Source organism: Callospermophilus lateralis, unplaced genomic scaffold (assembly GCF_048772815.1).
Source record: "Callospermophilus lateralis isolate mCalLat2 unplaced genomic scaffold, mCalLat2.hap1 Scaffold_79, whole genome shotgun sequence".
In the NCBI taxonomy this organism is placed as follows: Eukaryota; Metazoa; Chordata; class Mammalia; order Rodentia; family Sciuridae; genus Callospermophilus; species Callospermophilus lateralis.
Genome location: NW_027515935.1, coordinates 7,367,306 through 7,439,394, shown reverse-complemented (window position 1 = coordinate 7,439,394; position 72,089 = coordinate 7,367,306).

Sequence of the window (72,089 nt, the reverse complement as noted above, 5' to 3'; positions counted from 1 at the left end):
ACCTTGGCCCCCTCCATGGTAAATTCCTCGGCCTCCATCACAAACAGGTTGTAGTGGGGTCGCAGACCTGGATCAACAGATAATGTTGTCATTGATATTCAATCCTGAATCACCATGGAAGGATAAAAACTATAAAGTCAACTTAGACAAATGAGAATTTAGTGTGCAATAATGTTTTGATAAATTTGTAATGAAACAATATGTACTGAAAAAAATTATGTCCTGATGTAATATGAAAAGTGTTATTAAGTTAATGCATGTAAAACAGTTTTTCATAAAGAAATTGGGTTGATATTAATGACAATAGCTCATTTTTCTTAAAAGTCCTTTGCTTACAAGTCATTTAAAAATACTAATGAAATATCATTATTTAAAAATAAGATGAGAATATGTTTGTGACAACTGTACTTTTTTTTCAAATTATAGGAATATTAATTGGTGTGTTCAGGGAGAAAGAGATACTTTTCTTTTCTGTTATAATACAACAGCTATGAGGAGAGAGATGACTTTTGCTTACTACATATTCTCCCAATCAGACAGAGTAAGGAATATCATAAAGAGACACTCATTAATATTTCATTGAATAAATGGATAAGAATTGACTACAGATATGACTAGAAAGAAAAAAAAAGAAGTTTGGATCATTAATTATTTTAGGTTGATAAAACATATACATTTTTATATATGTGTGCATTGCATATAGAACATTGATACATATTTAATTATACATATCACATTTAAATTTCCTTACATAAAAATACCTTTTCATGATTTTCAAATGTGTATTAATAATGTTTTTGTAAGTAAATATTTTTAACAGTAATTGGTAATATTATAATCTATGTATATTTCTTGTGAAAGTAGATTTTACTTGAAATATTTACTTGTAAACTCAAACCCAAATGTATTAGTTTTGTAGCAAAGATTTGGTAATATTTTCTACTACAGACAATGAAAAATGCTAAATTGTTAATTTGCCTTCCTTTTTGATTCCCTCTTTTGAAAGCTACTTTTTATAGAACATTAATGAATTGTCAAGATGCTAAATATTAAGATTATTCTCTGAATGAGAAAATGCTTCAGAAATTAAGAGCTTGATTAGAGCATGTCTCAATTTTTAATGTTTTTGTTTCTTCCTCTGTCTCCAAATCTGTTCCAATTTTTATTTGACTGGCTCTGTACAAATTAATGAAGATTAATACATTTGTTTTAGTTTTGATATTAAAATTTAGGCTTACCTTTAGTAATCTCATTTTGTGTATTACTGATAATTGTACTTTGTTCCAATTGTCTGTCCTTTTGAACAGGATCTCTGTTGCTCAAGTTTCAACAGACAAAGTGATATTTTCTTAAAACAGTTGTCATACATGGTATATCAGTGGATGTTCTTATAGGTAAATATTTTGACTTCATATTTTGAAATAATTAGAAAAGAAACCACCAAAGAACTTATTAATTTAAGAATGGAATCTATTCACTGTGTCAAAAAAAATAATCTATTGCATTTACCATGACCAGAATTTTATGAGGAAATTCATAGCAATACATTTTGACAGTAGAGTTTTTGCAAATAGATCAATATATGTCAGGTTCACTATCATATCATCATAATACAGTACTGTTCTTTAACCAGAGTTGATCCTCTATAAAGACTTGATAATTTCATGACATTAATTATTTTCCCATCAGCTAATCATTTGTTAAAGCCCTTCAGGGCACTGTCACAGTCACACAGAGAGATGAGGAGGAGAGGATATGACTCGGGAAAAGAAGCCAAACCCAAAAATCTAGTAAAGTAAGATAATTCTGGGAACTACAAACCTATAGGGTAAAAATAAAAACATTCCAGACCCTCAGAGCTGGGATGAAAGACACACAAGCATCATGAAAAGACAAGGAAAGAAAGTTCCCCAAACAAATCAAGACACCACATCATTAGAATCAAGACACCACATTATTAGAATCATTCACAGCCACAGAAGAAGAAATGACAGAGAAGAAGTTCAGGATGTACATGGGTAAAATGTTCTGTGAACTCAAGGAAGATACAAGAGAGTAAATACAAGCAGTGAAAGATCACTTTGACAATGAGCTACATTAAGAAATACAGGAAGCAAAAGATCACCTCAACAGGGAGATTGAGGTTCTTAAAACAAAATAAAACAAAACAAAAAAGAAATTCTTGAAATGAAAAAAAATAAGCTAAGCTAAAAGCTCAAATAAAAACATGACCAAAAGAGTAGATCACTTGGAAGATAGGACATCAGAAAATGAAGATAAAATATTTAATCTTCAAAAGAATATAGACAACACAGTGATAAATGTAAAAAAACCATAAGAAGAATACTCAAAATATATGGAATAGCATAAAAATACCAAATTTAAGAGTTATTGGGATAGAGGAAGTCATGGAGGTCCAAACTAATGGAATTAAAAATTCATCAATGAAATAATATCAGAGAACTTTCTAAACATAAAGAATGAATTGAAGAACCAAATTCAAGAGGCCTACAGGACACCAAATATACAAAATCACAATAGATTCACACCAAGACATATTATAATTAAAATGCTAAACATACAAAATAAGGAGAGAATTTTAAAACCACAAGAGAAAGGAATCAAATTACATACAGGGGAAAACCGATCAGCATAATGGCAAACTTTTCAACACAGACCCTGAAAGCTAGAAGAATCTGGATATATTAAGCTCTGAAAGAATATGGGTGCCAACCAATAGATTTGTACTCAGCAAAATTAAACTTTAGAATTGAAGATGAAATAAAAATCTTTCATGATAAACAAAAGTTAAAAGAATTTATAGCTGGAAAACTCGCACTACTAAATATCTTTGAAAAATTGCTCCATGTAGAGAAAAGAAAAAACAGCAATGAATATCAGCAGAGGGGGGTGGTACCCTAAAGAAGAAAAACAAAGAAGAAAATCAAGTCAAATTAAATAACCTAAATAAACAATTATGGCTGGGAATACAAACCATGTATTGATAATAACCCTCAATGTTAATGGCTTTAAATCACCAATCAAAAAACATAGGCTAGCATTTGGATTAATAATAATAATAATAATAATAATAATAATAATAATAATGATGATGATGATGATAATCTTCCTCCAGGAGACTCATCTGATAGGAAAAGACATACACAGAATGAAGGTGAAAGTTTGGGAAAAATTATACCACTCGCATGGACTACAGAGCAAGCAGGGGTTTCCAATCTCATATCAAATAACGTTTACTCCAAGCCAAAGTTAATCAAAAGGGATAAAGATAAAAATTACATACTACTCAACCTATCATACACCAACAGGACATAACAATCATAAATATATATGCCCCAAACAATGGTGCAGCTATATTCATTGAACATATTCTTCTCAAGTTCAAGAATCAAATTGACCACAATACAATAATCTTGGGTGACTTTTACACACCTCTCTCAACACAGGATAGATCTTCCAAACAAAAGTTGAATAAAGAAACTATAGAACTCAACAATATAATCATTAAGTTAGAATTAACTGACATATGTAGAATATTTCAACCTGTATCAAACAAATACATTTCTTCTCAGCAGCACATGGATACTTCTATAAAATAGATTACATAATATGCCACAAAGAAACTCCTAGCAAATACAAAAAAGTAGAGGTACTACCATTCATTTTATCAGATACTAATGGAATGAAATTGGAAATCAATGACAAAATAAAAAATAAAAATTGCTTCAACACCTGGAGATTAAACAATATGCTACTGAATGAAAAATAGGTTGCAGAAGATATCAAGGAGGATTTTAAAAAATTCTTACAGGTAAATGAGAACATAGACACAACATAATGAAATCTCTGGGACACTATGAAAGCATTTCTAAGAGGAAAGTTTATTGTATGGAGTTCATTCCTTAAAAGAAGACAAAGTCAACAAATAAATGACCTCACATTACATATCAAACCCCTAGAAAAAGAAGAACAAATGAACAAAAAATGCAGTAGAAGGCAAGAAATAATTAAAATTTACAGCTGAAATCAATGAAATTGAAACAAAATAGACAACTGAAATCTTGACAACACAAAAAGTTGGTTCTTTGAAAAAAATAAATAAAATTGACAGACCCTTACCTAAGTTTATGAAGAAAAGGAGAAAGAAAATTAAAATTATCAATATACATGATGAAAAAGGTAATATCACAACAGACAATGCAGAAATACAGAGGATAATTAGAAATTATTTTGAAAACTTATACTCCAATAAAATAAAAGGTATTGAAGTCATTGGTAAATTTCTTAAGTCATACAATTTACCCAGATTGAATCAGGAAGATATACACAATTTAAACAGACCAATATCAAGTGATGAAAAAGAAGATGCTATCAGAAGCCTACCAACCAAAAAAAGCACAGGAATGGCTGGATATACAACCAAGTTCTATAAGACCTTTAAAGAAGAACTAATACCAGTACTCTTCAATTTATTTCAGGAAATAGAAAAAGAGGCAGCACTTCCAGACTCATTCTATGAGGTCAATATCACCCAGATTCCAAAACCAGGCAAAGACACATCAAAGAAAAAAACTTTAGACCAATATCTCTAATGAACATAGGGGCAAAAATTCTCAATAAAATTCTGGTATATTGAATAAAAAAAACATCAAAAAGACTATGCACACTGATCAAGTGGGATTCATCCCAGGGATGCAAGGTTGGTTCAACATAAGAAAATCAATAAATGTAATTAATCACATCAATAGACTCAAAGATAAGAATCATATGATCATCTCAATAGATGCAGAATAAACATTGGACAAAATACATCACCCCTTCATGTTTAAAACACTAGCAAAACTAGGGATAACAGAAACATATTTCAATATCATAAAGGCTATCTACGCTAAGTCCCAGGCCAACATCATTCAAAATGGAGAAAAATTGAAGACATTCCCTCTAGAAACTGGATCAAGACAGAGATGCCCCCTTTCATCACATCTATTTAATATGGTTCTTGAAACACTGGCCAGAGCAATTAGATGAAAGAAATGAAAGAGATATGTATAAGAAAAATAGAACTTATATTAGCACTATTTGCTGATGATATGATTCTATACCAAGAAGAACCAAAAAGCTCCACCAGAAAACTTCTAGAACTAATAAATGAATTCAGCAAAGTAGCAGGATATAAAAACAACACCCATAAATTAAAGGCATTTCTGTATATCAGTGTAAAATCCTCAGAAAGGGAAACGAGGTAAACTACCTAAACTATAATAGCCTCAAAAAAATAAAATACTTGGGAATCAACACAACAGAAGAGGTGAAAGATCTATACAATAAAAACTGAAGAACACTAAAGAAAGAAATTAAAGAAGACTTAGAAGATGGAAAGATCTACCTTGCTCTTCTATAGGCAGAATTCATATTATCAAAATGACCATACTACCAAAAGCACTATACAGCTTTAATGCAATTTTGATCCAAATCCCAATGGCATTTTTCATAGAAAAAGAAAAAGCAATCATGAAACGTATCTGGAAAAAAAAAAGATCTAGAATAGCTAAAGCAATCCTTAGCAGGAAGAGTGAAGCAGGTGGCATCACTATACGAGACATTAAACGATATTACATCGCAAAAGTAAAAAAAAAGTCATGGTATTGGCACCAAAACAAACTGCTATCAGTTTGCTACCAATGGTACAGAATAGAGAACATACAGACTAACCCACAAAATTACAATTATCTTATATTAGACAAAGGCACCGAAAACATGCATTGGAGAATAGATACCTTCTTCATCAAATGGTGCTTGGAAAACTGTAAATCCATATGCAAAAAAAAATGAAATTAAATACCTATCTCTCACCATGCACAAAACTCACCTCAAAATGGACCAAGAACCTAGGAATTAAACCAGAGACTCTGTGTCTAATAGAAGAAAAAGTAGGCACTGTCTTAATCATGTTGGATTAGGCCCTAACTTTCTTACTAAGACTCCTATAGCACAAGAATTAAAACCAAGAATCAATAAATGGGATGGCCTCAAACTAAAAAGTTTCTTCTCAGCAAAAGAAACAATGTGTGAGGTGAATAGAGAGCCTACATCTTGGGAGCATATTTTTACTCCTCAAACATCAATTAGAGCAATATAAAGAACTCAAAAAGCTAAGCACCAAAAAAAAAAAAATCAATAAATGGGCCTAGGACATGACAGACAGTTCTCAGATGAGGATACAAAATCAATTAACAAATAAATGAAAAAATGTTCTTCATCTCTTGTAATTAGAGAAATGCAAATCAAAACTAATCTAAGATATCATCTCATTTCAGTCAGAATGGCAGCTATTATGGAGACAAACAACTATAAGTGTTGGCAAGAATATGGGGAAAATGTCACACTCATTCATTGTTGGTGGGACTGAAAATTGGTGCAACCAATATAGAAAGTAGTACAAAGATTCCTTGGAAAACTGGGAATGGAACCACCATTTGACCCAGCTATCCCACTTCTTGGTCTATATCCAAGGGACTTAAAAACAACATAATACAGGGACTCATCCACATCAATGTTTATAGCAGCACAATTCACAATAACTAAACTGTGGAACCAAACTAGATGCCCCTCAGTAGATGAATCTATTAAACAATGAGGCATCTATACACAATGAAATAAAACTCAGAAATAAAAGAGAATAAAATCATAGTATTTGCTGGTAAATGGATGGCGTTGGAGTGAATAATACTAAGTGAAGTCAGTCAATCCCAGAAAAACAAAAGCCGAATGTTTTCTTTAATATAAGGTGACTGACTTGGGCTGGGGATGTGGCTCAAGCAGTAGCATGCTTGCCTTGCATGCATGCAGCCCAGGTTTGATCCTCAGCACCACATACAAACAAAGATGTTGTGTCCACTGAAAACTAAAAAATAAATATTAAAATTCTCTCTCTCTCTCTTTTTTTAAAAAATAAGATGACTGACTCATAATGGGTTAGTGAGGGGGAGCATGGGAAGAATAGATGAACTCTAGATAGGGTAGAGGGGTGGGAAGGGAAGGGAGGGGGCAGGGGGTTAGTCTGGTGCAATGTGATAGACATCATTATCCAAAGTACATGTATGAAGACATTAGTTGGTGTAAACATACTTTATATACAAACAGAGATATGAAAAATTGTGTTCTATATGTGAAATAAGAAGTGTAATTCATTCCACTGTCAAGTATTTTAAAAATAAAATCAATTAAAATATTTTTAAAAAGATAGTTCTGTGAGATTCAACTAGTGGAAATCTATATCTATATCTATATCTATCTATCTATATAATTATATATATAATTGTAAGGAACAAAATATGTATAAAATTATTAAGTATGAAATTTTGATGTAGACAAGCAAAAATTCAGTCTAGGAAATTTTTTAGGGAAGTATCAGTGGCTACCAATCTACCAAACTTCTTCTGTTTCAGTCTATATGTAGATAAAAACACTAAAATAAACACTGATAGGATTTAGGCAAGGGGAAATTATTCTTCAAAAAAAGAAGGTAATTTTAATAAATCATTAGCTAAATTACACATTTATAATTGTCAAATTGTACATTTGATCCCAACTTTGAGTGAAAATATTAATATAAATTACTATTTATACCAAAGTCATTTCAGTTACACAGTCCACCTAGTCATTATTCAATACACTGATATTTTTTGTATGTGAATTTTAAATGGGTCCACATAAAAAGAATAGTAAAGCCTATAGTTACAATATCATTAAATATTTCCAAAATTCTCCTAATAGAAATTGATCTTTTAGAGATTTTTCTGTATTGATGCAGAGTAATGACATAAAAATTAAATGCACCTCCGTAAAGGCATTTCCATTAGGCATTAAAAAAAAAGCAACTCATGTTAGTAGACTTCTATGGCAGTCTTAATTCTTAATTTTATGATATATTAATTTATTAAAAAGGAGAAAAACATGGTAAACATTATAAATATATTATATATATAAATATATTATATATACTTTGCTGTATATATATATATTTATATATATACTATACTGTATATATAAATATATATATATACAGCATAGTATATATTATATATATATATATATATACACTATATATATACACACACACACACACTATAAAGTATATATAATATATTTATATATATATAGTATAGTATATATAATATATTTATATATATATATATATATATATATATATATATATATATACACACACACACACACTATAAATTCCTTTATATGTATATAAGTTTATGAGGTTCAAAGTATCTTTTGATATTATGTATGTCTGATATATATGTGAATTTCAAGGAATTGACTATCAGACAATGGATGAAGTTATGTCTGAGAGAACAGATGAAGTGAGCCTTACATCTTTCCCAATGTACTGCCCATTGTATACTGTCACACCACACAGCTGGTTGAGAAATGCATTTTTAGTTTGACAGATTCCCTAAGTGAAATTCTGCAGGTAGCCTAGTGTTCAAGGAGCAAGCGCATTTAGGTCTTCAAGTCAGAGAACAAGAGAAGAGACATACACAAAGAGAAATTTAGAGATCTATAGAGAAAATCTCAAGTTTTTAGCAATGTGCACATTAATGTAGTCATGTGAGAAAATTATCCTGGTCTGTGCAAAGAATCATCCATATGGGTTAGAAGACAGAGAACAACTGATGATTCCTGGCCATTAGTAAAGTACTCAGAAGATCCTGCCTCAGTGGAGGTGAATATTTTGCTCTAAACTGCAGTCTCTTCTGCAGAAAAACCCTCAAAAGCAACTCTCAAAAGAATCAACTTTCAAAATACTTAACTATATTATGTAACACAATTCAATTCTACTTACAGGAATACAAAAATATCCTGTACCAATAATGTAATTTTCTAATAAAATATTCCCAGGCATGCAAAGGAAATTATCTCATATGAGACTGAAGCAAAAATGTGAGACATACTCAAGCTGAAAAGTTTTAATCTTTTAAAGTTAAAAAAAAATCTTATTATTTGGGAGAGGGGTTGTGGCTCAAAGGTAAAGTGCTTGCCTAGCACGTGCTGAGGTTCTGGGTTCGATGCTCAGCACCACGTTAAAATAAAGGTACTGTGTCCAACTACAACTAAAAAACAAATGTTAAAAAATAATATCTTATTAGATACATTTTAAAGCTGGATGAAAGACTGAATATATCCATAGAGATATGAAAGAAATACAAAACATCAAACTAAAAAAGATGATATTTGAGATAAAAAATATACTAGTTGAGATAATGGGTTAGACACAGTAGAAGAAAACATGGATTATCACAAATATGTAATAAAAGAAACAAATTCAAAATCAGTGATGGAAGAAAGGAAAATAATAGGAACACAATCCATGAAGAGAATTTAAGGCAATGCATAATATGAACAACACAAAAATCAAATAATGAAGCTAAAAATGAAACTAAAATTATATATAGTTTCCTGATTATAATACTATGATAACTCATTCCAAAAATATCATAAAGAGTAACAACAATAGAGAAGAAGTGAGCAGGGGCATATTGACAGATGGCATCACATATATGCGTAATTGGAATCTCATAGGGAAAAAGTGAAAGGGTAGATATAAGAGAAAAATCAGTCTGTAAACAACCAACCTCTGGATGCTGTTCACATACAATTTTTATTAACAAAGCCTATTAGGTCTTAATAATCACCTTATTCTATTAACAACATTGTATAGACATCATATAGTAAATCAATTTGAAAAGTTGGCACAGAAGATGATTTTGATTCATTGAGCTGATCCTATGATAATTATTCTCAGAGCCATTTTTTCAAAAGTAAGTTATAAATGTGATCACTTTTAAATCACTTTTGAGTGTAAAAATATGGAAAAGAAATTTGAATGGAAATACAAAAATGAAATCATTTAGTATTTGATTGTTTATAAAAAAAACTTGATTTTCCATATAAATATTTCTTTTTGTCAATACTGATAGTAATTTTCGTTAGTGTTTCGTTAGTGTAACATGCGCACACACACACACACATATGTATATATACTGTGTATATATATATGCATATATATTTGTATACATACACATGTATGATACTTATGTAATATATACAAATGTATTATATATAATAATAATATATAACATATATGTATATAATTATATATATATATATTTAAAATATATATATAGGCTTGGTTTACTGTATTTGTTCAACTCTCCTAATCCTCATTTGTCCCACCACACAGAAGTTACTCTGGGAAAGAGCTGATAGTTCGGGAGATTCTCATTTTTATCTGAATGCTCTGTAGCTCTGTTGGATTTTCTTCTCTTTTCCCTTTGCTTTTTGCAGCCTCCTCAATATTTGGATATTTAGAAGACTCACTTCTGGCTTTCCTGCTTTGCTGCAGTTTAATTTTGTTGTTGTTATTCTATGATTTAAAATATTCAACAGCAAAGTGGTAATAATTTGTATTTAGTTATCCATCTGTGACTTGGACATATATATGTATTTTTCCAGTTTCTTAATTTTATCCAGATATCTTTATTCACAATAGATGATATATTTTCTGGAATTTAGAGAACTAAAAATATTAATATACTTTCTAATGAAATGTGATTGCAGTATGGACACATTTTTGCACAATTGATGACAATAAAATCAACAGATAGTCATATTTCAACCTCATTTATTCCAAAGTCTGTTACTTTAAAATTTATGTTTGTGTATATTAAAAAAATGATGCCAGTAAAGTAGTATGACTATATATAATTTTTTTTTTTATTTTGTGTTTGGTACTATGTTATCTTTTGTTTCACTTCTTAAAAATAGTACAACATAGTAATGATTTTTATTTTTTAATGTTATATTTTAAATATTTTCTACACATATTTATATTCAAAGCTATCTTTTAGAACTACTTGTGATTTTCTTTTTCCTAGAGGCCCAAATATAAGACATTTTTATCTTTAGTAGCAAATAGATCTGACAACATGTTTAGCTAGAAAGTCAAGAAGATTAATAATATCTGTTAAAGGAAAATTAAAAACATTCTTTTCCATCTAAGAAGAAAAAACTAAATTACAGCAACAAATGCACTAATGCAGTTAATCCATTACATTTATAGATTCCATTATGTAAATTCATAGATTTTTATCCAAAATTGTTTGTTCAAAATAATACAATCTTAAAAGGCATAAATCGAAGCTTGCTAATGGACTCAGATACATTTATAATTTTTAAGCACTAAGGAGTAGAAATGCAAATACAATTGGGCCACAAGTGACTCAAGTCATTCATCCATGAATGAAGAAAAAATTAAACAAAGCAATGAAACAACCATAAATTGTAAATAAGTATCATTACTTTTCCCCTCGACAAGAGCCTGGCTGTCTAGTAGAATCTAGACATAATGCTAATGAGTAAGATGTTCAGTAATTGTTTTCAGTCAAATAAATTCCTAGCTTTGTTAGAATAGTTCTCAGGTGCTTTCCTACATTTTTTGTTAGTTTTTGTTTTGTTTTTGTATTTGTTTTGTTTTCCAAGTTTAATGCTTAAAATAATTACAAAGTTGCAAATGCGATTAAACATTAGATATGAAAGAAACAGCCAGTACCCCAGCAACCTAGAAATCTGAGGAAGGGTATCATGAGAGCCCAGGAGTTAGTGGCCACCCTTGGCAATATAGCTAGAAAATCTAACAAAGATAAAAGAAAGAATGAAGCTATCATTTGCTTCAATCAAACCTCACAGCTCAATAGCCACTGTTGACTTTTAAAGTTGAAACAATCTTCACCTATTTAAACAGTTAAGATGGTCTCTAGATCATGAAGTCCTTAATCTGGGAACCATTTTATCAATATCAAGCCAAATAGTGTTGATTTTAAAAATCAATAAGATTGGATTGGGGATATAGCTCAGATAGTAGATGCTTGCATTGCATGCATAAGGCCCTGAGTTATCCCCAGCACCACACACACACATACACAAAATTGCTTAATGCTCAGAATAACAGACAATATTAATAAATGGAAATTCTATGTTTATTTTCAATGAGCATATATAGACTAGTATTTTTCAAGTTGTTTAGGGAAATACTAGTCAATAGGAGTATCTCAAACAGGACTTTCTATTATATGATATTAATATTACTAATTTTCTGTAAGGCATTCATGACATACATGATTATACTTGACTTAAAGAATACTTTATGTGCACATATATGAGAGTTCTTGAATCAATTACATTACTATAGTTTTTATGGCATTGTAAATATGCTTTAGTAAGCATGAACTCATAATAAAAGTTGCAGATTTCATTTGAATTTCGTCATCTTAAATAAAGAAAGCATATTTATATTGCAATCATGTATAAATTTTCAGTATGCATTGAGTAAGAACTCAAATGAGTTCATTTTCCTTGTAATTAGTGACAAAAAATAAAACAGAACACATGTTATTATTTCATTTATAAAGAAAATCCGTCAATGGCAGTTAGAAGTTTCAAATATCATGTAAATGATTGGCAGGCTACAAGCCAAATACATTTAAAAGCTTCGGTATTCTCATTTATTAAAAACATGAAGTAACTAAATGATTAGTGGTAGAAATACAATTATTTTAAATGAATAAATATGTAAACATACATCTATTTAAATAAAAATAAATGAATATCCATTACTAAATTCAATACAATACAAGTACAGACCCACCTTTGCAAAGATAGTGCTTTCCTGATGACATATGGTCACTACATGAATTTATGCCATTGAAGAGACAGAAAAAAAAAAGTATATACATCAAAATTCTGAGTCAAATTCATAAGTACTCTCTCCTAGAAGTTACCATGGCAATGGGTAAGTTAATCAGTTCCAGGAAGACTCCACTTTGGGGGATATGGTGTTTTCCCAGTCTGCAGCTTCATAATCTTGAACAAACAATTTATCTTAACTTCTATTATGGTATTAAAATTGAACCAATATGGGGATGGGGTTGTGGCTCAGTGGTAGCTCGCTTGCCTAGCATGTGTGACACACAGAGTTTGATGCTCAGCACCACATATAAATAAATGAAAAAATAAACGTCCATCAACATCTAAAATGAAATTTTAATAAACAAATAAATAAATAAAATAAAGGCATTGTGTCTACAACTAAAAAAATTAAAAATTAAACAAATAGTAGTTTTTACCTGTGCTGGTTTAAATTATCCAAGAAGCAGGTGCCACCATGATGAAAATGTCCAAAAAGCCTAGAAAAATTACAAACAGAGCTTCATAAAGCTAAGACAGTCATGAAAGCAGATTTGAGTTCCAATGCTGAGAAAAAAAAAAACAGAAGTGTAAGGAGGATTAGATGGAAACTTTAGAAGCTGATGGATGATGTAGGAAATTCCAGCAAGTTTGTGGGAGAGTCTGAGGTAAAGACAGGTGTTTTAAGCCTCCAAGCAGTGGCTGTGCAATGGTGTTCCTGTGCAGTCAATTCCAGGAGCAGCCTAAGCGAAGCAAGGACTTAGAGAAGATTCAGAGAAGGATTTCAAGTAAAGCATCTGAGGATCATCTAGGCTCCGTGTATTTGGGGGACTCCAAGGTGCATTATTGTGTTCACCTTTATCCTTTATGAACACAATTCCACTGATAGACATTAAATGTTTTCTGTTACTTGGAGAAGTGAGGTATTTTTCTTTACATAGTGAAATAATCTACACTTTACTTGCAGATGTTTTGGGCTTTGAAGATTAACCACCAATCAGAATTGCTAAACCAGAATGTCCAAACAAAAACTGAGAAACATATGGAATCCAAGAAAAGTCTCCTTGACTTTATGTGTATTTTTCCTAACCTGGCATATCTTCAAGAGCAAGATAATTTTTCAGAGAAAATATAAAGGTAAATTGGGTATTTCTGCTGTTCTTGACAAAACACATTCACCAATTACAGAAAATTTATTGCACTGAGGCACTTCCCATGGGATCCCTGAACCTCAATATAACACTGACCCAATTTACAGTTACAGTGTCCTAAACTGGTTGCATAATCAGTTATAGGCAACATAGTCACATAAGCAAAATTCTGTTTGAACACACTTCAAATAATTTTCAAATTCTGATATCATTAAGATGCTTAAATGAAACTAATATTATTGTTTATGACATTATATAATAATTTTTAGCTCAGAGCTAAAAATTTAGTGCAGATTTCATCATGGCCCCCCACCATTTTATTCAGATTCTCTGTAGCAGTATTTGAATATTATGACAATAAATGACTCAATTTCCCAGCATCTAGTTATATTTAAGGATGACATTATGTCTCCACTTTATAGTATTTTAATCACTACAAATATGCACTGTTCAAAAGTAGACTATATTCAAATAGAGGACCACTAAGGAAATGAATGCTTGTGGTTGCAGCAGAAGGGTCTCTCAGGACAATCCAGTATGAGAACTTAAAACTATATGACATCCTTGAGGCAAGTAAACTATTTATTCTTCAGGGTATAAAGATGTTTGAGGAGGTGTAGATTCAAGCATTTTCTGTAAATATCTGTATATTGCCAACTAATTTTATTTGCTTTCTAAATATTTGCCATAATGAGAATTACAAGGAGCAAGTTTTATGTTTGTTTGTTTAAGAGACAATTGATATTAAATTGGACACAGTTAAGAAACCTTGTCAACAACATAAACCTAGCCTTAGTTTCCACATCCATAAAGCAAGATGTAAATGCCTACATCTTAATTTAATATTTGAACAATACCTTTATAATGGAGTACAATATTTGCTACATATCTTGGTCAAAGTAAAATCTCAAAGTTTTAAGCTCATATAACAGGCTTTCACAGGAGAAGGCAACATTTTTCTCATATGTATTGTAAAGCAGAAGAAAAGTTAGGTTTGTTTAGTTTATTGAGCCTTCATTTACTACAAAAGCATTAAGTTCTCTTCAGAAGAACTACAATGCCTTAATGACTTTGAATCATGCAACTAAAATTTTGGGAAACTAGGGTGCCCCAAAACTCTATGTTATGACCATTAATTTAGAAACCTGTGAGGAGTGATGGGGAATTAGAGAAGACCAACAGATACTTATAGTGAGAAAGCTGCAATCAAGTAGGACACTACCACCAGATGGAGGAGTAGTGAGCCAGAAGCTAGCTCAGTATGTTTATTATATAGGTTTTATCATCAAAAGGATTTTCTGTGAGAAAGTTTCTTCAGAGCATGGGGGATTGAAAGTCAAAGACTAGCAGACCATTGGAATTATCAACTTGTGCTCATAATTCTCTTATCTCTGGCAGCTGGTGTCTGAACTCAGGGTTAAAACTGATAGGCCCATGCCATGCACAGAACCTTCTTTAAACAGTGTATCACCCAAGCACTGGGCAGTCTTGACCTGTGCAAGTTGTTCCTAGCCGGGGCATGCAGCTGCTGCTGTAGGACAGTTGAAGACCATGATTCAAATCACCACTCCCGACACTAGGGCTTCCCCCAAATTGTTCAAAAACTTAATTATTTCCTTTTCTGATTCCTTCTTCCCTTCTTCCCTGCCTCTGTAGCTCCCTTCTGTCCCTTACTTACTTACAAAACAATAATTATTGAAGTAAGAAAATTAAGGCTAATTAACAGCTGACTGATTCTGTAATACTTTGAAATAAATTTTTAGAAATTCAGTTCACATTCAATTTGTTTACCCCATAGATACACATGTGTTTAAATGATGTTTGCAACCTTTAGAAATTACAAATTCTCATAATCCAAAGCTTGTGGTTGTGTTACTCTGTAGCAGATTAATCTGTCTTTAGCTAAGTTAACACTGTTATTTTGCATTTTTTCTTTAATGAGTTCTTTGAATACCTATGATCATGAGCTTCTGTCTTCCTGATAGTACCTTTATAATAAATAGACAAAAAAAATTAATTTAAGGCAGAAACCCAAAATCAAATACTAAACACAAAAGTAACAAAAACAGAAACAAAGTCTGAAAATTTTGCATTCACCTATCTTTTTTCCTACATTTCCTTATTTATCCCATTATAACTGTACTATCTTCACAATGTAACACTCTAATTTACCCTATTATTTTGTCTCTGGAATTAGAAAAAAATGTAACAAATTATTCTATACTATAATTATGAATATTGATTATATTTACCTGGCAAAACTAAATTATTGAGACTTTTGTGTTATCAGAGAAACAGAATTTGAAACTCTGCATAGAGGATGGAAAAGCACTTGTGAAAGTAAAGGCCAGAGGGAGAACTTGAAATTCAATTTTCTATTCTAGGTGTTATAATAGATGAAATCATACTCCACAAGGCCTTTTGTGAGAGCTTTATTTCATTTAACATAATATTTTCAATGTTCAACAGCATTGTAATATGTAAGTATTCCTTTTCATACCCAAAGGATAATGGTTTTTATCTAATTTTTTTATATGACAGTAGAATGCATTATAATTCTTATTACATATAAATAGCACATTTTATTTATACCACTGGTTGTATAGATAGTATATTTACACAAATTTGAGTCTTCATGCATGAACTTTGAATAGTAATGATCATAACATTACACAATCATTAATTACCCCATGCACCCTCTCTTCCCCTCCTACTCCTCTGGCCTATCTAGAGTTTCTTTATTCCTCTCATGCTCCTGCTCCCTATCCCACTATGAATCAGCCTCCTTATATCAAAGAAAACATTCAGCATTTGTTTTTTTGGGATTGGCTAACTTCACTTAGCATTATCTTCTCTAACTCCATCCATTTACCTTCAAATGTGACGATTTCTTTTATTGCTGAGTAATATTCCATTGTGTATATATGACACATTTTTTATCTATTCATCTATTGAAGGGCATCTAGGTTGGTTCCACAGTTTAGCTAATGTGAATTGTGCTTCTATAAACATTGATGTGGCTGTGTCCCTGTAGTATGCTGTTTTTAAGTCCTTTGGGTACAGACCGATGAGAGGGATAGCTGGGTCAAATGATGGTTTCATTCCCAATTTTCCAAGAAATCTTCATACTGCTTTCCATATTGGCTGCACCAATTTGCATTCCCACTATCTGTGTGAAACTGTGGCTTTTCCCCAAATCCTAGCCAAGGCTTATTGTTGTTTGTATGCATAATACTTGGCATTTAGACTGGAGTGAGATGAAATCTTAGAGTGGTTTTGATTTGCATTTCTCTAATTGCTAGTGATGATGATGATTTTTTCATGTATTTTTTGACTGATTATACATCATCTTCTGAAAAGTGTCTCTTCAGGTCCTCAACACATTTATTGATTGGGTTATTTGGTGTTTAGTTTTTTTGAGTTCTTTATATACTTTTGTGATTAGTGCTCTATCTGATGTGTGAGGGGTAAAGATTTGCTCCCAAGACCTAGGCTCTCTATTCAACTCACAAATTGATTCTTCTGCTGATAAGAAACTTTTTAGTTTGAGTTCAAGCCATTTATTGATTCTTGATTTTACTTCTTGTGCCATAGGAGTCTTATTCAGGAAGTTGGGCCCTAATCCCACATGATGGAGATTAGGCCTACTTTTTCTTCTATTAGATGCAGGGTCTCTTGTATTTCTAATTCATTGATTCACATTTTGAGTTGAGTTTTTTTTTATGGTGAGAGATAGGGGTTTAATTTCATTTTGTTGCATATGGATTTCCAGTTTTCTCAGCACCATTTGTTGAAGAGGCTATCTTTTCTCCAATGCATGTTCTAAGCTCCTTTGTCTAATATAAGGTAAATGTAGTTTTGTGGATTAGTCTCTGTGAAGTTGTTTCTACTATCTTCTTTACCTACCTGTAAAATGGCAACAATGATTCATATCACCTATTTTTCTATGTTCTTTTTACTTATAAATAACAGTTGACTGTAATTGTATATATTTATACAAACAAAAAGTATATCTCATTCAAATTAGGTTCCCAGTCCAGTGTCTATTCATGTTGTGGAGATTGATAACTTCTTATATTTATATGATTAGTTTTATTTATCTTTAATCAGCCCATGTATATTAGTATTATTTAAATTTCTTCATTATCATAAAAATACCTTTATGAACATTCAAGTATAAGTCTTTGTGCCTCATAGATTTTAACTTAATTTTCCTGTATATATATTATTATTAAGAATGGAACTAAGTGGTTTGTATGGTAACTATGTGGTAAATAGTTTGAGAAACTACAAAACTGTTTCCCAAAGTTGTATTATTATACATTTCCATATTTAGAGTGAGTTTTCCATTCATTTCCTCTCTCTTCATCCTTGAAATATTCATTATATTTTGCCTTTTAAAATTTTGTCATTTGTTGCATGAAGTAGAAAAATAATAAATACATTTCATTCTTGTTTTGATTTTCATTATTTGAATGACAAATTTAATATTAATGTGCTTATTATCAATTTGTCTATTTTTTACATATAAGTGTCCATTCAAATAACTTACATTTCTAAAATTTGTATTATCTTATTATTGCTAATTTTTAAACACCCTACATTCAGAATATATGTCCTCCTTCAAACCCAGAATTTTGCAATGTTTTCTTCCATTCTATAGTTTGTACTTTCAATTATTTGAACACTTCAGAGGAGAAAACTTCAAATTTTGAGAAGGCCCAGTTTGTCTATTTATTTATTTATTTATCTATTTAATTATTATCACTTATGAATTTGGTACAGTATTAAAGAAATAATTGCCCTAGCTATGACTACAGAGATATTCTTCTGAGTTTTCTTATTTTAAAATGATACAATAAGGTCTATAATGAATTTTATTTAATTTCTGGTGTGAGATGGGGGACTGTACATATTCTTTTACTGATGGAAGTGCAGCTGCCCCATTGTCATTTGTTCTGAGGACTATTCTTTCCCCACTGATCTGAATGACACCTTTGCTAAAAATGAATTTACCATGAATTTAAGTGTTCAATTCCAGATGCATCATTCTATTCAATTGAGTAATATTTATGGTATTTTCAACAGTGTCAAGAATAATCTGGATTTGTAGTAAATTTAGAAATAAGGAAGTATAGGTCTTCTTATATTGTTAATTTTTATCATTTTGCCTATTCTGGATTTCTTGCATCTATATTAATTTTAAAATTTCTTTGAAAATTTCTAAGAAAAAAGGAAAGCCAGACTTCTGGGAATTGTATATGCATTATGTCAAATATGAAGAAAATTTTAGAAGTATTGCCATTTTAACAATATTATCTTTAAATCCATGACATGGAAATTTTTCCTTGTGTTCAAATCATTAATATCCTTCAACAATATTTTTATTTCAACATTTGAGCATTTCACTTCTATATTTCTACATTTTTTGATGCTTTTCTAAATAAACTTGCATTCTTAGTTTGATTTTCAGATTGTTCATTTCTGGCATATAGAATACAATTGATTTTTTTTACATTGCTCTTGTACACTGTGATCTTACTGAGCTCATTTCTTAATTTTAATATCTTTTAGTGGATTTTGAAGGGTTTAGTATATGAAAGATTATCCTATCTGCTAACATAGCTTGGGTTATTTCTATTCAGTTAGGATGCCTTTTATCTCCTTTTCTTACATAAATTGCAGCAGATAAAATTTTCAATATAGGTTTCATAGAGGTATGAAAGTGGATATTATCTTTCTCATGTGTTCAGATAGTATCTACACTTTGTATTAAGTATTATGACAGTAGAGTATTTTTCATGGATACTAATATCAGTTTTAGGACTTTGCTTCTACTCCTATTTGTTCCCATGCTTTTATCATGAAAGAATGTGTGTTTTTTTTAAATGCTTTTTCTTTACATCATGTTTTCTATATGGTTTAGCTATTATTCTATAAATAAAGCAGATTAGAATGATTGATTTTTGAATGGTAAATAAATTTGGTCTTCCTGGAATTAAAATTATTAGTAATAATATATTTCTTATATCATGAATTTGCATAATTTGGGAAATATTATTTTGAGAATTTTGACTTCCAAGTTCATTAGAGGTTTTTGTAATTTATATGTTGTATTGGGTCAGATTTTTTGTTAAGACTGAAAAATATCCCATAGTATGTATATAATGCAATATATTTATCCATTTACCTGCTACTGGATAGTTAGGTTGTTTTTACTTAGAGGCTATTGTAAATTATACTCAACAAATCATTCCAACTATTACTGTTTCTTAATCCATACTACATGTCTGCCAATTCTAATGAAAGCTCAGTGTCTGTCAGACTTTCTGCTTTATCTCTGAATTTCATTGCTCATGTGAGTCTTTCTGAATAAATTAGTCTATGTGCCTTCTTAGATTAACACTTATTCTATTTTTGTTCCTTCTGTTAAGAATTTAGGAACACCTACATACTGTCTGAGCTGACCCATGAATTTCTTTGGCTTCTGGTAGATTTTCCAGAGACCAAGTAACCTGCAGAAATTATTTCATGATTCAAAACAATACTAAAAATGTGTGTTTTTCACTTCTTTCTCCATGGCTTAATTGCATATGACTTTGTATTTTTATTTCTGATTTTTTTTTTACTCAGGTGATGGTCTTTGTTCTCTGGGTCAATATTTATATCTCTATTATTTTTTTGTCCCTCTGAACTATCTTTTTCTTTGAAATTTAAAAAAATATAATAATACAAGTATGCTGGGGATGTGGCTCAAGTGGTAACGCGCTCACCTGGCATGTGCAGGGCTCTGGATTTGATCCTCAGCACCACATAAAAGTAAAATAAAGATGTTGTATCCACCAAAATCTAAAAAATAAATATTTAAAAAAATAATAAAAGTAATATAGTTAATTCATTTGTTTATATTGTCATGATTATATTTCCTATGATCACTTGAAGTTTAAAAAATATTTATTTAATAATTAACTGTTGTCAATCACAAATGATGATTGAAATACTTGTAACTTTACTCTGTATAAGCTTGCCAAACAAGAGTCTTATTTTTTTAACTAAAAATATTTATTTTCTTCAAATAATGACATATCCTCATCAAAAACCTAAAATGTGTGTCCATTTCTTATGAAATAATTTAAGCATCATATTAATTTGCTTTTGTTTTTGCTCCCCTGTCAGATATTCATTCTTCTTAGAAAAAAATCCAACTATGAATTTTTATGTTAATTTCTGTTTATTACATTTTTTTCAGTCCATTCCACATTTTAAACTTAATGACTCAGACTATAAATTTATCAAGACTTTTAAAATATATATATATTATTTATTTATTTGGAATAAAAAAGCACTATGTTTCATAAAATCAACTAAAGAAATTTTCAAAATTTTATTTGCTTATTAATTTATTCTCAGGTAAGTTGAGCAAATATGAATGTTAATTTTTGTGTTTTATGTTAATATGCCTTTGTTGCTATCATCTACTGATACAAGATTGAAAATCCATTATGTAATTGATGCTGTCCATATCACGTGTTAGCTAGTTTAAATTGGTATTAGATGAATAGTTTTTGTTAAAAGGAAACATTTTGTGTTGGTGGATTATATTATAAAGCTTATACTTAGCTGTACATATCATCAATAAACTTGAAGTGTCAGAAGAGAAAATGTCTATTAACAAGCAATTCTGTCCTTGTGCCACAGTATATATTTTATGTTATGTTACTTTTAGATATCTAATGTTTTCAAACATGTAATGAGCTAGGAAAAAGGTTCAAAAAACTTATGAGGCAAATAATTCTTAGATAATGCATTTTGAATTTATTATTGCTGTGGATATATATATATATATATATATATATATATATATATATATATATATATATATGACTTTCATGACAAATGTAATTCTGCAACCTGTACACTCAGAAAAATGAGAAATTATATCCCATCTGATTCAAATGTACAATATGTCAAGATCATTGTACTGTGATGTGTAACTAATTGAAACAAATTTAAAAAAGGAAAAACATAAAAAAATATATGGTTATTGTAAAAAAATGATATCTAAGTTAAATATTAATGGTAGCAAGATTGAAGGTATTATACATGCTTCAAAAGTAGTGAGTATACAACCTTCAATCTTTTATAGAATATAAGCATTTGACCCAGAAGGCTCCTTCTCACTGTGTTGTATTGTTTTTCCACAAAGAGAGAATATATAAAAGATACGGCTGCTGGAAATTTTTTACTACATCAATTCAAATGCCTTGAGCTTGAATTTATTCAAAGGTTAGTTATTGACAGCAAAAGAAAGCCTTTGCCTAGGAAACTCTATTAAGACCTAACATTTAAAAAAATAAATATAAAGAAACAGTTAACTGATTTCTACAGTAACAATTCTATGACTCTAGTCAAAGAATGAAGAGATTATAATTTTAAAATTTTTAGACATATCATTTGTTAGAAGTAAACATAAAAGCAGATTTAATTAAATTTCTGCACATATTTTAACAGAAACCTAAGTGCTTTGCAAAAATTATTCAATAATCTGCTAATGAAACTGTGTACACTAGAGGAAAATGAGAGGACCATAATCATAGTGTGAAAAGACTGGAGTAGTCCAATCTATTCAGAGACAATTTACTTTGCATCTGATAGGAACACATTTCATACACTGTGAATCAGTCAGACTTAGGCTGTGAGCTTCTTAGCTACAGAAATGAAAACATTGGTTCATTCGCTGACTTATGATGGGAGTCCTATGTGTTTTTGCATAGTAACATAGTGAAAAGTATTTATGAGCTGAACTGTAACCTTAGATTTTAAGGTTGGTTAATTTTGGCAATGACCTGAATCTCCTTTCCCTAGAGTTATTAAAAAATCAAATTTTCTTGGGATACTGAAGCAGGGATTGCAAGTTCAAAGCCAGCCTCAGCAACTTTGTGAGGCCCTGTCTCAAAAACTTAAAAGGGTATGGGATGTAGCTCAGTGGTTAAGAAAGTGGCCATGGGTTCAAACTTTAATCCTGGTGCCAATAAAGAAATAAATAAATTTCCAAAACATGCTACTAACACCATATTGACATATGCAATATGATGGTTAGGATGGATCTGATGATCACTTGCAGGATGTAGATCAAGTTGACCATGGGTAGATTAAAGAGGTATTGGTATGCATTTATTCTTATATGAGATATTTCAAGTTATCAAATTCAATCAGCTGAGTGGTAGCAGACTGGTAATTGTTTTATGTGTGACTTTTATCCCTGCATTCCTCTAACTTAAAACCAAACCTGCCATCCCTATTTTCCTTTAAACACTGCTGATGCAGTTAAGTATTTTATATATGTAGTTTCAAATCTTTAACACAGCGATGTTTTTATGTAATCAGTTTCTGACTTTCAAATATCAGGCACTTTGGTTAATATTAGAATATGAATAAATAATTAAGAACACAACTGCATTATCCTCCAATGTCTGAACACGGAAAAAATGAGTTGATTAACTCCAACTATTCTGTGTGATAAATATATTGATATAAATTACACACACACAAAAAAATGAATTCACAAAATATTCTCCAGGTTTCATTGTGGGACATTAACTTTGTGAATAAGAATGAGCATATTATATCTGCATATCACTCAAGTGTATGGCAGAGTGTCTGGTATAAAGAACTCTTAGCTACACGTTCTTTAATATGGGTTTCAATTAGGGCTCATCTACTAATAAACATTGACAAAATTAGCACTAGATTCTATGCACTAAATATCAAGATATTTGCCAGTGTACAGAAGCATACAAAATAAAGGAGAAATTGACAATTTGGGTATGGATTATATATGTACCAGACACATAAAGTGTCATATTGCCTTTGTGGTCTAAGATATTAATTTCTGTCAGTTTACCAATGTAATATAAAGTTGATTACTTTAATGAACTGTATTTTCAGGTCTTGATTATGATATCTCATTTAATTAAAATAAAATTTCATGCCATTGCAAGAAAAATTTAACCATATTATATACTACAACTAGTAACAATAATTTAATTTTACTTTGTTTTTTGGTAAAATAAACTTACATTAAAGGGATTGGTATGTACATGTGAAAGGGAATCTTTTAATAAAACTCTATTAATATTCAGAATATTCCTTGTTTTTAAAAGTAAAGAAAGAATTGATGGAATAGAGTTGGATAGGCTACATATCAAAATTTTATTCACTCTTGAACAAATTAATATAACTAAATATTTATCTTCCTATTAAAATGTATAAACAAGATTTAATCTGTTTATATGAAATGAACCAGAAGCATCATTTGCATTTACATTTAAAGAAAGAAAGAAAGAAGAAAGAAATTAGTGGTTAAATGATTTATCTGGGATAAAAATAATCAGTGGTTATTTGGAGCACTCAGTAATATACTACTTTTATATGACAAGTTAAACAGTGTGAATTTATTGGTAATACAACATAGAACATTTGTATCTCAAATAGAAATATTTTACATAAAATCAAGAAAGAAAATTTTAAAGAACATAGCAAGTGGACTAAAGCACCATTTCTCTTATGCTATTCACCTTGTATTGTATTATATTATGCAATTATATAAATTTTTATCTTAATATAACTACTAGAATCCATGCCTATCTTAAAACAAGTAACAATGATAAATAGGTGGTTTTCTACTAGGGAAGTGACATAAGCTATGTCTCTATACATGTCTTTTTAAATCATAAATTCAATGGAAAGAGAAAATTATTTAAAAAAACCTTCATTACACATCTATGCAAGATCTAGGAGTCAGAGTATCTAGTGTACTTCAATTTATATATAAACAAGAGAAACTTCAGAATCTGAGATACAATAGGAGAGCAAAGAGACAGAGAGGAGAATGCAGTGGAGTTCTATTGGTACCAGGTTAAAATATATATATATCTCCCTGATTAGAATGTTATTCTGAGAGAAAAACAATGAGAACTGGAGAGATTTAGCATAGGACAGCACTGGCTACTACTGGGAAAATAAGTAGCTTCTCAATTGGTTATTTCCAGCATCAGAGGCACCAATCTTAGAAAAGCGGGTGCACAAGAACTTGGAAAAGAGGGGTATAAGAAGGGGTTGACTTTTAATAAACAAAAAGAGAATCAAATAAGAATAGAAATTTGAGTTCCCCTGTAAGGAAAGACGTAGAGTTCTGAAACCATGGGTGTCGTCAACAGAAGTATTTATTGAAATAAATGCAATTTGTTTTATCAACAGTAGAGTTGATCTTATAATATGAAACTCTGTAGAACAATGTAAGTATATGAAATCATAAAAAAAAATTGTTACTGCTTCTCAGAGTCCAAGACACATAATATATTGCACAGAAAATGTCAGGAGTCATACACCAAAAGCTATAAAAGTCACTTTAAAAAGTATAAAAAGAAAACACAGAAAGTAAAAAAGTTTTCATACAATGAAAATATTGAGTAAGCTTAGAAAAATATGAGCAGTACTGCAAAATAAATTAAACATTTTAATCTAACATTTGCAGAAATTAGAATTCATAATGAATCAGTAAGCTATAAAATAAGATAGAATTAAAAATATGAGGTAAAAAAATTGCCCAAAGGCACTGCTTGTAGAAATAGATAAAGCAATATGAAATTCATATGGAAAAATAAAAGACCCAGAATAGCAAAAGCAATTCTAAGCAGGAAGTGCGAATCAGGCAGTATAGCGATACCGGATTTCAAACTATATTACAGAGCAATAGTAACAAAGACAGCATGGTACTGGTACCAAAACAGGCGGGGGGACCAATGGTACAGAATAGAGGACACAGAGACCAATCCACAAAGTTACAATTATCTTATATTTGATAAAGGGGCTAAAAACATGCAATGAAGGAAGGATAGCATCTTCAACAAATGGTGTTGGGAAAACTGGAAATCCATATGCAACAAAATGAAACTGAACCCCCTCCTCTCACCATGCACAAAAGTTAACTCAAAATGGATCAAAGACCTTGATATCAAATCAGAGACTCTGCGTGTGATAGAAGAAAAAGTTTGCTACGATCTACATATAGTGGGGTCAGGCTCCAAATTCCTTAATAGGACACCCATAGCACAAGAGTTAATAGCAAGAATCAACAAATGGGACTTACTTAAACTAAGAAGTTTTTTCACAGCAAGAGAAACAATAAGAGAAGTAAATAGGGAGCCTACATCATGGGAACAAATATTTACTCCTCACACGTCAGATAGAGCCCTAATATCCAGAATATACAAAGAACTCAAAAAATTAGACAATAAGATAACAAATAACCCGATCAACAAATGGGCCAAGGACCTGAACAGAAACTTCTCAGAGGAGGACATACAATCAATCAACAAGTACATGAAAAAATGCTCATCATCTCTAGCAGTCAGAGAAATGCAAATCAAAACCACCCTAAGATACCATCTCACTCCAGTAAGATTGGCAGCCATTATGAAATCAAACAACAACAAGTGCTGGCGAGGATGTGGGAAAAAGCGTTCTCTTGTACATTGCTGGTGGGGCTGCAAATTGGTGCGGCCAATTTGGAAAGCAGTATGGAGATTCCTGGGAAAGCTGGGAATGGAACCACCATTTGACCCAGCTATTGCCCTTCTCGGACTATTCCCTGAAGACCTTAAAAGAGCGTATTACAGGGATACTGCCACATCGATGTTCATAGCAGCACAATTTACAATAGCTAGATTGTGGAACCAACCCAGATGCCGTTCAATGGATGAATGGATTAAAAAAAGTGGCATCTATACACCATGGAGTATTACGCAGCACTAAAAAATGACAAAATCTTGGAATTTGCAGGGAAATGGATGGCACTAGAGCAGATTATGCTTAGTGAAGCTAGCTAATCCCTAAAAAACAAATACCAAATATCTTCTTTGATATAATGAGAGCAACTAAGGATAAAGCAGGGAGGAAGAGCAGGAAGAAAAGATTAACATTAAACAGAGACATGAAGTGGGAGGGAAATGGAGAGAAAAGGGGAATTGCATGGAAACGGAGGGAGACCCTCATTGTTATACTAAATTACATATAAGAGGTTGTAAGTGGAATGGGAAAATAAACAAGGTGAGAAATGAATTACAGTAGAGGGGGTAGAGAGAGATGATGGGAGGGGAGGGGAGGGGGGATAGTAGAGGATAGGAAAGGTAACAGAATACAACAGTTACTAGTATGGTATTATGTAAAAATGTGGATGTGTAGCCGATGTGATTCTGCAATCTGTACTTGGGGTAAAAAAGGGAGTTCATAACTCACTCGAAGCTAATGTATGCTAATGTATGAAATATAATATGTCAAGAGCTTTGTAGGGTCTTGAACAACCAATAAAAAAAAGGAAAAAAAACCCTAAACCCCCCAAAAAAATAAAATAAAATAGAGGGTTGATTTATCATTGGAAAAAAAAATTGAATAAAGAATATTATCAAATCAAAACACAAGGAAGACAGAATGACAATATGCCCAACTAATAATGTATCATTTTAAAAGGAAAACACTCAAGAGGATAATATCAAAATACTGTGTATTATTTTCATTACCTTGACTCTAACTGCACATCTTCCCCTAATTTTAACAGAAACCTGATGTGTGAATGCAGTTCACAAAAAATATCATCCAGGGCTGAGAAATAATACTGAGAATTCTGATTTGTATTAATCTGTCTGTGGAAAGTTTCATCATAGAACATATAAATTGTGTTGCTCTTGACAAATTTTTCATGGAAGGAAAGGTGTTTCATGATTTTTTTTAGTTTCTCTCAACCTTGCCCTTACCTTTATAAATACCTTATTAAACAATTTTACTCTGATTGATCTTTTTTATCCTTGAGTCCTGAATAATGGATTTTTAATTACAAAAGAGTAAAATATACCTCATTTCATATCACAATGTACACACAAGTACCAGATTAATTGTATATTAAAATATAATGTATGAAATTCTAAAACTTTTAAAGACAATATCTGTTGTAATTTTGTGAAGAGAAATGGAAAACAAACAAACAAAAAATACAAAACTGAAAAAAAAACCTAAAAAGTCTTTTCTGAGACATTAACCACATTGTTGAAGTAGTGTTTATAGAATGGTTCACTTTAAAAATCTTTATTTGCATTAGAAGAACCAATCAAAAGTGGAAATAAAATGAACTGATAATATTTAAATTTTTATTAACTCTATAAAAGTGAAAATAAGTTGATGGGATAAAACAGAAAAAAGGACATAAAATAAGATCATTGGTGTTTGCAAAGGTCAAGGGTGAGAGTCATGTATACCATATGAGGCCAATAAAATAAGCTGTAACCTAAATAATTAAACAGGAGACTAAGGGCATTATAACGTTTACAAACATAAGGTAACCATTTGAGAAAAATTAGAGCCTTCATAAATAGTAAAATTAGTACAAATGATCAAAAAAAGCATATGGTATAGAAAGAGATATTTAATGTACATTTAAGATCTATGAAAATACAAAACTAAGATATCAATCATGGAGTATTTTAAATTGTATGCTTTCAAAGTATCTCCCTAATAAAATTCTGTTTATTTGGCTCAAGGACTTACCTAAAATAGATTTTGATGAAGTCTAAAGGGATGGGCAAAAAATATACCAAATATCTATATGATTAAAGTTAGGCAAGTTTCTCAAAATTAGTTTTGAAATGCATAACTTTGAGGAAGATTTGGTCTAATAGTATAATCTGCTTGCATAAATATGAGAAACACCCAGACCAGATTTGGTTAAGACAAATTGATGTTCTTATTTACCATATAAACCTGTCAGGGGTTTTTAGTCATCGTTCCCTCCCAACCTGCAGGAGAGATGGGGAGAGCACGCCCGAACCAGAAGGAGAAAAGAGAAGAGAGAGAGGAGAAAGGAGAGAGCGGACTGACCACCTGCACCCAGCCCTCCCTCACTGGAGGACAATCAGAGGTGTCAGTGAGACACACAACTAATATAAGGCACAGGAGCCAATCAGGATAAAGGTCAGCAGGGTGAGGAGAGTTCACTTGTACACCCATTCTACAGGCAGGAAGGGGACACACAAGCTGTCCACATGGGCACAAGTGTTCTGAGCCTCTCCTAGAGGTGCTCCGATTTTTCATCAGAACCCATGGTATTGCCTTCTGGCAGATCACCAGGCAATATCTTGGCCATGTGTGGCCCCAAGACCAGGAAGTGACCATCATTCTGCAAGTTAAGTTTCCTTTTCTCCATCATAGGTTTCTATTTCTCTGATGTAACATGCCCTACATAAACCAATTTTAGAATTGAAATTTAGGCTTAACAGAAATCAGGCACACAAAATATTATTTAATTATGTCATATCAGTTAAAATGATTACAGATTTTTTAATAGTTATCTTAGAGTCCTTTGATTTTTTAGCAAATAATCATTGTCTTTACATAATAAAATAAAATGAAATGATTATAAAATTGAACGTTTGCTATTATTTTTTTTTCAGACACAGTGTTACAAATGAGAAATAGTGCCATTAAAAAGAAAAAGTGTGAAATGTGAAGATTGTTTTTTTTTCAGCTTCTGAGCATTTCATCAAACACTTAGTTGAATTAGGTTTCACACTTTTCTGAACTTAATGTTCCAGGATTTTCACTAATGACCAAATAGAGCATTGCACTGAGATGGTGTCTTTCTTCAATAGATGAAGATTGTTTAATACTCAGGACAACTCAAGACAATTAGTATAATGGTAAGAAGAAGTGTGTGGCTATTAGCATATATTTTCTTCATACAGAAAATTAATTGATCAAATATACATGGCAGAAAGAGATATTTCACCACCATATGAAGAACTCAGGCCAACAGAGTCACATCTGAATATTTACAGCAGAAAGCTTTGAATACATAATGTGAAATATTTGTTAGTGTTTCCCTAATTCTACACAAGAGGCAGAAAAGGCTCACAGTGAAAACAAACAAACAAACAAAAACAGTGGCAATAAACCCACCTTGTGTTACCTAGCTCCCAAACTAAAGAACAAGTTGGTTATAGGCTCTTGTTTTTTGTAAAGTTCATTGCCATATATAGTAAAACAGAAAAATATTTAAAACAACAACAACAAAAATAACAACAGCAACAAAAACAAAAAACTGTTGAAAGTTCACAATTTAACAAAACTAGAGAAAATTTCTGTACCTAACAATCAGTAATGTTTCATGCATGGTTTCTACCCTGTTTCCACTGGTTGACATAGAAGTTTTCAACAAATGCCTAGTGTATTAGTGTATTACATGAAGAGTTCAGAGTGGTCTCTAACAACGAGTCAAATAAGTAACTAGAAACAAATCTCATTATTTTCTATCCATGTTTTATGATTAAATATTTTTAATTTACTCATCAGTATGGAAATAACATAATTTTGTGAGTTTTCTTGACTGAAATTGAATGTGTACTACAAAGCCAATTTGATCATGATGGAATCTTGATGTTCCATTGTTCCATATTCCATTGAAGACAGGATTATAAATGAGGGAATTCAAGTGTACTTCATTGGTATTCACTTAAAATTATGGTTAGTTTGTCTTATCATATTTACCAAGTAGTCAGTTTTTATTTATGATATTTCCAATATATATCATTACTATAATTAATATATTAATTAATATTCCAATATAATTACTATATTAGTAAAACCATGAAAATTAAACAATTTTGCTTACTTGCTACATGCAATAAGAAGAATATAAATGCCATTTAGATATCATTTTTTTCTAAAATTTAAAAATATAAAAAAAAATAATAAGAAATGGGCACCCATACAAACTTGGTAGAAAACCATGGGTCATAAGATGCGTAAAAATTACTCATGTACTATTAAAGAAGAGAGAAATCACTTTAGCATAAGTCTCTGGGGTAAAAAATGTTTCATATCAATTAAATTAGAATTGAATGTGTTTAAGCAAACTATTTTGAAAGAAAAATGATGAAAGTCAGAAGAAAATATTTGTAAAAATAATGCACACCTGAACATACAAGTATGTCTAATAGACAGTTTAATGGGTACATATTGTTTTGGGCCAGGTTATATGGGGAATGACCAAACAAACTCCATTTTACCCTGAGAATCCATATCATGTAAGAAATGCTTCTCCCATGGGAAAGCCCCACCTCTGTCCCATTAATATTTCCCTTGCATAGCATACTTGACAACACAAAATAGCAATAGTTATACAATGTAAAATTCTTCTTTTTGGTTTACATTTTTCTTGGGCAATGTACCTTGTCAGATATTGATTGTCTAGACATTAGTAACCATTCTCTAACATGTACTAAATAGGGTCATTTTGATCCCCTTCCCTTCTCCTTGCTGCTATACCAACCTGGAACATTACATGGGAAATACCAATTTACCATTGTATTGTCTCTTTAACTGCTCAATTCAGCTTCTTTAACAGCTTGTTTTCACTGTGACAACATGGATGAGTCCAGAGAATGTCATGATGAATGAAATAAATCAGGCACAAAAAGACAAATATTGTATGATCTCACTTTTATGTGACATATGAAAAAGTTACCTCATAGAAGCAGAGTAGAATGGTGGTTACCAGGGGCCGATTGGAAGAAGGAGTAGAGTAGATATTATTCAAAGCATACAAAATTGCAGTTAGTTGGAAAAATTAAATTCAGAAGATCTATTGTACAATATGGTGACTTGGGTGAATAACAATGTATTATGTTTGAAAATTGCTAAGAGAGATAATTTGATTGTGATAAATACATAATACAATGGATGTTAATTGTGTGGCTTAAGCTCACCAAAATGTGTGTCTATATCACATATCATTGTGCACCATAAATAAATACAATTTTTATTTGTCAATGAAAAAAAGATAAATCTGAGAAAGTTTGAATGAGATTAGTCTAAACAGAATATTAAGTATGAGGAAAATAAAATTGGGTTGTGAAAAAGAAAACATTGACAAATTTCATGTCATTGATGCTGTGTGTTTCTGTGTATGTAAAGTTAAATATCATCAGACCCTGAGGGAGAGCTATGAAAAAGAAATAACAGAGAAGAACTTTATGGAACTGAGCAAAATTCAGTGAAAACAGGAACTGGAGATTTGGCAGTAGAACATTGCCAAAGAATATTCTTGGTCATATTTTAAAATTGTCTTTATATCTCCTTTGGGCAAATAAAAGAAAAACACTTGCTGGTCTTTGTATGAAAACCAAGACACAATTCAAACTCCATCACTTTTTCACATAAAATCTTATCCAACAAAAGCTTTAACTGCTTTTTGTCAGGGAGGTTATCCCTAAAGTTTTCTCACATGTTTTATGCACTTTAAGGAACACACACTAAGAGGGGGAAATGTCTTGCCTGAGTATTGGTGCAGGAGAAATCAAGGATTATTACAAGTGGCATTATTTTTGTTATTGTTGGTCACAACCTAATAGGTCAGAACCTGTGGTTCTTTAGTGAGTGTGCTTAAAATAAAATCATCATCATCTGGGCCTGAGGGAATGTGGAAAATCACATCTAGAAGAAACTCAGCAATTTTTCAACAGAAAGTAAATGTACTAGTTGGAACTGAAGAGGAGCAGAATATAGGGCACAATTAAAATTTGTTTCACATTCTTACATAACTGTCGACATAAAGTACCATTTCAGAAAAGGATCTTTCAGAAAGCAGAAGACTATTTAAGGATAAGGCTTTTCTCAGGAATATAGTGGTGAATTTCACTTTGAATTTCTTAGAAATGCCAAGATGTTGTCAGGTATTACCAAGTGTTAAGAATTTGACTGGGGATCTTGGAAGAATGGTGGAATTCTGGTTAAGAATCTGTAATAACAGGATAGAAGGAAACCTACAAAGGACTGTCAGATGTTGAACAGTATGTAGAGGAATAACCTAATTATTCCATACCACCAAATTTACCAAGTGCTCCTTGCTTCCATACACAAGGTTCATATGCCACAATGCAACAACATAAATATAAGAAAATAGATATTAGAAGAACAATACAGTGTGATTTTTCAAAAGAAGGAACTCATTTAGATAAAAAAAATATTGAGGTAAAAAATTTAAATAAGTGGAAGGGTTAATATGAGAATCAATATAAATATCGACTTTCCACATAATTGATAAATATTATAGAATTTTACATCAATATAGAATTTAAATTCATTTTCTTCTTCTTTCTTTCTTTTTTTTTGTGGGAAGAGGGAGACCAGGGATTAAATTCTGAAGCACTAATCTACTGAGCCACATCCACAGCCCTATTTTGTATTTTATTTAGAGTTCATGGCTCCACAAGGAAACACAAGAGAATTATAATTAAAGAAAGTGCATTAATATTCTTAAGGAACAGGTGAGACAGTCATTCTAATTTTATTAACAAATAATTATATAAGAAAAGTCAAATTGACTTCTAGAAATTTTTTCTCAAGGAGAAGAACGAAGTTTAGAATATTTATGTGACCTTGTTGTAAAAATCATAGTGCATCCATATCACCACTGGCGCATTTTCTAGTAAAACAGAAATCAGAGAAAATAAAATAATTTGATATGCACTATATACCTAGAAATTTCTCACACACAACATATATATTAAAATATTATTATTCACATAGTGAATCACTGAGATAATGGAGTAGATTTCTTTCTCTCCTCTTGAACAAATGCCAAGGACACTAAAGTCAATACCACACTATAATTGCTCAAAGAGCTTCTGAATCAACTTTGTTACAAATATTATTTGGTACCTTAAACTTTTGTTGTATTTGTGTATGTGTTGCTCTTATATTTCTATTGTTTCTTCATTCATTCCTCGTTTATTTATTTCTTGATTTTTTTGCAGTGTTGGAGATAAAAACCTTAGCTTTGTTCTTTCTGTTGTCAGTCACTCAACAACTGAATTATATTCCAGTTCTATAGTTTTATTTAAATCATATTAATTTTATATAGCATATATGCAGACAAAATTAATTGTTTATTTAAAACTCACCAAATCTCTTATTAATTCTAACAATTTATATTAATATGCTTTATTTTTCAATCATGCATGTGTATTATATTCTCCAATGTATTAACATCATGAATTTAATGATGTAGTGGTACAGTCTTCTTTTCCTTTTTTTTTTTTAATTTTATGCCTTCATTTATATCTCTATACCATTTAAATATTGTTTTCTTCCTTAAATATGACTTGGGGCATTATTTTAGTAGTTACTTTTAAAGTTAATATTTGATATTTTAAATATTAAGAAATTGAAATTGCTGCCATTGTACTCCCAAGTCAAAGATTTTTAAAAATTGTTAGTTCTCATCACCTTCAATTAGATTATTTTTACACATTTAACTACTATTTATCTTCTTAAAGTTCATAATTTTAGACATCATTTTCTTCTTCTTTCTCTTCTCAACCTCCTATCAAAATTATAATTTTTAATTTTTTTATTTGAATTGATTCTTTTTAGTTGTACATAACATTTGGATTTATTTTGAGAAATTAAAAATGCATAGAATATAACTTGCTCTAATTTGGACTATAGTGCTTCTTTATCCCCTTACCTCCTTGCTCTCCCTTTTCCCTTTCCTCTATTCTACTGATCTTTCTGCTATTATAGAGGTTTTTTTTTAATTTTTAACTAATATGTTGCAGATGTACAGATATGTGAAAAATAATTCAAAATAAGGGTGGGAACATTTAACAAAAAATTCTGGGGAAACTGGAAATCCATATGCAGCAATATGAAATTAAATTCTCACCATGCACAAAACTCAACTCAAAGTGGACCAAGGATCTTTAAATTAGACCAGAAGAATAGAGGAAAAAAACCTTCATCATATTGGACTAGGTCCTAACTTCCTTAACAAAACTCCTAAAGTGCAAGAAATAAAATCAAGAATCAATAAATAGGATGGATTCAAGCTAAAAATCTTCTTATCATTACAGGAAACAATCAATAATGTGAAGAAAGAGCTTACAGAGTGGAAGAAAATATTTTCCACATACACTTCATATAGAGCACTAATCTCCAGGTTATATAAAGAACTGGAAAAAATTAACACCAACCAACCAACCAACAAACAAACAACTAACCCAGTCAATGGACTAAAGAGCTGAACAGATAGTTTTTTAGTAGAGGATATACAATTGATCAACAAATATACAAAAAAATGTTCAACATCTCTAGCAATTAGAGAAATGCAAATCAAAACTATTCTAAGATTTCATCTTATTCCACTCAGAATGGTAGTTATGCAGAATACAAACAACAATAAGGGTTAGTGAGGATGTAGGGGAAAAGGGTCAACTCATACATTGCTGGTGGGACTTAAGTATGGAAAGCAGTATGGAGATTCCTTGGAAAACTAAGAATAGAAACACCATTTGACCCAGGTAGCCCATTTCTCCAACTATACCCAAAACACTGAAAATCAGCACACTACAGTGATGCAGCCACGTAAGTGTTTACAGAAACTAAATTCACAATAGCTAAACTGTAGAACCAACCTAGATGTCTTTCAATAGGTGAACAGATAAAAAAAATGTGGTAGTATATATACAATGGAATATTATTAAGCACTAAAGGAAAATAAAATTATGGCATTTTCAGGTAAATGAACTGAATTTGAGAATACCATGATAAGTAAAACAGTCAAAGACATAAAATCAAAGGGCAAATTATAAGTGGATGCTGATCCTCAATGGGTGGCAGGATGAGAAGAATAGAGGAACTTTTTAATATTTATTTTTAGTTGTAGTTGGACACAATAACTTTATTTTATTTATTTACTTTTGTGTAGTGCTGAGGAAAGAATCCAGGGCCTCACATGTGCTAGGTGACTGCTCTACAGCTAAGCCACAACCCCAGTCCACATGTTTACACTTTTTAATGATTAAACTATCATATCCATCACGGCCAACACTTATTTCTTTGTGATGACAATATTCAACATCCTCTCTTCAATCTATTAAAATATACAACTAATTACTGTGAACTCTAGTAATAAACTACAATAGGTCATCAAACTTGGATTTAACTTAGTTTTCACTGATCATATGAATTACAAGTTTACTGATTTGTAAAATTTTTTTATCCTCATTATTAAAATTAATTTTAAGATCAGTGGATCTATGTAGAGAACTATTTTCTTTCAGCTTTAAGTTATGATTCCATATATTTTATCTTAAATCACTGCTTTTGGGAAACCTCATATCAAATGTTAAGGGTTTTTTGTAGTTAATCTTTCTTTCGCCCTGATTTAATGTAATAAAATTATGTAAATAGTTATATTCTATTAAATAATTTATTTAACTATAGTTTCATTATGGATTCCTATACAAAATATTTATTTTCTAGTGTTTTTTAGTTATGATTTCATACCTTTTATATGGCTAGAAAATTTTCACCTGACACACTTCCCTCTCTGTCCTTTTCAGTCCCTAGCCCTTCTCATTTTACTGTTCTTTCATATTTCTAACATTATTGTTTCTCCAAATGCTATTCTATTTAATGCTTTTAAATATATCTTTATTGTAGAAAAAAATTACTCATTTATGCAAAGCTGGTGCTTTGTTTACTAATTGATTTTGTTTCTGAATTAATTTTAAATTTAGAGTCACATATTTTTTTCCTCTTCCCATCATCATAATTTGTTCTATTTGCATAGTTTATCAATAAATTTCTTCATTTTTGTCCTGCAAGGTTACTTTACATAGTCCTGACGATAAATGGCCATGAGAATTACAGGCACCCACCACGTTCTATTTATTAGTTGCATTGCTTTCCATACATAAAACTTGCTTTATTTTGTGTCTGATGAATTAGTATTTGATCCTATTTAAGTGAACTTATAATTTGATAATATGTAAGTATCAGTATCAAGGATTTTTTTTCTTAATTCAGAGAAGTCTTCCACTTATTTCCGAAAAACACAAGACACATTAGTAACCAGCAAAAAATTAATTTCTTGGCATGGGTATAGTTTTTTCAATAAATAATGTAAATTCATGAACAAATTAGTTCTTTCTTGGTTGAAGGTCTGCAGAGAAATTTGAGAAGGATATACGTGACATAGAAGAAAGTTTTCTACAAATGTATGAAAAATATAATCTGAAGCTGTTTGTCTATGAAAATCTGGGTACTTCTGGCCTGCTGTCTTTCTAGATGGCACTAGGAAAATCAAGGTAGGTAACTCATGGAATTTTGTATTGTGTTGCATTTTTCATTCATCATTATTACCACCTAGAGTAAGCCAAGTGTTGGAAATAGCTAGGTGGTACTCTTTTGGTCATGCTTTAATAGGTCTGGAATCAAGGTTGTTTAGGCATCCCTGTGTTGATACTGTCTCCTCTACCTCCAAACAGCAGACTAGAATATGTAGACAAGGTTTGTAGGTGAAAGTCAGGTGAAATGTTCCTTGTATCTCATGCAATGGTGCTTAACAGACTCCTAGTGAAGGATATTGATATTTTCAATACAGATAATAAATACCAGGATGCATTACCAAAAGAAGGGATTTTAATGATGGGATAATATGACCTAGGCCACTGGTATGCTTGGGTTATAAATTTCCATAGATTCCAGAAATCCTACCAATTTGCTTAAGAGAAAGCTGGAAGAATTAATGCAGTCCTGAAAGCAAAATAATTTTTCTATAGGAAAAAAGAAAAAGAAAAAGAATTGGGCACAAGAAAAAGTATGGTGACTGGGATTGTGTCTCAGTGGTAAATGCTTGCGTAGCATGTGTGAGGCCCTGGGTTCAATTCTCAGCACTACATATAAATAAACAAAATAAACCTTCATTGACAATATATTATATATATATATATATATATATGTCTCTGTGTGTGTTTGTGTGTGCATGTGTGTGTGTATGTGTGTGTTAAAAAAAAGGGGGCTGGGGATGTGGCTCAAGTGGTAGCGCGCTCGCCTGGCATGCGAGCGGCCCGGGTTCGATCCTCAGCACCACATACAAACAAAGATGTTGTATCTGCTGATAACTAAAAAAAAATAAATAACTAAATATTAAAAATTCTCTCTCTCTCTCTGTCTCTCTCTCTGTCTCTCTCTCTCTCTCTCTCTCCTCTCTCACTCTCTCTTTAAAAAAAAAAGGAAAAAGAATGGGATAGAAGACAAGAAAAAAGGGCATGTGACTTCAGAGAAACATAGTATACTGGCAAAATATCCAGGAAGGAGGACAAAAGTGTCCTTCTGGAAAAATTATGGTAATGATTAATCATAGTAAAAGAAAAACCACTAAGAAAGATTGTACGGTTTACAGGGATCCAATGTATTTTCACTGTTGAGTCTCTGTCCAGGGAATTTTAGCACTGAGAAGGGGGAGAAAAAGTAAAACCACTGTCACCATAATAAAGCCTAACAGTTGTGTGAGGAGACACAAACTCAACAAAAAGAAGCACGTCCTAGGTGCATGTATCACTGCACATATGGTGCAACATTACGTTGTGTAAAACCAGAAAAATGAAAAGTTGCACTTCAATTTTGTCCAATGAATCAAAATGCATTCTGCTGTCATATATACCTAATTAGTTTAAATAAATTAATAAAAAAGAAGTGCTGGGAAATGTAAAGAGGGAGAAAAAAATATTAAATGTAAGTTTTCAAACTTTATTGATTAAATTGTGACCAGCACAACTGGAAATTGGCCAAAAGCTCTAGAGCATGTTTTTTAACTCACTAGTTTTGGATGATCCCAGAGCTCACTGGCATTATAAATCTAACATGACAAATGTAAATATTCTGCAAGTCATTAAATGATGTAAACCTAACATAGAGAGTTATATGATACTGTTTTTAAAAAGAAGGATGTCCTTCTATTACAAATGGAAATTTGTCATGTGTACATGAAATATTATTTCTCAAAAACTGAATATGTTTCCTCAAAGTTAAGAATATCTAAAAAAAAAAAAAACAGAGCGAGAGGGAGACTTAAATCTATTCATCATGTGTGGAAAGACAAAGTTTGAATAAGAAAATATTTTAAATAGTTTTTTTGATCCCTCTTCCTTGGGATTTTGATAATTAGGGGTTTAACTGAAAGGACAAGTTGTTTTCCTCATCAGAAACATGTAACTGAAACATTATCATAGAGGTCATCAACAGTTCTCAAAATCAGATTTGAGAGCTGAATGTGCTGAGCAAGTATTTATTTTTCTTTCTTTCTTTTTTTAAAAAATTTTCACTTTAAAAATGCTATGCTGAAACATTCATAAGTGTGGTATTCATATACAAATACAGAGAATAGTCATGCAAAACTATGTTTTTCAAATTTTATTGTGCATTTCAAACTAAATAGTGTAATGATTGCTGAAGAATAAATAAAATTGCCTGAAAATTGATAGATAATTCAGGAATGATATGCCCATTTCTTAATGTTCTTATATATTTGTGAAGTTTCCCTCAATTTTTCTTTGGAATATTTATTTCCAAAATTACTCTGATTAACATACTACTCTAAGCCATCTCTCCATTTTTTACAAAATTCTCTTAGTCACACACATAATAATCCCTCTTTTAGAGATGAAGAATCAAAACTGAGAAACTAAAGATTTATTTGTGATGTTGTATTTGTGATAGAAGAATAAAGCTATAAACATAGTTTACCTGTATTGACCAGACTCTATAACCTTTTAAACTTTTCCTAAAAATAATTCCTGAAATACCAATGTATAGATTCATTTTGAAGCACTATATAACTATATAGTAAAAATATGAAATATTTTCCACAAAGGAGAACTAAATATGAATTTCACCCACAAAAGCATTGTGTTTATCAACTTTTTGTGTCATTATGACAAAAAACCTGAGAAAATCAACATACAGGATGAGAGATTTCTTTTGACTCTTCTTTCAGACATTGTAGTCCATGGTCTCTTGTTCCTGTGTCATTAGACTTTGGGTGTGAAAGAACCTCATGGCAAGGAGTGAGAAAGCAGAGAGAGAGCAAAGGGCCAGGGTCCCAATATATGCTTCAAGGACACATTCCAAAGGATCTACTTCCTCCAACTGGAACTCTCAATAGCACCATTAGATGTCGACACTGTCCATACTGTGATAAGGAAGAATAAAATACTTTTCTTATACAAAGAAAGAAAAAAAAAGTAAGGATATTAAGTATTGAAATCACTAAATAGGGTATTCCTGTTGTGTATGTATATGTAGTTGAAATATGTTATTTAGATATAACATGTATTCTGTTAATGACATTTAAAACATTAAGTTTTATAAGAAATGAGAAAATTTGGCCATTATATGTACTAACTAGTTGAAGGTTATTATATCATGTTTACAGGAAAATGAACTTGATTTTCTGATAGGCTGTGAATTAATTTATACAGTAATATAAGTGATATGTGTTAGCTGACATATCATGTGCTGCCTCGATTTGTAAATGCATGCCATTTACATGTATAAAAAAATTTATGCACTTTTTATGTTTGTGCATAAATATTTTTGTGAATTTGTAAGACACATTATCTACTCTCAAATTAGCATTTTACTGAGAAGCCTTCAACATTTTTGTTTTTAGGCAATTATATTATGACTTCATTAACTTTGTTTCTATATCCTTAAATGATATCAATGATTATTTAATGTAGATTTGCCATAAGACTAATGCTTGTGTTTGGTTCATACTTCTTCCATGGCACTATAATCACAGATGGATAAAACTGCAAAATTTTATAGGACTTTTAATAGCAAAATTAATGCAAGCTACAAATAAGTGGCTATTGAACTATTCATCTCTATTTATGGAAGAAAATGTTCACAAATCTGTTAACATTTCAAAATCTCAGATTCCAAGTGATTCTGAAGCTCAAAACCAAAACAGTGCATTATTTACATTCATAATTTGCTTGCTTTTGAAGAAAATGACATCTGTGCAATATTTTTCTTCCCAAAAGATGTTAATTTTGACATAAACTGAATTAGAACTAAGAGAGCTACTGTGGAATATAACTGCTCTCATGAGATATACAGTACACTAAATATAAGATTATATGTAGATTTTTTTCTAGTAGATTTACTGTTACTAAATATAGATCAATGTTTTATACTAAAAATAGGTGTTAATTTCATACTAAATTTCTTGCAATAATTTGTAATTTTTAGCTTAAAATGGTATAGTTCCTTTTGCTTTTTGTTGTTAATGCTGTTAATTCTGTTTCAATAGGAATAGAGATTCATGTGTCTTTCACCATAATCAGGATTCAGAAAAATTCCCTCACTGAAAATATTCCCTCATGGAGGTCCATTTTAGGAAAGACCTCCTGTCATATCGAGGCTCTGTCAACAGGTCATCTCTGTATAATTGTTAGTGTTGGAATCATATATCTAACCTTTTAAGATTAACTTATTTACTTAGCATTACATAACTTATAGGTCATCTTTTTTGTCATTGACTATGTTTATTTTTTGTTTCTTTTGATTACTGAATAGTGTTCCATTAAATGTCTTGAAAGACATTTAGCTTATTACTAATTTTTGGTGATTACATGATAAAAGTTCAATAAACATACATGTACGTGTTTTCTTGTGAGACATTATATTTGTTTCTCTAGTTGGCATTGTTGAGTCCTAGGGTAAGTACATGTGAAATTTGTAAGAAACAATAGACTGATTTCCGAATTGTTTTTATATTTTTCTATGCCGGTCAAAAGTATGATTTTGATTTGTTCTATATCCTTGCCATAATTTGGAAATATTTTATATTTTTACCTTTTTATTATGTTTTAGCCATTCTAGTAGGTATATTATAGTGCCTCATTGTGGATTTAAGTTGCTTTTCCTGGAAAACTAAGAAATCTGTGTAATTTTGTGGCTATTTTTTATGTTTTATATTTGTACTTTTATGTCATTCATGTACTTACATCATGTACTAAGCATTAATTTTCTTTACTGAATTGCCTGCTTAAGCTTTGGCTCATATTTTCATTGTATCTTCATTTCCTATTAATGACTTTTGAGGTTTTTTTACGTTCTGAATACAAGTCCCTTCCTTAATATGACACATGCAAATGTCTTTACCAGCCTGTAGTTTGTTCTTTTATTTAGCGTTTTTGTTATATTGTACATGTATATCAAGAAAGATGGAAAATATATAGTTAATAAAGTTATAATCCATTTTTTTCTATATTTAAGTGTTTTATTCATGTGAATCCTAGTGCTGAAAGATACTATTTCTTAGGAATTATTGTGTAGGTTAAAATTTTGCCTTTAGTTTAGAATCTATGTGGCCAAAAGTTAATTGACTTAATATCTTTTAACCTTAGCTAACAATATACAAAACAGAAAAATAATAGTAATTCTGTGGCAAAATTATAACACTAATGTAATCATTTATGAAAAAGCACTTAGCATAAAGCCTAACCTATAATAATACCTTTAGGATTTAAATTTTTATTATTAGTGAACTCTAAAATAATAAGTGTAAGATAAACTTGATTGTTTTAAACTATACCTCATATTTTAAAATATTTCTATGATTTCAAGTATTTTTTCTGTTGTTACATATTTATTTCACTTCCCTTCACTACATATCATATTCCAATATAAAATGTTTTCTTCTGTATCCCATGCATTCTTAAATTTCAGTCACAATATATCAAATGGATTTTACAGATACAACTTTGTGTACAGTATCATTAGAAATATAAAATGAGAATACAAAATCCACTTCATTTATTTGACAGTTCTTTTTACAGGTTAAACTCATCTAATATTATTTTTTTAAATTCTGTTAATGCTATTACTCCTAACTTCTCCAATTCAAACAGGAATTCCCCTTACTCCATATTTTTATATAGATGCTTCATATATGAGCAGTAAAACATTTATTCCATGAAATAATTCTTAGTTTTCCAAAGTGGGGGCAGATACTCCATTTCAGATTTTCTCAGAATTAAAAGGAAGATTGATTTTTGTGAAAAGAAGATTCTTCCTCATATTCTGGTATTCTCTCTACTGAAGAATTTTATATATATGATTTATATTTATATATGTAACTATATATATAATTTTGAAATAACATCTGTTAAAGAATAACCCAAATAGGTATGAAGAGGCGGAGTCAATGAGCAGACCAAACTCAACTTACCATAATATGAGTTATCTTATGTTGAGTTTTCACAGCAAATATTACCTGTAAACAAGTCTCTATGAGAGATAAAAATGGGCACACCTTTTACTACCATCTTAGTCTCTGCCGGGGACTCTGATAAAATCATCGCTATAGCTCACAAGCAGAAGAGGATTTTGAAAGCCCTAAGCACTGAAGACATTGAACTAATTGAAGTTTTGAGTTGGATGGAGAGCCTGTTCAGAATGGATTGTCCCCAGTAGCAATTCTAATTCTCCATTTGAGCCAGAGTAAGAAAAGAAGTAAGGTCAAATTTTTAGAATTTTTAGTCAACTGTTCTACATAACATCAAGGGCCTATGTTAATAATACTTTAAATCCATTTATTACCAAATTGAGTTATCATTATTAACTCATAGTTTTTGATGATTCAGAATGTTATAAAAATAAACTATATAATACTCTGAAATATGAATTAGCAAGAGTTATGTTTGTATATTCTGAAAAAATTCTATATAATCACAAAGCACTGTTTAAGAATATTTTCAATATATAAGTTCATGTATTTTCAATTCCTTTTCTTGTGATTCTATGTGATCAAGGAAAAAATCTTTAACAAATATCAAATAAGTCTACTTCTTTAAGAAACATGGGTCAGAAACAAAGGAAATAAAAAGCCCTACATATTAAAATTTTTATAATTCTAATAGTAATCCAATGTAAGTAATTTTTAAGAATCTATTTGGCAAGGTATTTATTAATCACTAATATGTATATATGTAAGATGTATATGTATGTGTGTGTATATATACATGTATGATTTGAATATATATGTATACATATATAGATTTACACCATAAAATTAAGTAATATTTTAGTCATTGTTTCAAAAAAAAAAAACTAAATATCAATAAAGAATCATGCTGCTCTTTATAAATTTTAAGTTGGTAACTTTGGAAATACTCCTGAGTTTTAAGCTAGATGAACTCTTTTAAATATCCAGTTTTAACATTGAAATACTCATGATATGTAAGTACTTATTTGTTAAAACAAAATTATTCATGAATAATAATCATAATAAAGTCTACAATACTGTACAAACTGGAAGATATTGGAAATAAAGAAAATCTATTATAGAAATTCTCTATTGGCTCAATAGAGTAGAGAAAGTGGACCAGGGAGGCAGGAGAGGAGAAAAAGGAGAAGTCAGGGGAAATGAAATGGAGCAATTATATTTTATGCATGTATGAATGTGTCACAGTGAACAGCCCCTCACATGTAGTTATCATCTAATCTTCTCCTTTTTGCTACATTTTAATGTTTAATTGTTTCAGTGAAAAAATGATACAATTAAGATTCCATTTTCAATAGCAACAAAAAGATTATTTTAACACAATAAGGGCAAAATTTATAGCTTAAAAACTATTTCAATGATTCTAAAGAAATTAATAAAAAAATCTAAATAAATGGATAACATGTATTTCTTATAAAAATTGAAATTAAAAATTCTTTGTATTTCAAAAGATGCCACTTTGAAAATGAAAAGATAACTTGGAAGAGTCAAAATTGTCAAGACAGCAATCTGAACAAATTGCCTTCTCAACACATTACCTATTATGCCCCACAGACAATTTTGAAACTATTAACAAATTTTTCTGTAAATTTCTGTAGATGTACATTTGAAATATAAAGTCACTATAATCAACATAGTACAGTTCTGTGAAATAATAGGTATATATAGTAAATCAAACAAATTAGGAGTACAAAAAAAAAAATTTACATTAATGGATACCCGACTGTGAAAACAATAGGGAAAGGATATCTTCAAAACTATTGTTGAAAAAATTAGACATCCATATTAAAGAAAAAATAATGTAGACACTTGCCACCATATTAAAACAACTCAAAATACTCATATGTTTGATTATAAAATCTGAAAAAATGTCTAAAAGGATTAATTGGATAAAAGTTTATGACTATGATTATATGAAACTTTCTTAGACAAATTACCAAAAGCATAATGCTTAAAACAACAAAAAATTAAAATATTTTTAAATTTAAATTCTTTGTACTTCAAAAAATACCATTGTGAAAATAAAGAGGTATGACACAGATTAAGATAAAATATTTATTATTCAGATTCCTTATAAAATAATTATATTTATAATAAGTAAGTAGTGATTATAATTCAATGGTGGAATATTTAACCAAGTAAATTAAAAATGGTCAAAATGTTAGGACAGATATTTCACATTTAGGTAGTTTTACCTAAACAGACATTTACACATAAATAAAATTAATTATATTTTTAACGCTTACTTTTCTAATCTACATCATTGGTTTTTAATAAAGTACATTTCCTGACTTTTTAGAAACCAAGTGTCCAGGATTCAAATTTGCATATGAAGAATCTTCTTATAGGACATACATACATGGCCATCTAATGTAGTTCTAGTGAAACCAAATGTTAATTTGTGTACATTAATTGATTGCATAAATTATGGGTACAGGAAAATATGATATTTACCCATAATATATTACATAATTTTTTGTTTGTTTATTTATTCATTTTTATGTTGTGCTGCAGATCGAACCCAGTGCCTCACACCTGGGGGGGGCAAGTGCTCTATAACTGAGCTACAGCCCCAGTGGCTACATTACATCATTTAATGAAAATATTCAGTCTCTTTTAGATGGCTCAAGGTACATATCTCCTGACTTTTTATTTTGATTTTATTATCATTTTAAGAGACTCTTGGAGTTTATAGGCATCTAAATAATTGTGTTTCACAAGTGAAGTTGTTTATGGTTTTTCACCATGATTGTGAAGGCAGATGACAGGGAAATATATAATGATATCATTCTCAAGGCTTGGTTCACATTGTATGATGCAGATAAATAATTGGACTGAGAGTGGCATCACTTTGATCATGTATTTGTGACCAAGGACATACTCTGTAACATTCTATGGTGCAACATGCAGATTACTTAAAAATGTAAGTGAATGAGACAATTATAGAAACTATGTTCCTAATGAAAAAAAGGAAATGCTAAAAAATGCTATCATTTTTAACAGCTGCTTCTGCTCCTCTGTGGCATAGGCTGCTTGACAAGGCAGGTCACCAGCATATGAGGTAATAAAAATGTTTCTGTATAGTCACCTTTGGAAATGTTGTAAAAGAAGAGTGCAAGAACTGAAATGTCTACTGAGGTTAACAAAGCAATATAAATTAATGAATCAAGCTAGATATAAGTTTAACACTTGCAAGTGCAAAAAGGGAAGTTTATCTTTTTGTATGTTTAGTTTTCATGTAGTCATGAATACAGTGAATGTGTTACTTCCTTATTAACTCTGCTGTAAGAAAAGCCACAGTGAAAAATTTGTGATTAATAATTACTGCCCCAAGACCAGAATATAAAAGAATCAACAGAGGGAGGTGGACACTAGTAAATTATTGAGGGCTGTGATCCAGCTAATGAATGACCATTATTTTGCTCTGCAAGTGTTACAAAGAAAAGAACATGGACAAACTTGCCAGATATTTTTAAAATGCTACAAATCTGTACATTTACATAATATTGTATATTTGTTTTTTTTATTGTTGGTTGTTCAAAACATTACATAGTTATTGATATATCATATTTCACACTTTGATTAAAGTGGGATTTGAACCCCCATTTTTACCCCGTATACAGATTGCAGAATCACATCAGTTACACATCCATTGATTTATATATTGCCATACTAGTGTCTGTTGTATTCTGCTGCCTTTCCTATCATCTACTATCCCCCCTCCCCTTAACCCCTCCCGTCTTCTCTCTCTACCCCCTCTACTGTAATTCATTTCTCCCCCTTATATATATATTTTTTTTTTCCCTTTCCCCTCACTTTCTCTTGTATGTAGTTTTGTATACCCCTGAGGGTCTCCTTCCATTTCCATGCAATTTCCCTTCTCTCTCCATTTCACTCCCACCTCTCATCCCTGTTTAATGTTAATCTTCTTCTCATGCTCTTCGTCCCTACTCTGTTCTTAGTTACTCTCCTTATATCAAAGAAGACATTTGGCATTTGTTTTTAAGGGATTGGCCAGCTTCATTTAGCATAATCTGGTCTAATGCCATCCATTTCCCTGCAAATTCTATTATTTTGTCATTTTTAATGCAGAGTAATACTCCATTGTGTCTAAATGCCACATTCTTTTTTTATCCAATCGTCTATTGAAGGGCATCTAGGTTGGTTCCACAGTCTTGCTATTGTGAATTGTGCTGCTATGAAAATGGATGTAGCAGTGTCCCTGTAGTATGCTCTTTTTAGGTCTTTAGGGAATAGACCGAGAAGGGGAATAGCTGGGTCAAATGGTGGTTCCTTTCCCAGCTTTCCAAGAAATCTCCATACTGCTTTCCAAATTGGCCGCACCAATTTGCAGTCCCACCAGCAATGTACAAGTAAACCCTTTTCCCCACATCCTCGCCAGCACTTGTTGTTGTTTGACTTCATAATGGCTGCCAATCTTACTGGAGTGAGATGGTATCTTAGGGTGGTTTTGATTTGCATTTCTCTGACTGCTAGAGATGGTGAGAATTTTTTCATGTACTTGTTGATTGATTGTATGTCTTCCTCTGAGAAATATCTTTTCAGGTCCTTGGCCCATTTGTTGATTGGGTTATTTGTTATCTTATTGTCCAATTTTTTTAGTTCTTTGTATATTCTGGATATTAGGGCTCTGTCTGAAGTGTGAGGACTGAAGATTTGTTCCCAGGATGTAGGCTCCCTATTTACCTCTCTTATTGTTTCTCTAGCTGAGAAAAAACTTTTTAGTTTGAGTAAGTCCCATTTGATGATTCTAGTTATTAACTCTTGTGCTATGGGTGTCCTATTGAGGAATTTGGAGCCTGACCCCACAGTATGTAGATCTTAGCCAACTTTTTCTTCTATCAGACGTCATGTCTCTGACTTGATATCAAGTTCCTTGATCCACTTTGAGTTAACTTTTGTGCATGGCGAGAGAAAGGGATTCAGTTTCATTTTGTTGCATTTGGATTTCCAGTTTTCCCAGCACCATTTGTTGAAGTTGCTATCTTTCTTCCATTGCATGCTTTTAGCCACTTTATCAAATATAAGATAGTTGTAATTTTGTGGATTGGTTTCTGTGTCCTCTATTCTGTACCATTGGTCCACCTGTCATAGACGTTTAGTAAATGTTGAATAACTGTTAATTTCACATAAGCAGCTCAACTTTGATGATTTTATATATCATAATATCTTTAAAATTACCATTTCAAAATTTCAATTGAACTCAGAGGAGAGGTGATCATCAAAATAATCTCACCACTTATAAATGTTAGAAAATTTACTGTTTTTAATTCCAGTAATAAAATTTTATTTATTCTCATTGGACTCCAACGAGGACATCTTTGCTTCAATAATTCACAGATCCAGTTTTATCAGACCTTCAAATTGAAATTTTAACATAATTGGGCTGCATAGCTAAGTACCAACTTTTACTAGTATTACAAGAGAATAGTATGTGATGGCCAATTTCTAAACTCTTTGTTTTAGTCAGCTTTTTCACTTTTGTGACCAAAGGACTTCAGAAGAACAATTTTAAAGAAGGAAAGTTTATTTGGGGAATATTCAGAGGGCTCAGTCTATAGATAGCTGGTTCTATTCCTTGTGGCTCAGTGCGGGGCAGAACATCACAGTTGAGAAGTGTGGTAAAAAGCAGAGAGAAAAAAAAAGCAGCGCAGGAAATCACACTAGGAAGTAGAGAGAAATATATTCCTTACCATAGACAAAATATATATCCCTAAAGGCAGGCCCCCTGTGACCCAACTCATCCAATCACATCTAGCTACCTACAGTTACCATCCAGTTAATCCCTATTAGGTGATTAAATACAATAATTTAATTATGATTCTCATAATCCAATCATTTTACCTTTAAACTCTCATGTGTTTTCCACATGTGAGCTTTCAGGAACACCCATTATCCAATAACACTCTTTAAGCCAAAAGTCATGACTGTATTTCCTTTTAAAGACTTTGCTATAAGTAAATTAATCAAAAATTTTCCATATTAGTAAACTTCAAACTATTTTGTAAGGACCCAGACAATTATCTCATTATTTAAAAATACTTTATTTTTAATTAATATAATTAGTCTTACATATTACTGGGGTTCAGTGTGATATTTTCATGCATGCATACAGCAGACACTTATTGGATGCAGCCTCCCTTTACCTACCCTCCACTCTAAATTTCTTAATTTCTAGTAATTGCTCTTATATATGCAGTTCTACTTTTTGCTATTTGATTTTTAGCTTATACATATGAGAGAGAATATGTGGTAATTGTCTTCTGTCTCTGGCTTATTTCATTTAACATGATGTCCTCCAGTTCAGTCCATTTTACTACAAATGACAGGATGTAATATTTCCTAGTGGATTAATAATATTTCAATTTGTTTACATAACACATTTCCTCATGCATTTATGAATTAATGGATCTTAGGTGACTCCATATAAACCTACTATTATTAATAATAATAACATAACAAACATGGCTATGCAAGCATCAGAGATGTACTGATTTCATTTCTTTTGCATGTGAACCCCATGTTGGGATTGCTGAATCATATGCAAATTGCAATTTAGTTTTTTAAGGAACCTCCATAATGTTTTCTGTTATGGCTGTATTAATCTTTTTATTGTCAACAAAAGAAGAAATATAAATGGTCAATAAATATATTTTAAATGTTCAATATCCCTAGCAATCAGGGTTATATAAATCAAAACTGCATTGAGATTTCATCTCATCCCAATTGGAATGTCAATCTTTTTTCTAAATATATTTTTAAAAAATTTTACTTGTATATGGCCACGATATCTTTATTTGTTTACTTATTTTTATGTGGTGCTGAAGAGCAAATCCAGTGCCTCACATGTGCAAAGCAAGTATGCTATACTGCCACTGAGCCATAACCACAGCCCTCCCCCTCCATGGCAATCTTCAATAAATCCTGGTGAGGATGTGGGGGGAAAGTATGTACAGTCATATATTTTTTGTAGTACTGCAAATCAGTGAAACCACTCTGGAAAGCAATTGTAAGATTACTCAAAAAATTAGGAATGGTACCAAGATATGAATCAGTTATCCCACTTTTCCATACTTATACTAAAAAACTAAAATCATCATACTGCAGTGACACAGGGACATCAATATTTATAGCAGCACAGTTCACAATAGTCAAGTTATGAAACCACTTCAGGTGCCTGTCAACATATGAATGAATAAAGAAAATGTGATATATATATATATATTTTTTTTTCTTTATATATATATAGAAAAATGAAATTATGCATATTCTGGTAAATAAATGGAAATGGAGAACATTATGCTAAGCATTATAACCCAGACTCAGAAAATCAAGGGTTGAATGTTTTCTCTTATATGCAGGAGATAGAACAAAATAAAGGAGAACAAACTGCGTGGAAGACCTCATGAAAATAAAAGGAAGATTAATGCAGCAGAGAAAGAGGATTGAAAATGAGAGAGGATACACAAGCCAAGGAAGGAATTGTGGAACAAAATTGACCAAATTATGTGCATGCTAGTGCTCTCTCTCTCTCTCTCTCTCTCTCTCTCTCTCTCTCTCTTTCTCTCTCTCTCATATACATATTGAATGCAGCATATATATATATACACACACACATACACACTACAATGAACAACTCCTTTATGTATAGCTACAAAGCATTGATTTACCAAAAAAATACATAAATAAATGAAATAAATATAAAAAATTCCAGTACACAGACGATGGAGAAAAGGGAAAGGAAAAAGGGGAGGGAAAGAGGAAGTGCTGGGGACTGAAATGAAGCAAATTATATTCAATTCATAAATAATTGTTTCAAAATAAACTCCAGTGTTATGTATAAATATAATGCACCAATAAAAATGTAGACAAAGGAAAAGAAAAATACTTTTCAAAAAATCTTATCCCCAGCAGATGGTATAAACACTGTTACCAGAACTACAGCAGCATAGTGACCAGTGTCCACTCACTCACCTCTAGGACATCACTCATTACTGAGTAGAGAAAGTGGAGAGTGATTTTTTTAATGAATTTTCAAAGTTTAACTTATTTTTGTTTTAAAATAACTTCATCCTCTCTGATCATCCTTAGTGGCTCTATGACTCTTCCACATACTTACTTCAAATTAAAAAAAAATGCATTCAATTTCTAATATCCCCTGAATGAACTCTGTAATGAAAGGAATGGGAGATTATTATATTTTACTGTAGTTTGTATTTTGAGAGCTTTTACATTAAAAAAAGCTATAACGACAATCTGATGAAATGGACTAAGAATAAGATAGTTAAGTTTGTATAACACATGATATTATGATAAATAAAAACAGCAAACTTTTATAATAACTGGACATTATTGAGTTGTAAAATATGCTTCTGCTTTGAAGTAGCTAAACTATCTGCAATTTCTTCATTAACCACAATTTTTAAAATGTGAGATTTATTTAGATACTTAAAATATGGATTTTATTGCTTTGAAGTTTGAAAAAGTCCCTATTTTGTTTTTCTTCTGAGAAAAATACCCTCTGCAACCAAAAATATCACTCTGAGCCATAGCTTGATGCCAATAATCCAAATCATGAATGAACGTAACCAGATTGTCTTTGTAACTCAAAAGAGAAAATTCTTTACTGGGAGCAATGCGATGCAAAATATAATTTAAAAAACACATTAATTAATTGCTTGAAGCTTCTTTTTAGGAAAGTAAGTTTGAAAATTATGTTGATAAGTAAACTTTTAAAAAACAGAATCTTGGTGAATACCTACAAGTGAAACTAGTGATGAATCAAAAGAGCAGTCAGCTCAGAATGAAGCCACCTTAGGACATGGCTGTAATGAGTGCACTTAAAAGTGCTTAAACATGTTTGAAATAAGTAAACCAAAATTGTGAATTTTTATAATTAGATAAGATAATGGATTTCATACTCTAAGTAATGTTTTCATTTCTATATATTTTATTCACATTCATGACTTATAAAGGTTTGATTTTATAGAATGCATTATGTTCAAATAAATACACAAAGAACAGAAAATATGTGACTATTTTTGAGAAGGCTGAATTGACTTGAGGTGAGAAATGAGTGCTGTATAGACAGTTATAAAACTTATGATGTAAAAAAAATTGTGAATGTTATTACAAACCTAGCTCCATTTTAATTATTACTTTTCTATATTATTAATAAATATTACATGAGAAAAGTTTAAAGACTAGTGTTTCACCTATTTCTGGGAGTAACACAAAAATTAATTAAAATAATTCTAGGATATTTAACATAATGCAAAATTGAAATCACTTAATTATTTAGGTTAATTGTAATATGTAACTTTGAAGAGCATAAAACATACGTCATATCCTGAGAACAAAATAAGCTGAAAATAATCTTGAATTCTTAGTTTTGTGTAATATTCAGTAAATATATATAAATTGTGTTTTATAGATTTTAAAAATGGCAGAACTCAGGCTTAGAGAATATAAGTCAACCTAGCTATCACTGAGCAATATCCAGATCTAATTTTGTCTGCCTGAAAACAAAGAAATACTTTCTCTATTACATACAACTGGAGTGCATGTTACATCCCAGGTTTGCTGAGAAACTTTTCATTTGTGACTGGTTTTTTATTATTTGACACAGAGTTTTAATGGTTATTAAAATGTGTGGAAGATTCTCTTACAGAGACTAGATAATGATAGACAATGGCCAATATTCTTGTTAACTTTTGAGTGTGACAAGAGAATCACATGTCCAGAAATATCTGTGTTATGTATATAAAGAAAAATAATGTTTTTAAATCCATATAGATTCTATTAAATATTATATATATACATATATTTCTGTGTGTAAATATATATATATTTTTTTTTGAGTGTTTTCATGAGAGACTTCAGCTACTTACCATTAATGATGTTAGCCACTTTTAGCTCAGACTGTCAACAAACAAATTCATTTGGAGAAGTCTTCCATGATTTCAGACTCCTGCAAGTAACTGAAAAGCAACAATGATGAATTGTACTGTCTGCCTCCATATATTTAGAGGAAGCATTCTGGTTTGTTTGTTTCTTTGTTTGTTTGTTGATTAAAAAAGGCTAAGTCTATATATTTTAAATCAATTTCTAAACCAACTTCCCAAGTGATATAGCATTGGCCATCTGAATTTTTATATCAGGTGTGTATGTGAATCTATGCATTCCCATTACATATGTGTATTTTTGTGTAAGTAAGACACATGATAATATTTAGGTATGTGTTTGTATGTGTTTTTATTTTCTAGTCTCCAATACTAATGTGTAGTCTTGGGTAATGAGATTAATCTCATGGGTTTCAGATAATTCAAACTGAGTCAGAGTTTGGGAGATAAAAGACAAATATATATAATCTAAAGAAATAAGGACAACTTCATTAGTTCTAAGCATCCTGAATTTGCACAGCAACTGGCAGGGAATGCACATTTCCAAAATTGTTCACACAAGAATCAACCTGGTTTCCTAAAAGGTAAGAAATCCAACAAAGGAAATTTTCTATTAAAGACTACAGGGAACTAATATCTATTATTTATAGGATTTCATTATCCAATGGACTAAAATTTAACTGCATAATCCAAATAAAAAATACAGCTGAGGTTTTCCTATCATGTACCTGGTGTTAGATTTAAAGTATTAGAATACTAGCTTTAAATATGGTCACCTTTAAAGGTGAAACTAATTGCCCAAAGGTTTTCATTTATTATTCTCTTGCACAGAAATATCTACTAGCAGATTTTAAAATATTTATTCATACAGTGCATGAATGATTGGGAATCACAAATATTCCTATTGCTTGAAATGTAAATATGTATGCAGATACTGTCATTCAAATGTTCCTTTTACTTTATCATTTTTCACAGAACTTTATATCCAAAGGGTAAAGAAAATTTGCATTTTTTTCTTATTCAATGAATAAACATAAGGCCAATCCTCCCAGCACTTTCCAGCTTGCACTAAGGCATCAGACTGGCAACAATGTAAAGACTCCAAATGCTTTTGTTGGTCTATTTGTTTTGCATCCGTCAGCCTGTGTGTGTTCTAGTTGCTGACACCTGCTTCTCTATTTCATTTTGCAAAAATCCTCCTGATTTTAAAATGTGAGGAAAACAAAGTTTAATATTTGAAGAAAATATATTACATGTAAAAAATAAAAACAAAATATCTTCTGGCATTGCATCAAAAATTCAGAACTTAGTTCAAGAGAATCATATAACAGGACACAGAAATTTAAGTCTACACAATAGTAATAATTTCTGCCTGCTGAACAAGTAAGAATTCATGTCGTATGAATTGTAAGGAAATTCATCTAATTTTTAACTGATCACGAATATATGGCCAGGTGCTCTGGTGAATGTTTGTGATCCCAGAAGTGGGTAAACTGAGTGAGTAACTTAGCAAAACTCTGTCTCAAAAAAAAACCATAAAAATGTTTTTTAATGTAGCTGAGTGGTTGAGCGTCCCCGGGTTCAATTCCCAGTACCAATAAATAAATAAGAATTTTAGGGGCAGGTGATTTTTTTTTAAACCACGGGTTAAATTGTCAGGCATTTCTTTGATGAATGTATGTCTGTTTTGGACAGTATTATCCTATAACCCTCTAAAATTGTAATAGTAAACAAAAATCAGATGAAGATTTTTGCCTTTGTTAAACTTGCATTGTTGGAAAATGAATGCCTAATAAGCCATAGGGTAAATAAACATGTCCTCACTTGTCTGTTGTGATAGCTCCACTGTATGCCTGTTGACATGATGTATTTTTATTGGCTCTTTTTTTAGATTCATGAAAGTAGAATCCATTGTGATATAAGTATTCAAGCATGGTATATACCTTGTTCTAACTAGGACCCCAGCCTTGTGTATAGACGGGATGGTAAGATTCAGTGTGATATAGTCATATATGTACATATGATGTATTCTCACTAGCAAACTTTTAATCTTTAAAGTATGCTGTTTGGTTCAGCAATATTAATTATAAGTAAAGTATATGAACTATTAGGTTTTATATATGGTGAAGGTGGTTTCTCAGCTCTTTTTTTATACATGGTGAGGATAGAAAAATATTTCAAGTTCTTAATTTCTATCCTATTGAATTAATTTTAGCCTTGGGATTCATAAAAATGCATGCATTTGTAGATCTTCTCATTTATATCCTTCCCAGTTCTTTCTTTTGTCTTAGTTTCTGTCCATTTTCCTTGTTGCTTGGGATAATTTGGAAGTTACTTTTTCTCTGCTTGTTATTCTTGGTATATAATTTCCCCTGCACAGTTTCTACAACTACTTTTATAATAATTTCATTGCATTTGGGGCTGTGGTGCTTCACCAAAATATGACAAAATGTTAACCTAATGTTTTATTTTAATTTGGAATTAATTGATTTTCTTTATTTAAGAATTTGTGACTATAAATATTTCTGAAGAGTGTTAATATCTCTTGAAAGCTGTGCATTGTATTTTTTCTATTAAGTACTTGTGAAAAATAAGTAGCATATGTTAAATTTTCTCTTGTTGTCTTCACTGCCTCTTGGGATCCTTTGTATATTTTTCATTTCCTCATCACCTATACTATTTATTTCTCTAGATTTATTTGTTTTTTGAGGTGTGAGAAAAATCTTTTTCAAAATTTTGATTCGTTATATAAGACAACAGAATGCATTACCATTCATATTACACATATAGAGCACATTTTTTTTATATCTATGGTTGTACACAAAGTAGAGTCACATCTTCATTTCTTCTTACATGTACTTAGGGTAATGATGACTATCACATTTCACCAACATTATGACCCCTATGCCCTCTCCCTTCCCTTTCACCTTTGCCTTATATAGAGTTAATTTAATCCTCCCATCCCTCCAAGTGGGAACAAATTCTTACCACATGCATGTCAGATAGAGCAGTAATCTGTAGAATATATAAAGAACGCAAAAATGTTAACACCAATAAAACAAATAACCCAATCAATAAATGGGCCAAGGAACTAAACAGCACGTCTCAGAAGAGGATATGCAATCAATCAACTAATATATAAAAAAGTGTTCAACATCTCTAACAATTAGAGAAATTCAAATAAAAACTACTTTAAGATTTCATCTTATACCCATCAGAATGGCAGCTATTAAAAATGCAAATAACAATAAGTGTTAACAAGGATGTGGGGGAAAAGGCACACTCATACATTGCTGGTGGAACTGCAAATCGATGCAGCCAATATGGAAAGCAGTATGAAGAATCCTTGGAAATCTAGGAATAGAACTGCCATTTGACCCAGCTATGCCACCCTTTGTTCTACACCCAAAGGACTTGAAAACAGCATACTACAGGGACACAGCCATATCAATGTTTATAGCAGCACAATTCACAAAAGCTAATTTGTGGAACCAACCTAGATGTCCTTCAGTAGATGAAAGAGTAAAGAAAATGTGGTATATATACACAATGGAATATTATTCAGCATTAAAAGAGAATAAAATCATGGCATTTGCAGGTAAATGAATGGAGCTGGAGTATATAATGCTAAATGAAGTTAGCCAATCCCAAAAAGCAAATGCCAAATGATTTTTCAAACTTAAGGATGTTGATCCATAACAGATTTATTTTTATCATGACTAATTCTCACAGATATCTCCAATCTGCACAGAAATTTTAAGGATAATTGTTACCTTTTCATTTTTTAAAAGGCCTTCTTCTAAATCTAGTTGGTCCATTTCTCAGCTCTTCTTTGTCTTCTATAATGTCACATAGTTGTTTTTTTTTTTAGACAAACTAAACACATTTATATTTTCTGTTATATCCTCTTAGTTTCATCCAGAGTTTTTTTTTAAATGTCCATATTGCCTTTTCCATTGTGAATACATGCTCATTTATTTGTGTGTTTTTTTTTTAATGAATTGAGTTTAAAGGCAGTTTGCTTCAGACAGGTGTATCTGGCATTTACCTGGTTTCCTAATTCCTAATCTAAAATCGTTCAAGTCATCTGCAATTACCATTTCTTGTGAGTTCAGATAACAACTCATTTGAGAATTTTCTACGAACTTTTACTATTCTTACAAGTCAGTAAGCAAAAGCAATTGCAGTCTAGTTCTATATGTCAGAGATTTAAATTTATTCAATTTTTATGTATAGCATCCCTTTTCAAGAATTGAGACTTTATTTGGGATCCTAAATTTGACCTTTTACCACGTGTGGACTCTGTTTTGTTTTGATCTAATATGTAGTCAGATGTTTAAAACCCAGGACAGCATCCAGTGATTATCAAATACCCCGAGGCAGCTCCCAACTTCAAAGCTGACTTTCCTCTTTGAATTCATGCTTTATCATCATTTTCAGTCTCACACATCTCCCTCATTTTCTTGCCTTTGGTGAAATACACTTGAGGTTTTTGTATTTTTTTTCTAGAGGTTATGGTTTGCAACACCTTGAGGTTTGCTCTTATTGCTCACATAGCCAAGTTCCCATAAACATAACTTCTTCTATTTATTTTCAGAACATTAATAATTGTTGAGAAATGTCATGTGGTAAATTCTCTTTTATCATTCATTTTTTTTCTTCAGATAAGTTTCTATATTATTTATCCTACTCTATTGTAGCTAATTAAACAATTAAAAATTTGAACACCCAACAATCTTAATCAGAAATTCTTAGAGCAAACTCACAAAATCTGTAAACCTATCACTTTGGTTTAGCCCTCACAAAGTGTAAGGAACTTTTTTTATCTGTTTCTGTATATTTTTCTCCCTTTTGGTGTTTTGATAGCAGAATTATAAGCAATAGTTTACATATAGTAGATAATTCTAATTTTGCTACCAAATGCCAGGATTATCATTTGGTTATTTAAGATAATGTATTTAATTGTTAAACTTTTCAATTTCTCTGAAACCTGCCAAACCATGAGTGGCAATGTCTAAGTATTTTAAAAAATGTTAAGGCTTAATTTATCTTTTTTCTTGCTTGAAGTTTGATAATGAGCTGTTCTTCCCTGGGGCAATTTTGTTTCACAATATTATAGCTGGCAGTTACAGAAAAATGGAATTCAGGGACAGCAAATTTGATGAGCAAAGATCACAAATTAAGATAACTACATTGAAAGAATAGATGCAAATAAATAAAAAGCTATGAATGTATTAATGGCATCCTGTAATATCAAAGTTATGTTTTAATATAAACTTGTACTGTTATCTCTTTTTTATGAGATTCTAAATCTAAGTGCAATATTATATCAATTTTGTAGATTGATAAAACCAATTGTCTAATGTTACAAGTTGGTAGCAAAGCTAAAATTTGGAAATGGAGAATATTATCAGAACATAAAAACACAATCCATTTTTCTAGACCTGCATCTACATAAATTCTAATACTACTAAATGAATGAGTAAAGTAGCAAATTTTGGCATCCAAATCATGAAAAAAAGTAATTTTTCCTAGTTTTCAAAAAGGGGCATTCCAATATGCCTCCTAAGTGGTAAAGTAAAACAAGTGAATTTTAAGTTGTAGCATGGACTGTTATGTTCTTAGTAAAACTGAATCAAAACAAAACTTTTGATATAAAACTGAGAGTAAGATCCTATTATATAATGAACACTGTTATCAGAAGGTTAATATTTTAACCTTGAACCTGTCTTCATATGTTCTCTTCACTGTTGTCATTCTGTTCAACTTTCCCACTTTTCATTTATGAGTGAAGTTAGTAAGGAAAGAAGTTTTTCAATACACTTTAAAAAAATCTAAAATAAAAAAAAATTTATCAGTTGATAAATATTCTCATATTTTACTTGAAGCAGTGAAGTTAAAAATTAAAGAGAAAAATGGTCTTACTCACATATTACAGTGGATCATAATTACAGATTGTCTAATACAGTATTACCTTGATTGAAAAAGGAAAGAGGGCAGTATTCCCAGTATTCTGTACCTTATGGGACCCTAAGAATATTTTTAACCAGATTTATGTTTAGCCATTATTCAGTTCTTTGAGCAAAAGAGGACCAGATAAAATAATACAAAAGAAAATTAATTTGTAAAATATAGATGTAAATTTTTCAGATAGACAGTTATTAGAAATATATAGGAGGATATAACCATTAAATTGATAAAAAAATCCAAAATTCTACTTCAATATTAATTTCTTCAGTGCATTATTGAGTTTGTATACACTATTATACAGTCTTCTCCAAATATTATTTGGCTTGTTTCAGCTAATAAATGCCAGTCAACACGAGCTAATAGGATTCAAATAGGAGTGTGCTAAAATATACAAACTCTGTATGCTTGAGCTTCCTGTGTTGATATAAAACATCAATCAAGATTGTCCATTATGTTTAAATTATAATATTTCCTGTCACAAGAACTAAGAAAAAGAGATATACCATGTTACCAGGGCATAATGATTTTTGAAGGCTTTCCAAGAAGGGAAAAGTAGTGGAGATAATGAAGAATCGGCAGCTGTTAAATATATGAATAAGGTGAGAAAAGCCTATAAGATAAAGCTCAGGATCTGTTTAGCAATGATTGGGGAGAGGATCATGGTATTGGCATAGACCAGCAGAGAAAATGGGAATTTCCTCTCAAATAAAAGTGGGATGATAAATAAGGAAGCAGAGTATTCACCCCATGACCAATAAGATGCTAACAAATAGTTCATCATAATGAAGACCATGCAGATGTGTGTGTACCTTTGAAAAAGATTTTTCTTTAGATTAAGGCCAAGAGAACGGTAAAGAAGAAATTATATATATATATATGAAACAGGTAAGATTCTGGCTCATCGTAAAGATACACATGTTTCTGTACTTTTTTTTGGTCTAACAATAAAGAAGAGGCCATATTTACTGTACTTTCCCATTCTAGTCTGAAGAGATAATGCAGTTAGATGTCATTACCTGGAAAGTGAGAGAATGGCTCTGTCAACTCTGTCTGATCTTGTTCTGTGAGGGAATACATATCCTACTCTCTACACAAATCAATGGAACACTGAGGTTGGCCCAAGGTGCACATCGTGATGCATTTCCAAATCTCTGAAGGCAAACAGGTATGTCTGTTGAAAAAGTAAATAAATAACAAGGAACATTAAGTAACTATATACTACATGCCAACTAGAATATGGGCTTGTATATAACTAAATATAGGGTTCTTTGAAAGAAAGTTTAGCCCTAATATTAGTCTCCCAATGAATGATCACAAGAATATTTATCGATCTAATCAATGAAAGATAAACCTGTGTTTTCCCACTCTTTAAAAAAGTTCTATAGGTTCATGTACTATTTCTTGCATATTAGAGGACTTCAGATTAGTTTTTGAATTTTTTTAAGAGAGAGAGAGGTAGAGAGAGGCAGAGAGAGAGAGAGAGAGAATTTTTAATATTTATTTTTTAGTTATCGGCGGGCACATTGTTTGTATGTGGTGCTGAGGATCGAACCCGGGCCGCACGCATGCCAGGCGAGCGCGCTACCACTTGAGCCACATCCCCAGCCCCTAGTTTTTGAATTATTAACTAAAGTTCAAATTATCACTTCTAACCTCTGTTTTAGGAAGAACATTACATTACATAAAGGTACTTAGAAATGGATTTCTCTGTTTCTTTGGTCCCAAATGAATAGTCATATCATTTTTAGTAGATGTGAAAGTAGAAAAAAATAATTATAAAACTTATTCAGGAAAAAGAAAATTAACTGAGAAATCTAGAATATAAATCAATTTTATATAAAATTTTTCTATTGCCAATATATTCCGTGACTACCAAACAATAGGTATTCCCAAAATGTCTTCAGAATAAATATGGCATAATATACAACATTCATCATAAACAGAAATTGCTATATATTATATATAGCATCGGACTCCTTTAGATGCTCCTTTTGTATAAATATTTGTGCATATTCAATTAAGGTAATTCAAAAATAAAATTTTCTCCAAATTAAAAATAAGATATTTTAACTATTTCATAAGAGTGTTATTATTCTTGATTCTTTAAAATAGAAAATAAAGATTTTAAAATGTGATTTAAAAAAAAATAAAATAAAATATGTATTGTTAATATCATGAATTAATTGTCCTTTATCAATTTTATTAATTATGAGTCACTAAATTTAACCCTAAAAAGTATTTATAAAGTAAGAAACCTCTTTGGAATTATTTTTACTAATGTTTAAAAAAGAATATATATATGATGACTCCATTGTGTCCTGATTTGAGTGGTGCACCATTGGAAAGGAAAATGAGCTGTTTATTCTCTTTCCTCAACTTATGTAAGGGATAAAATGGTCATTTTCCTTAACATTCATTTTAAATGAGTATCAAAGTCATTGGGAAGAATGGTTAAATTGACAAGAAAATCAAAATCCTTAGGAAAATTTAATGTCCTTACAGAAAAATGTGTGCTTTTTGTTTGTTTGTTTCATCCTGAAATCTCTGACTCTAAGAAGCAGATATGATGGTTTCTTTCCTAATATGAAGTTGTGATGAAGTCATTTCAATATTAAAAGCTACCACTGAGTAAAAATGGTCTTTTGAAAATGACACAAAGTACTCATTCAGATTATGAAATATACCAATATCTCTAAGGGTAATACTTATTTTTGTTCTTTTTATGTCATTTCTGCCATAAATGTCCAGGTTTTACAGTCCCAATATCATCTAAATGAAGAGAATTCACAAGTATGCATGAAGTCTGTTTCATGTTTTAGTTTATCCATAGTCACTGCACACAGTGAATACATTGAAATGACTATGAGTTCAAAAGCATCGTTCACCCTTTCCTCTTCCATCATCCACTGGAGTATAATGTCCTGTCTCCTAAATCTGGATGCTTTTCTTATAAAGATAAGAAAATATTTAACATAAAAAGAATATTTATCAATTGGTCAGGCCAAACTATTAGTGCATGATTAAAAATGGGAAATTATACAAATTGTACTTCAATGGTTAAAACAATTTTAATGATTTTCACATTAGAACCTGGATCATCAAAATGATGGTGGACAAATATATCCTTTTCAATAGGCAATTTTGAGGTAGTAAATTACTCACAATATGTTTCTATTTGACTGTCTTTTTTAAGTACATATAGAAACAGAATGTGGAACGAGATATCTGGCAAAGTTTTCAGGGTTACAACCATCCAATTTGCTTTTCAAAAGTATAATTCAAATTTCTGTCAAAATTCTTGCACATCTAACATTTATTGTCCCCAATGCATTGTTCTTCTCTCCATTCCATCTGCACCTGTATCAATAGAGAAGTACACAAGGAAAATGTGAGGTGGGTAAAGGATAGCCTGCAAAGGCAGAATAAAGCTCAACTTAGAGCCATTTGGCTGAGCTGCATACAATTGGGAAGTGAAACTGGCAGATGGGTTATGTTGACTTTCTGAAATAAAAAATGAGAAGGTTTATATCTAACAAAAATTTGCATAGCCTCCAAGGGAAGATACTGCAGACTTTGAAAATGATTACCAAAAAATAATAAAGTGGCATCCCTGAAATGTACTAGGATTATTGTATAACTTGCAAGAATTGTATAGATACAATTTCAGAAGCAACTTCACTTTCTTTTTTAAAAAAGGGTAAGTACTGATAAAGAGGATCAAAAACTATTTTAAACTTATGAAGAACACATTACAAATGAGTTTTCACAGCCAAGTATAGACTAACTTTTGAAATTATACCAGTAGAATTGAACATTTAATCAAAAAACTAATAAAAATTTGAGAGCAAGAGTATATGTAGATTTTCATGTTCAGTTTTTCAATTTTGTATTGAACTATTATGTTATAAGAATGTAAGAATAATAAAAAAGTTTGATTCTTGGCAAATCAAATTCACATGGATTATTTAATGATTTGTTAAAGCCCTCTACAATCCCCTAGGATTTCTTTTTCTAACAGTGACTTGTTCTAGGTCACAAAATAAAACTTGAGGTTAATATTTTAATTTATTCATACATAGGAATATTCAGCCTTAATATTGTGATGATATATTTTTTCTGAGTGCTATGTTAAATCAAATTAAATATTTAACTGTATTAAGTATGGAAATATATAGATAGAGATAGAGATATAGCCCTGATTCTGTGAGCTACATTCAGGGACTACTGCATTCAGCCAAACTGCTGCAGAATTACATCTATAAAGTTAAAGGACACTATCCTTTATTTAATGCAATGCTGAGTGAAAATTGTACCAAATCATTTAAAATATTTTAAGAAGTATGATTTTAAGAATGGTGACATTTCTATACTCTCTCTTGGATTTACACGTGGTGTAGCTTGTAAACATTTTTTTTTAATTCTTCCCTGCTTCATATTTGCTTGATTTTGTGTCAATTTCTAATGTCTCTGAGAGGATCAGAGGGGCAAGGGTCAGATGCTAAATTGTTTCCTGCACTCATCATTTCCCCACTTATATCAATTTGATATTGTTGGTTTCATCACAGTCATTTGAAAATCTATATAAATGAGTTTCCCTCTTTAACTGTCATTTCATTTCTATGGCAAGAATAACTTTTCCCCATATCTACAAGGAAATGCAGAGCTTATGTGACTGCTTGTGTAATAAAAAAATGTCAGAATACACATTTCTCAAATTAGTTTCATATTCCACAACTGCCCATCTCTGTTTTAATGGTCATTTGGCTGTCTGGGATCAGTATCTCAGCCCATTTGAAACTTTTTAGTCCTTGGCAAAATTGCTCTGCTGTTCTTTCTCAAATAGTTCAAATGGGGCAATCATTGTCAAGGTGATCTTGAGTTTCTGAAATAGAAAAAAAAAAGAAGTTGTACTTTCAGAAGAGCTATAGAAAGGTAAAACACATTTAGAAGGGTCAGACATGGCTCCTCGTGACAGAAGCATAAATGGTTCTCTGAGTCCCTTATAAATTCTTCTCATTTCAATATTTATAAGAAGCATAATCATCATTTTTTTTTAATTCTAAAATTGTGTTTGTTAGTAAATTGAAATAAAGAAAAGAGACAAAACACATGCTAAATAGACAATTGTCCACAAGGCTGAAAGCAGACTGAATTGTATTTTCACTCAAAATTATTTTTCTTCACACCTTGTAGATAGTTTTTCTTTTACTGTGTCCATATTTACTATACATTTATTAAATTATATTTAGGATGAAAAGTATACTGGAATTCATTACAATATATCTAAAATTTATCCTCACCTTATACATACTATACATATACTTTTTTCTAATCAGTTAAGTTAAACAAAATTAGTATTTAAATGAATAATGTAAAGAATACAAGAATAATTTTATAATAATATTAATTTTTTATTTCTACGAATCAAACCTAGATAGATAAATCGGTCCTGGAAAAGGATATATCTGAGAAAGCAAAATAAATGAGAATGGGAAATGAAACATGGGCAAAGATAAGGAAGAAAAGAACATAAAAAATCCCTTTATTAATTTGATAACTTTGCTGAGAGTGTTTCATGAGATTATATTGGATTGATCATGAAAAGGAAATCGTCTTTTTTCCTTGAGTAAATTCTAACCTGTGGTAATATTTTGAAAGAATTTGTTGACTCTTATCTCTCCATAAAGAAATCTTTGATTTATATTTTGGGGGTTATGCTCATGATTATATAATCTCAAAATATGTCTAATAACTTTCAATTTGCTCTCCAAAGAGTAACTTATTCTCAAAATAAGTCATTAACATTTGTACAATAAGTTATTTAAGGAAGCATTTTTGCTAGTCAACATATGTAGAATTCCATACTGTGGAATTTGATGTTTTAGTGTAAGAATGAGTCTTGTACAAATGAGTCAAAATAAAGGTAATGCTTTACAGTTTTCAATTTAGTAGCTCATTAAGGTCATAGACATATTTTGAATAACATAAGTTCCTCACATGAGATTATTTTTAGGGATGAAAGGTCACTTATATAGGTGGAGGATATTTATTAAACTTACTAAAAGTATACACTTTCCACATGTCAGGTTTCTTCCAACGTGATATATTAGATAGTCCAGCACATCCTGACAAGGTAGTCAACATCCTGTTTAACTAGCTTAGTAGTTACCATAATTTTTAGAGTAAATTAATTTTGGATGAATTTGAACATTAGCAATTTCATCAAATTCAGAATGAGTCACTGATAGTATTAAATGTTAGAAAACTTTTGATTGATTTTTTTCCCCAAGAACAAGTGTTATTGTTACACTAGAGTGGATTATGCCAGTTCAGTTGTGGAGAATACTGGTCTTGAGGCTCTAATTCATTTGAGACATCTTTAATATTGCATTGATGTCACAAATAGAAAACTAATCTAAGATTATTGTTATCAAGGAAATGTGTAAAACATGCAGGGTATATAAAGTGAAATATTTTCTGATCCTTCATGCAGACCATTAGGACATGGTGAATATGCTGTCATTGAGACTTAACAGATAACTTCAAGGTGAGTATTTAAGGCAGTAGTAGCAGGATGTGAGATTGCAGAAGTGTGAAAATGAATAAAAGCACAAAGTTTGGGAATGATGTAATGTGAACATGTTTTCTAAGGACATGGTGGGCACATACTAGTAAGAGACTTGAGGATGAGAGATGTAGCTCATTTGGCAGAGAACTTATCTAGCATGTGTAAATCCTTAGTTCAAACCTTGGCATCATCAAAAACTTAAAAAAAAGATTTGATATCAGCCTTGATAAAGATTTGTTTTATATATTAGTCACTGCAGGAAAACCACATTAATGAGAAAAGGTTTACGTTTTAGCTCATGATTTCAAAGGTTTTGGTTCATGTTTGCTTGTCTCTTGTTCTGTTGATCCTGTGGACAGGCAGAACAGAACATCATATTAAGGAGCTTGGTAGAGAGAGAGAGAGAGAAAGAGAGAGAGACCAGAAACCCAGTAACACATGGGCCTCTAGGGTAATACAAGATTCAAACTATAGCACTTTTCAAGATTAAATTGAACCATTTTCAAAATTTTGAAAAACAGGAAAACAAAATTGAATATGTATATTAGTAAAACCATAATTTAATGAGGGTGCAAAATGGCTATGATGTGGAAAGATTAGAGAAGAAGCCAGGAAATAACAATGTGATTTTGAATCAAAATACTGACATGAATTTTCATATGAATAGGAAAATATAATTGATACTTAGAAGATAAAATTGTCAGTATAATTCATTATGTGGAAATAGAAAAAGAAAATATGTAAGAAGTAATGTAACATTTTGTTTCTCCTTTCTGACTATGTTCTTTCATGACCTGTTGATAAATGGGTGCATTACAGAATAATTCACTAAGATGTTAACTGTAGTAAACAGAAACATTTGGCCATGGAAGATTTAAAACTGCAATTTCTCACAAGTCATTCAAGTGTGAATGTCCAACAGGAACAGGCAGGAAGACCTGGGGATTATAAAATTTTGCTAACTATGAATATAAAATTTTTATTCATCATTGTGATTTGGTAGTAATTGAAGAGAAATAACTGTACTGAGTTATCTTCTAACTTTAATAAAATCTGAATTACAATCACGTCTGTATACACTAATGGGTGCTGGAAAATTGGAAATCAGAAATATTACTTAAGGGATGACCTTGTGGCAGATTCAAGTGTACTCTGAAAATACACTTTAAGTTTGTAATTAAAATGAAGCGAACAACTAAAACTTTAAAACAAAATTGTCAAATTTTAATCAGAAAAATTCTATAAACCCTGCAATGTGATATATACATATATAAAATATATTTATGTTTATGTCTGCATGATTATTTATAATGAACTAATTAAAACAATAATAAAGTAATAGAGGGGCTGGGATGTGGCTCGAGTGGTAGCGTGCTCGCCTGGCATGCGCGGGGCGCTGGGTTCAATCCTCAGCACCACATAAAAATAAAATAAAGATGTTGTGTCCACCGAAAACTAAAAAATAAATATTAAAAAAATTCTCTCTCTATCTCTCTCTCTCTCTCTCTCTCTCTCTCTCTCTCTCTCTTCCTCCCTCCCTCCCTCCCTCTTTAAAAAAATAGTAAGCTGATAGAATGAAGATTGGTGGAGGAGAATAAGTGGATGACGGAGGGAAAAGAAAGGTCTGGGGAATGAGATGGTCAAATTATGTTATGTATATGTTTAAATACTGCACAAAAAATCCATTTTTTGTATATAATTATAGTGTATTGACTAAAACCAAATAAATTATATTCACGTGTATAGTTCCACATTATCATGTATAAATATATACCCAAATATGTATAAATGCATATTTATAAATAAAGTTATTATTATTTTTTTTAATTCAAGTTATTTTTCCAAACATTTTGCTTGCTCATAAGTTATTGTCAGGTAGTCATTTTTCATATATACATTTATTGTTGGTATTTATTGGTATTATTGCTATTATCCTTCAAAATACAATTGTTTTGATACAATAAATTGCATCTTTCTATTTTTATTTACTTCTTGTTTTGAGGTACGTGGATAACTAAATTCTAGGCTTCATATAAACAAATAATGATGTGTTATTCTAAATTTATTCTAAATTGTAAAAACAATGTGTTGTTAATAATATTATGAAATCCTTTGCTCATACAATTTCTAGGGAATAGTAACACTTTAATGTAAAGGAAAGTTGAGAATATTTAGCATTCCATTAAAAACTGTACATTATATATATTGTTTTATTATAGAAAAGTAATTGAACAGGAAAACACACATTTTAATGCCAAATTATTTCATACATTTATCATATAGTTTTCAATGTTAATCAATATATGCCACTGGAAGCCATATTTGCATGATATAGATATAATTCATGTCACCTTATATATAAATGAATTCTACATAATGTAACAAAAATCAGTAGCAATTATTTTCAGTCTATAATCTCAAATTATAGGAGATATTCTCAAAGTAGTAATTGTCATCTCAGTACTCCTATGATGGCTATCATGCTATGTATATTTTAAATTTTTGTCTTTTTTCCCTCCCACTCCTTTCTTATTCTCTTTACCCTTCTCTCCTTTTTCCATCTTTTCTGTCTCACCTCCAAAAATGAGAATTTTTAGTTAGCTTTTCTGCACTTGACTGTGAATATTCTGCTTTACTAGTTATCATTTTTAGTACGAATTACAGACTTTCAGTTGTAAATTATCACTATCAAAGTTTGTTGTTGATGTTTCTTTCTTTCTTTGTGTTGTTGTTGTTGTATCTTATAGGATTCCTTGTGAGCATTTAACAAAACCTTGAGTTTTCTGATTCAATATCTTATTTATTTTCATTTATTTAGATTTCTAAATTTAGTTTGCTGATTGATATCCTTATTTTTTTTTCAAAACTGTTTTTATGCTTTCATTCCAAAGGGCTTTCCCAAAAGGCTTAATTTACTTTTACATGTGAAATTTATTTGTACCCAATTAACAAAGATTATTTCTAATAGCAGTAAAAGGAAATCTATTTAATCACAAAACAACTATTTTATTTAGGCCATTTCATAGATCTGGAAATATCATTGTGAAAGATCAAATTTATATTAATTTTTCAACTTCTTAATAGAGTTAAATTTGTTGAACATATTATTTGTGGACAGAGCTATGAGACAGAAATAGAAATTTCTAGCAGAATGTAAATAACAATCTATTATTGGACAAAATTGACCAACATAGTGACATACACTTCCCACTTTCTGGACATATCAGTAGATTTAAGAAAAATTCAAATTAACAATAAAGTTTAAAAATACATTGTATTCTTTTCTTGCACATACAAATGCCACAGATAGTACTCTGTTCTTATCTTCTAAAATATATGGAAACTATTAGAAGAAAAAAATAAATATTGATCAGTGATTCCACATGTAGCAAATGTAATAGACTGCATAAATTATTTTATTCTAAGAAAAAATGTTAGTCACTTGTTAGTCTAAATACTGGTGTCGAGCCAATTTTCTCTGCATAATAAAGATGACTAATTAGATTTCAATACCAAATCTGTCCATCATAGTACTACAACACAAGCATATTTCAAATAAGCCTGATGTTAATATCCACTATCTTTTCAGCACCATACCCTCTGGAGTGCTAGGGAGAGGGAAACTTCTTGCATTTAGCTTTTTAAATAAATTTTATTTCCATTCCTTGACAAAATACTGTACCAGTTGACTAATAACTGAATTTTATGGCCAATCACTTTTGAATAGGTATTAAAATGTGCAGAGAAGACCAAAGGATGACTTTTATTTTACCACAGCCCTCTCAATGCCCTTTTCCAATAGTGTAAGAACCATAATGAATGAAAGCACCCTCTTTTGTGATCACTTTAGTTTTAGCAAATATTTCAAAGAGCAATGTTACTTAATAATGTCTTAATTACTTTTATTAAAATTTCATTAAAATCAAATGTTTGCTAAATGTAAGAGAAAATTATACTTATTTTCCACTGCATGTTCAGCCAATGATAATGATAGAATTCATGAGACTAATAAGTGAATGGTTTACTTGTTTTCAGTTCAACATGGCACATGAAGTTTATTTTACTTTGTCCAACAGTTTGTAATGTGATGAGCAAACTCACAAACTAGGTCATCTTCAGAAAAATCCCTTTCTTTCACTATATACTTCCAACAATAAATAAAAAGAGGGACATTAATACCAACAAAAAAGCTGGCAGTATTCTATATTTCAATTTACATGGCTTGGGCTATTACAAATGTTGTTCAATGGGTCTCACAAGGGTTGTGATTATGACAGAAATGACATGCTAAACCATCAGAAAGGTTGGTGAACATGTAACTGGTGTCTAAATGATTAGTTCATGGACACCTAAAAATTAACAAAGCTGGCTCAGGGTTGAGATTTTGAAAGGAAAACTCCATTATGATGTTTTGAAATTTTTTTGTTGTGCAAATTTTCTCTGACTTTATTATAAAAACCTGGCAGTTATTCATCAAAGATGTGATCTTTCAGAAAATCAGGAAAAAAATGTAAAAGGGGGCACAAAATCACTAGGTAGAAGGTAACTTACCCAACAGGGCTGTTGCCATGAATGGCTTACCTAAGACTAATTTCATGAAAACATGGAAACTTCTTGACTGGACTAAAGAGTTTGGGATGGATATTAGCAACATTTTTTTGTCACCAAAAGCTAAATTTAATGCTGAGTGCCTGAATGCTGCTTTAGGATAAATTTATAAAACATTATAAGATTTGTTATAAAGGAAAAGTAGAAAAACCATAAATGACAACAAGACAATTAAAAGTAATAACCGAATGTTTCCAACTGAGGAAGTATCAAAGAGCACAATTGAATTACTTTTAAGGGAACCTTAATAGTGAAAAGAACAATATATAGGAGGAGAAACACCAATAAAAGGGAGAGTATGACCTAAGCCTTTATTGCAACACCAATAAAAGGGACAGTACTATCTTACCATTTATTGCCTTGATACACCCTTGCCAAAAAAGGAATAAAAAGAACGCTAATACTCAGCATCATCTGTGTGGATATGAACAATACCTAATGGATCAAAATCATAATAAGAGCACATTACCTCATGTTGCAAACTTAAAGCCAACACTGTCATGTTTTCAAAATTTTCATATTTAGAAATCCAGTGAACTAACATTTATTTCTTTGGCTCAGAATGAAAATTCAAGGGAATAGTTTAAATTACTAAATGAAAATGAGCTTCTCTATACAGATATTATACTTATTCTTCCTGGAACTACTCCAGGAAACTTATTCTCGGATATTAGTCCCAGATGTGCGAGACACTGTTTATTAATCTAATTATCTAATTTCAAGGGGCAATAGAGCCCTTGCTATGATATCCTAAATGTGATCTTAACGTCTGGCAAATCTTTTAATAAGGATATAGATAAATATTCTGCCTAAGATATCATACTGCAATACACATTTCTGACCACATTTCACATGACAATGTTAGAAATTTTCTAAGATACTCAAAAGCATTTTGCTATACCCATTAAATCCAAGTTACATAACTATGGACATTGCAACAAAAGCACTTTAACACAATATAATATTAACAGATATTTAAGAAAATGTCCACATATTTGTATTCAGTCATATAATCAAATCTGGGAAGGAATTGTATAGTTAGATTTTCTGCAATCTGGAATTTATTTTGGGTCATGAACTATACAATACAAGAAGTCAGGTTGATAGTCAATTTTGATACTCTTGAACCATAAATTCTACTAAAAATTTTAGAAGTTATTATTGTACATTGTTATTTGGAAATTACCAAGAGTATTTAAGAGTGTAAGAGTACTTTTTGATTGTTTGTCAATACTTTTAGATAATGTGTAAAAGAAAGCAAGTTAATTGTTACCCTCTCTCAGTGTTTATGATAAAAGTTGAATTCAAACTTGTCACATACAATTTTTAAATCAACTTATAGAAATGGTTCCATAATGCATCCTGAGTAACATATGATTATCTTGAAGTATCATTATCCCACAATCAATTTCACTTTAATTACTAAAGAAATATAAGGAAAAATGGTTAATCTATGCTAAAACTGTAGTCTTTAACATTGTAGATGATGAACACAGTAACCACATAGAACATATCAATTCACAGTGAACTATTGGCATATGAGTCAGGTATTCTCAATATTAGAAAAGGATTACTAGTCATTATCATAATTTGAAATGACATAACTGTAGCTCCAGAAAAGGGCAGCGCATTCTTGAATTTGAATAATTCATTTTTTTCACCATGAGTGTTCCAATGCTCAAATCCCTATTGTAACAACATGAGAATAATATAAGTCTCTCCTATTTGTCTTTAAATCAAAATTATGTCAACATTCTGTTCTTGCATGGTAATATTTTTAACGAAGGAATTCAACCTGGACCATTTATTAGATTCTTTGGTTGCCAAATCAATGGCATATAATTTGTTAGGTTAATAGGTGGTGTTGAGATGAGCACTCTAGCTCACTTGTGTATTTTAGAGCT